The sequence below is a fragment of the Oncorhynchus tshawytscha genome, linkage group LG30 (genome assembly GCF_018296145.1).
Source record: "Oncorhynchus tshawytscha isolate Ot180627B linkage group LG30, Otsh_v2.0, whole genome shotgun sequence".
NCBI classification, from domain to species: domain Eukaryota; kingdom Metazoa; phylum Chordata; class Actinopteri; order Salmoniformes; family Salmonidae; genus Oncorhynchus; species Oncorhynchus tshawytscha.
This window is the reverse complement of record NC_056458.1, coordinates 16,222,131-16,292,419: the sequence shown is the minus strand read 5'-3', so window position 1 is coordinate 16,292,419 and position 70,289 is coordinate 16,222,131. Positions and strand designations below refer to the sequence as shown.

Sequence of the window (70,289 nt, the reverse complement as noted above, 5' to 3'; positions counted from 1 at the left end):
CTAACACTGTACACACTAACACTCTGTACACACTAACACACTAACAATCTGTACACACTAACAATCTGTACACACTAACACTCTGTACACACTAACACACTAACACTGTACACACTAACAATCTGGACACACTAACAATCTGTACACACTAACACACTAACAATCTGTACACACTAACACTCTGTACACACTAACAATCTGTACACACTAACAATCTGTACACACTAACACACTAACAATCTGTACACACTAACAATCTGTACACACTAACAATCTGTACACACTAACAATCTGTACACACTAACACTCTGTACACACTAACACACTAACAATCTGTACACACTAACACTGTACACACTAACACACTAACAATCTGTACACACTAACACTGTACACACTAACACACTAACAATCTGTACACACTAACACTCTGTACACACTAACACACTAACAATCTGTACACACTAACAATCTGTACACACTAACAATCTGTACACACTAACAATCTGTACACACTAACACACTAACAATCTGTACACACTAACAATCTGTACACACTAACAATCTGTACACACTAACACACTAACAATCTGTACACACTAACAATCTGTACACACTAACAATCTGTACACACTAACAATCTGTACACACTAACACACTAACAATCTGTACACACTAACAATCTGTACACACTAACACTCTGTACACACTAACACTCTGTACACACTAACAATCTGTACACACTAACAATCTGTACACACTAACAATCTGTACACACTAACACACTAACAATCTGTACACACTAACACACTAACAATCTGTACACACTAACACTAACACTCTGTACACACTAACACTCTGTACACACTAACACTGTACACACTAACACACTAACAATCTGTACACACTAACACACTAACAATCTGTACACACTAACACACTAACACTCTGTACACACTAACACACTAACATCTGTACTAACACTAACACTCTGTACACACTAACACACTGTAATACTGTACACACTAACACACTAACACTCTGTACACACTAACACACTAAAATCTGTACACACTAACACACTAACACTCTGTACACACTAACAATCTGTACACACTAACATCTGTACACACTAACATCTGTACACACTAACAATCTGTACACACTAACACACTAACAATCTGTACACACTAACACACTAACACTCTGTACACACTAACACACTAACAATCTGTACACACTAACAACAATCTGTACACACTAACACACTAACACTCTGTACACTAACACACTAACACTCTGTACACACTAACACACTAACAATCTGTACACACTAACAATCTGTACACACTAAACACTAACTAACTCTGTACACACTAACACACTAACACTCTGTACACACTAACACACTAACAATCTGTACACACTAACACACTAACTGTAACACTAACACACTAACAATCTGTACACACTAACACACTAACAATATGTAACACACTAACACTGTACACACTAACACTCTGTACACACTAACACTGTACACACTAACAATCTGTAAACACTAACACACTAACCCTCTGTACACACTAACACACTAACACTCTGTACACACTAACACACTAACACTCTGTACACACTAACACACTAACACTCTGTACACACTAACAATCTGTACACACTAACAATCTGTACACACTAACACTCTGTACACACTAACACACTAACAATCTGTACACACTAACACTCTGTACACACTAACACACTAACAATCTGTACACAACAATCTGTACACACTAACACTCTATACACACTAACACACTAACAATCTGTACACACTAACACACTAACAATCTGTACACACTAACACACTAACACTCTGTACACACTAACACACTAACACTCTGTACACACTAACACACTAACACTCTGTACACACTAACAATCTGTACACACTAACACACCAACAATCTGTACACACTAACAATCTGCACTCTGTACACACTAACACACTAACACTCTGTACACACTAACACACTAACACTCTGTACACACTAACAATCTGTACACACTAACACTCTGTACACACTAACACACCAACAATCTGTACACACACACACTAACAATCTGTACACTAACACACTAACAATCTGTACACACTAACACACTAACATCTGTACACTAACACACTAACACTCTGTACACACTAACAATCTGTACACACTAACACTCTGTACACACTAACAATCTGTACACACTAACACTCTGTACACACTAACAATCTGTACACACTAACACTCTGTACACACTAACAATCTGTACACACTAACAATCTGTACACACTAACACTGTACACACTAACACACTAACACTCTGTACACACTAACACACTAACACTCTGTACACACTAACACTCTGTACACACTAACATCTGTACACACTAACACACTGTGCACACTAACAATCTGTACACACTAACACTCTGTACACACTAACACACTAACAATCTGTACACACTAACACACTAACAATCTGTACACACTAACACACTAACACTGTACACACTAACACACTAACAATCTGTACAAACTAACACACTAACAATCTGTACACACTAACAAACTAACAATCTGTACACACTAACAATCTGTACACACTAACACTCTGTACACACTAACACTCTGTACACACTAACACACTAACACTCTGTACACACTAACACACTAACAATCTGTACACACTAACACTCTGTACACACTAACAGACTAACACTGTACACACTAACACACTAACACTCTGTACACACTAACACTCTGTACACACTAACACACTAACAATCTGTACACACTAACACACTAACACTCTGTACACACTAACAATCTGTACACACTAACACTGTACACACTAACACATCTGTGCACACTAACAATCTGTACACACTAACACTCTGTTCACACTAACACTCTGTACACACTAACACACTAACACTCTGTACACACTAACACTCTGTACACACTAACACTGTACACACTAACACACTGTGCACACTAACAATCTGTACACACTAACACTCTGTACACACTAACACACTAACAATCTGTACACACTAACACACTAACAATCTGTACAAACTAACACACTAACTCTGTACACACTAACACACTAACACTCTGTACACACTAACAATCTGTACACACTAACAATCTGTACACACTAACACTCTGTACACACTAACACACTAACAATCTGTACACACTAACACACTAACACTCTGTACACACTAACACACTAACACTCTGTACACACTAACACACTAACACTCTGTACACACTAACACTCTGTACACAAAACACACTAAAACATGAACAATCTGTACACACTAACAATCTGTACACACTAACACTCTGTACACACTAACACTCTGTACACACTAACACACTAACACTCTGTACACACTAACACTCTGTACACACTAACACACGAACAATCTGTACACACTAACAATCTGTACACACTAACACACTAACAATCTGTACACACCAACACACTAACACTCTGTACACACTAACACACTAACAATCTGTACACACTAACACACTAACACTCTGTACACACTAACACACTAACAATCTGTACACACTAACACACTAACACTGTACACACTAACAATCTGTACACACTAACACACTAACAATCTGTACACACTAACACACTAACAATCTGTACACACTAACACACTAACAATCTGTACACACTAACACACTAACATCTGTACACACTAACACACTAACACTCTGTACACACTAACACACTAACACTCTGTACACACTAACACTCTGTACACACTAACAATCTGTACACACTAACAATCTGTACACACTAACACTCTGTACACACTAACACACTAACAATCTGTACACACTAACACTCTGTACACACTAACACACTAACACTCTGTGCACACTAACACACTGAACACACTAACACTCTGTACACACTAACACACTAACAATCTGTACACACTAACACACTAACAATCTGTACACACTAGCACACTAACAATCTGTACACACTAACACTCTGTACACACTAACACTCTGTACACACTAACACTGTACACACTAACACTCTGTACACACTAACACTGTACACACTAACAATCTGTACACACTAACACACTAACAATCTGTACACACTAACACTCTGTACACACTAACACACTAACACTCTGTGCACACTAACACACTAACACTCTGTACACACTAACAATCTGTACACACTAACAATCTGTACACACTAACACACTAACAATCTGTACACACTAGCACACTAACAATCTGTACACACTAACACTCTGTACACACTAACACACGAACAATCTGTACACACTAACAATCTGTACACACTAACACACTAACAATCTGTACACACTAACACACTAACACTCTGAACACACTAACACACTAACAATCTGTACACACTAACACACTAACACTCTGTACACACTAACACACTAACACTCTGTACACACTAACACACTAACACTCTGTACACACTAACAATCTGTACACACTAACACACCAACAATCTGTACACACTAACAATCTGCACTCTGTACACACTAACACACTAACACTCTGTACACACTAACACACTAACACTCTGTACACACTAACAATCTGTACACACTAACACTCTGTACACACTAACACACCAACAATCTGCACACACTAACAATCTGTACACACTAACAATCTGTACACACTAACACACTAACACTGTACACACTAACACACTAACACTCTGTACACACTAACAATCTGTACACACTAACACTCTGTACACACTAACAATCTGTACACACTAACACTCTGTACACACTAACAATCTGTACACACTAACACTCTATACACACTAACACACTAACAATCTGTACACACTAACACACTAACAATCTGTACACACTAACACACTAACACTCTGTACACACTAACACACTAACACTCTGTACACACTAACACACTAACACTCTGTACACACTAACAATCTGTACACACTAACACACCAACAATCTGTACACACTAACAATCTCTGTACACACTAACACACTAACACTCTGTACACACTAACACACTAACACTCTGTACACACTAACAATCTGTACACACTAACACTCTGTACACACTAACACACCAACAATCTGTACACACTAACAATCTGTACACACTAACAATCTGTACACACTAACACACTAACACTGTACACACTAACACACTAACACTCTGTACACACTAACAATCTGTACACACTAACACTCTGTACACACTAACAATCTGTACACACTAACACTCTGTACACACTAACAATCTGTACACACTAACACTCTGTACACACTAACAATCTGTACACACTAACAATCTGTACACACTAACACTGTACACACTAACACACTAACACTCTGTACACACTAACACACTAACACTCTGTACACACTAACACTCTGTACACACTACAACAACACTGTACACACTACACACTCTGCACACTAACAATCTGTACACACTAACACTCTGTACACACTAACACACTAACAATCTGTACACACTAACACACTAACAATCTGTACACACTAACACACTAACACTGTACACACTAACACACTAACAATCTGTACACACTAACACACTAACACTCTGTACACACTAACACACTAACACTCTGTACACACTAACAATCTGTACACACTAACAATCTGTACACACTAACAATCTGTACACACTAACAATCTGTACACACTAACAATCTGTACACACTAACACACTAACATCTGTACACACTACAACAATCTGTACACACTAACAATCTGTACACACTAAACACACTAACAATCTGTACACACTAACAATCTGTACACACTAACAATCTGTACACACTAACACACTAACAATCTGTACACACTAACACACTAACACTGTACACACTAACACACTAACAATCTGTACACTACACACACTAACACTGTACACACTAACACACTAACACTCTGTACACACTAACACACTAACACTCTGTACACACTAACAATCTGTACACACTAACACTCTGTACACACTAACACACTAACACTCTGTACACACTAACACACTAACAATCTGTACACACTAACACACTAACACTCTGTACACACTAACACACTAACAATCTGTACACACTAACAATCTGTACACACTAACACTCTAACACATCTAACACACTAACACACTAACAATCTGTACACACTAACAATCTGTACACACTAACACACTAACAATCTGTACACACTAACAATCTGTACACACTAACACACTAACACTGTACACACTAACTGTACACACTAACACTCTGTACACACTAACACACTAACACACTAACACTCTGTACACACTAACACTCTGTTACACACTAACAATCTGTACACACAAAACTCTCTGTACACACTAACACACTAACACTCTGTACACACTAAACATAACAATCTGTACACACTAACAACTTCTGTACACACTAACACACTAACACTCTGTACACACTAACACACTAACACTCTGTACACACTAACACACTAACAATCTGTACACACTAACACACTAACACTCTGTACACACTAACACTCTGTACACACTAACACACTAACACTCTGTACACACTAACAATCTGTACACACTAACACTCTGTACACACTAACACACTAACACTGTACACACTAACAATCTGTACACACTAACAATCTGTACACACTAACACACTAACAATCTGTACACACTAACACTCTGTACACACTAACAATCTGTACACACTAACACTCTGTACACACTAACACACTAACAATCTGTACACACTAACAATCTGTACACACTAACAATCTGTACACACTAACAATCTGTACACACTAACACTCTGTACACACTAACACACTAACAATCTGTACACACTAACACTGTACACACTAACACACTAACAATCTGTACACACTAACACTGTACACACTAACACACTAACAATCTGTACACACTAACACTAACACACTAACACATCTGTACACACAATCTGTACACACTAACAATCTGTACACACTAACAATCTGTACACACTAACAATCTGTACACACTAACACACTAACAATCTGTACACACTAACAATCTGTACACACTAACAATCTGTACACACTAACACACTAACAATCTGTACACACTAACAATCTGTACACACTAACAATCTGTACACACTAACAATCTGTACACACTAACACACTAACAATCTGTACACTAACATCTAACACACTAACAATCTGTACACACTAACAACACACTAACAATCTGTACACACTAACAATCTAACACACTAACAATCTGTACACACTAACACACTAACAATCTGTACACACTAACACACTAACAATCTGTACACACTAACACTCTGTACACACTAACAAACTAACACTCTGTACACACTAACACTCTGTACACACTAACACTGTACACACTAACACACTAACAATCTGTACACACTAACACACTAACACTCTGTACACACTAACACACTAACACTCTGTACACACTAACACACTAACAATCTGTACACACTAACACTCTGTACACACTAACACACTAATTCTGTACACACTAACACACTAACACTCTGTACACACTAACACACTAACACTCTGTACACACTAACACACTAACAATCTGTACACACTAACACACTAACACTCTGTACACACTAACAATCTGTACACACTAACAATCTGTACACACTAACAATCTGTACACACTAACACTCTGTACACACTAACACACTAACAATCTGTACACACTAACACACTAACAATCTGTACACACTAACACACTAACACTCTGTACACACTAACAATCTGTACACACTAACACACTAACAATCTGTACACACTAACACACTAACACTCTGTACACACTAACACACTAACAATCTGTACACACTAACAATCTGTACACACTAACACACTAACAATCTGTACACACTAACACACTAACACTCTGTACACACTAACACACTAACAATCTGTACACACTAACACACTAACACTGTACACACTAACAATCTGTACACACTAACACACTAACAATATGTACACACTAACACTGTACACACTAACCCTCTGTACACACTAACACACTAACACTCTGTACACACTAATACACTAACACTCTGTACACACTAACACACTAACACTCTGTACACACTAAAACACTAACACTCTGTACACACTAACACACTAACAATCTGTACACACTAACACACTAACACTCTGTACACACTAACACACTAACACTCTGTACACACTAACACACTAACAATCTGTACACACTAACAATCTGTACACACTAACACTCTATACACACTAACACACTAACAATCTGTACACACTAACACACTAACAATCTGTACACACTAACACACTAACACTCTGTACACACTAACACACTAACACTCTGTACACACTAACACACTAACACTCTGTACACACTAACAATCTGTACACACTAACAAACACTAAATCTGTACACACTAACAATCTGCACTCTGTACACACTAACACACTAACACTCTGTACACACTAACACACTAACACTCTGTACACACTAACAATCTGTACACACTAACACTCTGTACACACTAACACACCAACAATCTGTACACACTAACAATCTGTACACACTAACAATCTGTACACACTAACACACTAACATCTGTACACACTAACACACTAACACTCTGTACACACTAACATCTGTACACACTAACACTCTGTACACACTAACAATCTGTACACACTAACACTCTGTACACACTAACAATCTGTACAACTAACACTCTGTACACACTAACAATCTGTACACACTAACAATCTGTACACACTAACACTGTACACACTAACACACTAACACTCTGTACACACTAACACACTAACACTCTGTACACACTAACACTCTGTACACACTAACACTGTACACACTAACACACTGTACACACTAACAATCTGTACACACTAACACTCTGTACACACTAACACACTAACAATCTGTACACACTAACACACTAACAATCTGTACACACTAACACACTAACACTGTACACACTAACACACTAACAATCTGTACAAACTAACACACTAACACTCTGTACACACTAACACACTAACACTCTGTACACACTAACAATCTGTACACACTAACAATCTGTACACACTAACACTCTGTACACACTAACACACTAACACTCTGTACACACTAACACACTAACAATCTGTACACACTAACACACTAACACTCTGTACACACTAACACACTAACACTCTGTACACACTAACACACTAACACTCTGTACACACTAACACTCTGTTCACACTAACAATCTGTACACACTAACACACTAACACTCTGTACACACTAACACTCTGTAACACTAACACTGTACACACTAACACACTGTGCACACTAACAATCTGTACACACTAACACTCTGTTCACACTAACCCTCTGTACACACTAACACACTAACACTCTGTACACACTAACACTCTGTACACACTAACACACTAACAATCTGTACACACTAACACTCTGTACACACTAACACACTAACAATCTGTACACACTAACACACTAACAATCTGTACAAACTAACACACTAACACTCTGTGCACACTAACACACTAACACTCTGTACACACTAACAATCTGTACACACTAACAATCTGTACACACTAACACACTAACAATCTGTACACACTAACACACTAACACTCTGTACACACTAACACACTAACACTCTGTACACACTAACACACTAACAATCTGTACACACTAACACTCTGTCACACAAAATCTCTGTACACACTAAAACATGAACAATCTGTACACACTAACAATCTGTACACACTAACAATCTGTACACACTAACACTCTGTACACACTAACACACTAACAATCTGTACACACTAACAATCTGTACACACTAACACACTAACACTCTGTACACACTAACAATCTGTACACACTAACACTCTGTACACACTAACACACTAACACACTAACAATCTGTACACACTAACACACTAACACTCTGTACACACTAACACACTAACACTCTGTACACACTAACACACTAACAATCTGTACACACTAACACACTAACACTGTACACACTAACAATTTGTACACACTAACACACTAACAATATGTACACACTAACACTGTACACACTAACCCTCTGTACACACTAACACACTAACACTCTGTACACACTAACACACTAACACTCTGTACACACTAACACTCTGTACACACTAACAATCTGTACACACTAACAATCTGTACACACTAACACTCTGTACACACTAACACACTAACAATCTGTACACACTAACACTCTGTACACACTAACACACTAACACTCTGTACACACTAACAATCTGTACACACTAACACACTAACACTCTGTACACACTAACAATCTGTACACACTAACAATCTGTACACACTAACAATCTGTACACACTAACACACTAACAATCTGTACACACTAACACTCTGTACACACTAACACTCTGTACACACTAACACTGTACACACTAACACTCTGTACACACTAACACTGTACACACTAACAATCTGTAAACACTAACACACTAACCCTCTGTACACACTAACACACTAACACTCTGTACACACTAACACACTAACACTCTGTACACACTAACACACTAACACTCTGTACACACTAACAATCTGTACACACTAACAATCTGTACACACTAACACTCTGTACACACTAACACACTAACAATCTGTACACACTAACACTCTGTACACACTAACACACTAACAATCTGTACACATACTAACAATCTGTACACACTAACACTCTATACACACTAACACACTAACAATCTGTACACACTAACACACTAACAATCTGTACACACTAACACACTAACAATCTGTACACACTAACACACTAACACTCTGTACACACTAACACACTAACACTCTGTACACACTAACACACTAACACTCTGTACACACTAACAATCTGTACACACTAACACACCAACAATCTGTACACACTAACAATCTAACTCTGTACACACTAACACACTAACACTCTGTACACACTAACACACTAACACTGTACACACTGTACACACTAACAATCTGTACACACTAACACTCTGTACACACTAACACACCAACAATCTGTACACACACTAACAATCTGTACACACTAACAATCTGTACACACTAACACACTAACACTGTACACACTAACACACTAACACTCTGTACACACTAACAATCTGTACACACTAACACTCTGTACACACTAACAATCTGTACACACTAACAATCTGTACACACTAACAATCTGTACACACTAACAATCTGTACACACTAACACACTAACACTCTGTACACACTAACAATCTGTACACACTAACACACTAACACTCTGTACACACTAACACACTAACACTCTGTTCACACTAACACACTAACACTCTGTACACACTAACACACTAACACTCTGTACACACTAACACTCTGTACACACTAACACACTAACACTCTGTACACACTAACAATCTGTACACACTAACACACTAACAATCTGTACACACTAACACTGTACACACAACCCTCTGTACACACTAACACACTAACACTCTGTACACACTAACACACTAACACTCTGTACACACTAACACACTAACACTCTGTACACACTAACAATCTGTACACACTAACAATCTGTACACACTAACACTCTGTACACACTAACACACTAACAATCTGTACACACTAACACTCTGTACACACTAACACACTAACAATCTGTACACACTAACAATCTGTACACACTAACACTCTATACACACTAACACACTAACAATCTGTACACACTAACACACTAACAATCTGTACACACTAACACACTAACAATCTGTACACACTAACACTCTGTACACACTAACTAACACTCTGTACACACTAAACACTGTACACACTAACAATCTGTAACACACTGTACACACTAACAATCTGTAAACACTAACACACTAACCCTCTGTACACACTAACACACTAACACTCTGTACACACTAACACACTAACACTCTGTACACACTAACACACTAACACTCTGTACACACTAACAATCTGTACACACTAACAATCTGTACACACTAACACTCTGTACACACTAACACACTAACAATCTGTACACACTAACACTCTGTACACACTAACACACTAACAATCTGTACACACTAACAATCTGTACACACTAACACTCTATACACACTAACACACTAACAATCTGTACACACTAACACACTAACAATCTGTACACACTAACACACTAACAATCTGTACACACTAACACACTAACACTCTGTACACACTAACACACTAACACTCTGTACACACTAACACACTAACACTCTGTACACACTAACAATCTGTACACACTAACACACCAACAATCTGTACACACTAACAATCTGCACTCTGTACACACTAACACACTAACACTCTGTACACACTAACACACTAACACTCTGTACACACTAACAATCTGTACACACTAACACTCTGTACACACTAACACACCAACAATCTGCACACACTAACAATCTGTACACACTAACAATCTGTACACACTAACACACTAACACTGTACACACTAACACACTAACACTCTGTACACACTAACAATCTGTACACACTAACACTCTGTACACACTAACAATCTGTACACACTAACACTCTGTACACACTAACAATCTGTACACACTAACACTCTGTACACACTAACACACTAACAATCTGTACACATAACACACTAACAATCTGTACACACTAACACACTAACACTCTGTACACACTAACACACTAACACTCTGTACACACTAACACACTAACACTCTGTACACACTAACAATCTGTACACACTAACACACCAACAATCTGTACACACTAACAATCTGCACTCTGTACACACTAACACACTAACACTCTGTACACACTAACACACTAACACTCTGTACACACTAACAATCTGTACACACTAACACTCTGTACACACTAACACACCAACAATCTGCACACACTAACAATCTGTACACACTAACAATCTGTACACACTAACACACTAACACTGTACACACTAACACACTAACACTCTGTACACACTAACAATCTGTACACACTAACACTCTGTACACACTAACAATCTGTACACACTAACACTCTGTACACACTAACAATCTGTACACACTAACACTCTGTACACACTAACAATATGTACACACTAACACTGTACACACTAACCCTCTGTACACACTAACACACTAACACTCTGTACACACTAACACACTAACACTCTGTACACACTAACACTCTGTACACACTAACACACTAACAATCTGTACACACTAACACTCTGTACACACTAACACACTAACAATCTGTACACACTAACACACTAACAATCTGTACAAACTAACACACTAACACTCTGTGCACACTAACACACTAACAATCTGTACAAACTAACACACTAACACTCTGTACACACTAACACACTAACATCTGTACACACTAACAATCTGTACACACTAACAATCTGTACACACTAACACTCTGTACACACTAACACACTAACACTCTGTACACACTAACACACTAACAATCTGTACACACTAACACACTAACACTCTGTACACACTAACACACTAACACTCTGTACACACTAACACACTAACACTCTGTACACACTAACACACACTAACAATCTGTACACACTAACACACTAACACTCTGTACACACTAACACTCTGTACACACTAACACTGTACACACTAACACACTAACACACTAACAATCTGTACACACTAACACACACTAACAATCTGTACACACTAACACACTAACACTCTGTACACACTAACACTCTGTACACACTAACACTGTACACACTAACACACTGTGCACACTAACAATCTGTACACACTAACACTCTGTACACACTAACACACTAACAATCTGTACACACTAACACACTAACAATCTGTACACACTAACACACTAACAATCTGTACACACTAACACACTAACAATCTGTACACACCAACAATCTGTACACACTAACAATCTGTACACACTAACAAGCTGTACACACTAACACACTAACAATCTGTACACACTAACACACTAACAATCTGTACACACTAACACACTAACACTCTGTACACACTAACACACTAACACTCTGTACACACTAACACTCTGTACACACAAAATCTCTGTACACACTAAAACATGAACAATCTGTACACACTAACAATTTGTACACACTAACACTCTGTACACACTAACACTCTGTACACACTAACACACTAACACTCTGTACACACTAACAATCTGTACACACTAACACACTAACATCTGTACACACTAACAATCTGTACACACTAACACTGTACACACTAACACTCTGTACACACTAACACACTAACAATCTGTACACACTAACACACTAACACTCTGTACACACTAACACACTAACACTCTGTACACACTAACACACTAACACACTCTGTACACACTAACACACTAACACTGTACACACTAACAATTTGTACACACTAACACACTAACAATCTGTACACACTAACACTGTACACTAACACTCTGTACACACTAACACTGTACACACTAACAATCTGTACACACTAACACACTAACACTCTGTACACACTAACACACTAACACTCTGTACACACTAACACACTAACACTCTGTACACACTAACACACTAACACTCTGTACACACTAACACACTAACAATCTGTACACACTAACACTCTGTACACACTAACACACTAACAATCTGTACACACTAACAATCTGTACACACTAACACACTAACACTCTGTACACACTAACAATCTGTACACACTAACAATCTGTACACACTAACACACTAACACACTAACAATCTGTACACACTAACACACTAACACTCTGTACACACTAACACACTAACAATCTGTACACACTAACACTCTGTACACACTAACACTCTGTACACACTAACACTGTACACACTAACACTCTGTACACACTAACACACTAACACTCTGTACACACTAACAATCTGTACACACTAACACACTAACACTCTGTACACACTAACACACGAACACTCTGTGCACACTAACACACTAACACTCTGTACACACTAACACACTAACACTCTGTACACACTAACAATCTGTACACACTAACAATCTGTACACACTAACACACTAACAATCTGTACACACTAGCACACTAACAATCTGTACACACTAACACTCTGTACACACTAACACACTAACAATCTGTACACACTAACACTCTGTACACACTAACACTCTGTGCACACTAACACACTAACACTCTGTACACACTAACAACTAACAATCTGTACACACTAACACACTAACAATCTGTACACTAACACACTAACACTCTGTACACACTAACACACTAACACTCTGTACACACTAACACTACTCTGTACACACTAACAATCTGTACACACTAACACACAACAATCTGTACACACTAACAATCTGCACTCTGTACACACTAACACACTAACACTCTGTACACACTAACACACTAACACTCTGTACACACTAACAATCTGTACACACTAACACTCTGTACACACTAAACACAACAATACTGCACACACTAACAATCTGTACACACTAACAATCTGTACACACTAAACACTAACACTGTACACACTAACACACTAACACTCTGTACACACTAACAATCTGTACACACTAACACTCTGTACACACTAACAATCTGTACACACTAACACTCTACACACTAACAATCTGTACACACTAACACTCTGTACACACTAACAACACACTAACAATCTGTACACACTAACACACTAACACTCTGTACACACTAACACACTAACACTCTGTACACACTAACAATCTGTACACACTAACACACTAACACTCTGTACACACTAACAATCTGTACACACTAACAATCTGTACACACTAACAATCTGTACACACTAACACACTAACACGCTGTACACACTAACACACAACACTCTGTATACACTAACACACATCCTCATTGAGACTCAAACCAGACTATTATAAACAATTACATGTATATAGAGTATAGACACTTCCTCTGTGTTCTTTGTCTCTCACAGTGTTGTCCCGGGCTGTTCCAGGAGTAGATCCTGCCTACAAAACACACAGCAGCACGATACCGGGGAGAGAGGACAGAACACGACACAGACACACCCTCACACACAAGGCATTTATTTTTAAGTACATTCATTACACAGTAGTGGATTGAACTATGCTGAACTGATCTGAACATTCACCAAAGCACACTCCCACTGAACATGACATAGAAGGTCACATGCAAGCAGAGCATCAGTCATCACCTACCCCAGAGGGATGTTCCACCCATAGCAACATACTACAGAGGACAGTCAACTACCATAAACACCATTCCATGTGTCTCACCTCACATCTTTCAGCTCAGCACAGGTCTCAGATAGACAGGGGGTGACTATGTCTTGGGGAGGTCCTCATTCACTTTGTTGCCTTGTTACACCAGTATGGGACTTAATAACAGAGGAAGCAGACCGGCTTTGTAAAGGTATTAGGGACAGATACTGTGTTTTGGGGTGTGCAGTACCCAACGGACGTTGACATGAATTGATAGAGATGTGTGTGTGTGTGTGTGTGTGTGTGTGTGTGTGTGTGTGTGTGTGTGTGTGTGTGTGTGTGACAGAGAAAAAAAAAACTCTTTCACATGGTCTGATTTGCTGCTCAGTGATTTATTTGAGCGTTTACATAGTATTTTCCAGCTCCAGAACAGAGGGAGACACAGCTAGACTGGACAGTGATCAGGAAGGACAGAACAACAATGCAGTGCAGTCAGGAGGCTCCCAGTCCTCCAACAGACAGTGTTCCCATCTTCTCAGAGGAGGAGAGGACTCATCTGTCTCTTATTCCATGTGTCCAATCTACAGCACAAGCAAAGGACTATACTGTCCAGATACAGTTGATATATATTTGAATGTATTCACCATTCATTAATCTATTACTTCATCTATTAATGCATTTATTAATTCATCCATTTACATTTCCAATATACAGTTATTATAGCAGAGCCGATGAAGCTATGAACATCAGTTGAGAAGGATGTGGGTGAAGGAAGTGCATAATACCAGGGCATTAGTGTTAGAAGCAACCTCAATGATAAGGCACAATGTGTATAGTAGTAGGAAGCTGAGTTACTTCCTGTAGTAGTAGGGAGCTGAGTTACTTCCTGTATTAGTAGGGAGCTGAGTTACTTCCTGTAGTAGTAGGGAGCTGAGTTACTTCCTGTAGTAGTAGGGAGCTGAGTTACTTTCTGTAGTAGTAGGGAGCTGAGTTACTTCCTGTAGTAGTAGGAAGCTGAGTTACTTCTTGTAGTAGTAGGGAGCTGAGTTACTTTCTGTAGTAGTAGGGAGCTGAGTTACTTCCTGTAGTAATAAGTGTGCTGACTGAGGTGTTTAGTAAAGCTGGGAGGGATGGGGTCAGGGGTTGGGCTGGAGCATTTACGAAGGGGGAGTATATAGATTATTTAAGTCAATTTTCTCCCTACGAAATCATTATTCTTTATCTTATTCTTTATTCTTTATTTAACTAATACAGGTAATGTTTCATATTCAGGTTTACTCCCCACTGGAAGCGTTACACCTGCTCTCTCCATCATACCACCCCAACCCCACCTTGTAACTCTGAGGATATATTTATCATTTTTAAATGTAACCTTTATTTAACTAGGCAAGTCCGTTAAGAAGAAATTATTATTGACAATGGCGGCCTCCCCTGATACTATGGCATCCAGTGACTGAACAGTCCATCCTCCTGTACCTGTTCAGTTCTCAGTTCTAATTGAAAGTCCAGTATTTAGGGGGTCTTTGGGGTAAATCGTAGGGTCTGAGTAGCTCTCTCTCTGTTTCCTCTATCCTGCCTATGCTTCCTTGACCTTATCCTCATAGGTGCCCTTGCCCTTGTAGGCCCCCACATAGCCACTGGCATCTGGGATCTCCTCTCGCCCAGCCTTGCCCTTCCCTTTGCCAGTCTCGTCAAAACGCTCCTTGTGTGCCCCCGTGAATTTCGTGGTGTCTGTCAGTCTGTCCACCGCCGCTGCCTTGGCCACTTTCTATGAGCAGGAAAAAGAGAGAAGGAAAGAGAGAATGAGAGATGAGCAAACAAAGCAAGAACTTACCCACCCCTTACACATATGCAAACACACACACACTCTTGCTCTCTCTGGGACCAGTATGATCAGGCAGTGTGCTGCTGACAGGTAGACACTCACGGTGACGCCCGCGTTGGAGGGCTCCTTCCCTGCTATGAGGCCATAGAGCTGCTGCAGCGTCTCCTCCTGGCCCTTCCCTTTGAAACGTTTCGGGGCCAACTCTGACAGGGCCTGGCTGAATTGCTCAAAGGTGATCACACGAGCTGTCTTCGCCCTAAAATACATAGACACAAAATGTTGTGGTCGTTTTCCCTCTCGTTTTCCCTCTCACTAGAAAGATGACTGTGGATCTTTCAGTGTGGAGATTTGAAACTGGACGGAGTTTCTCACTTGACTTTAGTGAAGACGATGTCCACGTCGGTGGCGGTGACGTTCTTGCCGTCGATGACCCGGCAGTCCTTGCAGAGTTTGACAAAGTTCTTGCCGTTCATCTCCTTCCCAGTAGCCTTGGTGTCCCCATGAATGGCAAACTTCTTGAAGGCCGTCTCTACCTCTGCTTCTGATACTGAGCCCTCTGCCATTCTGTCCTATACAGAGAGGGAGGGAGAGAGAGGGATGATGCGAGAGAGGGATGAAAGAGAGAGAGAGAGAGAGAGAGGCAGATGATGAGAAAGAGAGAGAGGCGGATGATGAGAAAGAGAGGGGTAGAGATGATGAGGGAGAGGGGGGATGATGAGAGAGAGAGAGAGAGAGTGGGGGTGATGAGAGAGGGGGTGATGAGAGAGAGATAGAAGCAGATGATGAGAGAGAGAGATGATGAGAGAGAGAGAGAGAGAGAGAGAGAGAGAGGCGGATGATGAGAAAGAGAGGGGTAGAGATGATGAGGAGAGGGGGATGATGAGAGAGAGAGAGGGGGGTGATGAGAGAGAGAGGGGTGATGAGAGAGAGATAGAAGCAGATGATGAGAGAGAGAGATGATGAGAGGGAGAGGTACAACATTTAGGATGGGATGTACGAGAAAGGCATACAGTTGAGAGGGTTGTTGTTTCTCACTCAAAGACCAGGTTCCCTGCCATAATATTGAAATAACATTGGGAGGACGCGGTGTGTCCACGAACAGGAAATGAGGTATTAACTATTGGGAGAGATTTGGTCGTTAAGGCAAGACATTCAGCACACCATGTCTTCTGGGCATTACTCACAAGCTCACTTGTTTGTAATAAATCCATTAGCTGGATTGATTCCCTGCCCCACCAAGAAATGGCTGCTGTGGTCGCTGACTTATGGTGAACACACACACACCCATATCCACACACACACACCCACACACACACACACCCACCCACACCCATATCCACACAAACACACCCATATCCACACACACCCATATCCACACACACACACACACCCATCTTGAACTGTTACTGTTGTTTCAGCTACTCTCTGGCAGCTACTTAATTAAACAACGTTGATGTATCATTCCTGGAGAGCAGCCTGTTGTTGGGGAAAATATCTCAATTATTTTCACTAAATGAGACCACCAGACTGCTCACAGACTGCTCACTGCTCACTGCTCACGTTTTATAATGGGTCTTGTCCATTCCGTATGATGGCTAACAAGTTAATGTATTTTTAATGTATTTTTTCCAAACTGGGCCATGGAGCATTTGATATTCAAAATGTAAAGAAATATTATTATATCTTGAAGTAATCTTTTACAGTACAGGAACATTCCACAAGTTAAACACAAACATGATGTAATATAGCCCCATAACATATAATATACACTGAGTGTACAAAACATTAAGAACACATTCTTCTGCCCTCAGAACAGCCCTGAATTCATCAGGACATGGATTCTACAAGGTGTCGAAAGCGTTCCAACGGGATGCTGGCCCATGTTGACTCCAATGCTTCCCACAATTGTGTCAAGTTGGCTGGATGTCCTTTGGTCCACCCCCCCATTCTTGATACACACAGGAAACTGTTGAGTGTGAAAAACCCAGCAGCGTTGCAGTTCTTGACACACTCAAACCGGTGCACCTGGCACCTACTACCACACCCCGTTCAAAGGCACTTAACTCTTTAGTCTTGCCCATTCACCCTCTGAATGGCACACATACACACAATCCATGTCTCAATTGTCTCAAGGCTTAAAAATCCTTCTTTAACCTGTCTCCTCCCCTTCATCTACATTGATTAAAGTCGATTTAACAAGTGACATCAATAAGGGATCATAGCTTTCGCCTTGGATCCACCTGGTCAGTTGATGTCATGGAAAGAGCAGGTGTTCCTAATGTTCTGTACACTCAGTGTATGTATGTCTACACGTATGTTCATTTCAAATGAAGTATGACAACGGAGTCTAGTAAAGATGCCTGAAAGCACAAAATAAAAGTAAACCGAAAAGAGGACGGTGAGCACATTAAATGATTTCAAACAAATGGCTTCTCATTTCTATGATTTTCTGTCATGCATTGTGTTTGAACCTCTTCTGGTCCATAGACTCTGTACAGGATAACTATAAATATAGACATGTTTACCTTTTAGGTGAAGGGATGCTGAGTGATGATGCTGGGGATGCCCGTGCTAATGCTGTGTGTCCTCCTCCTAGCCCTGCCACTCACACCACCTTCACAAAGATGAGAGAGGTGGAGAGAGAGGGGAGGGAGATGAAGAACAGAGGGTGGGGAGAGAGAGAGAGCACAGACCAGCACAAGCCATGACATCATATGCTGCCTGTCACTCTTGGGCGCATGCGTTTGCTCGTTCACTCCCTCTTTCTCTCAACCTTACCCCCTCCCTTTCTCCCCCTCCCGGGCTCCTTCCCCCTCCCCTCTCTGTCCTTTATGATTTGGCTCACAACTGGTGCAACCACGCCCTGTCCTCTGTCTGTTCGCTGTCTGCCTGTCCAGAGCAACAAAGAGGGCCTTTGTTTTGACAAACATGAAGAACAGAATGAGGATAGCACTAATCTGTACATGAACAGTAAACATCTAATACTTGTATTTATTTATTTAACCTTTATTCAACTAGGCAAGTCAGTTGAGAACAAATTCTTATTTACAACGACTACCCTGGACGACGCTGGACTAATTAATTGTGCGCCGCCCGATGGGACTCCCAATCACAGCCGGACGTGATGCAGCCTGGATTCAAACCAGGTACTGCAGTGATGCCTCTTGCACTGAGATACAGCGTCTTTGACCCCTGCGCCAGTCAGGACCTTATTTAAACTAACATGATACACAAATCCATACGCAGCAATTCTGTTTATTTGTTTCTATTCACTGCCTTTCGCTCTGTCTATGAAGCATATTCGGTTTTTTTTAACACTGACTCAATCATAACCCTCACCCCATGTTTGACACATCTTTAACACGTGGTCATTACAATTGAACAGTGAAACCCATTCGTTTAATGAGAAAAGATGTAGGATGAAACCCCTCTAGTGGCTAATCTGGTACTGGCACCACAAATATCATGTGGATAATGTTCTGTTCCGTTCTAGAGAATGGGAATAATCTAGAATAATGTTCTGTTCCGTTCTAGAGAATGGGAATAATCTAGAATAATGTTCTGTTCCGTTCTAGAGAATGGGAATAATCTAGAATAATGTTCTGTTCCGTTCTAGAGAATGGGAATAATCTAGAATAATGTTCTGTTCCGTTCTAGAGAATGGGAATAATCTAGAATAATGTTCTGTTCCGTTCTAGAGAATGGGAATAATCTAGAATAATGTTCTGTTCCGTTCTAGAGAATGGGAATAATCTAGAATAATGTTCTGTTTACAAGATACACCTACAGTTGAAGTGGGAAGTTTACATACACTTAGGTTGGAGTCATTAACACTCGTTTTTCAACCACTCCACAAATTTCTTGTTAACAAACTATAGTTTTAGTAAGTCGGTTAGGACATCTACTTTGTAATTTGTCCAAAAATTGTTTACAGACAGATTATTTCACTTATAATTCACTGTATCACAATTCCAGTGAGTCAGAAGTTTACATACACTAAGTTGACTGTGCCTTTAAACAGCTTGAAAAACTACAGAAAATTATGTCATGGATTTAGAAGCTTCTGATAGGCTAATTAACATAATTTGAGTCAATTGGAGGTGTACCTGTGGATGTATTTCAAGCCTACCTTCAAACTCAGTGCCTCTTTGCAAAAGAAATCAGCCAAGACCCCAGAAAAATAATTGTAGACCTCCACACGTCTGGTTCATCCTTGGGAGCAATTTCCAAACACCTGAAGATACCACGTTCATCTGTACAAACAATAGTACGCAAGTACAAACACCATGGGACCACGCAGCCGTCACACCGCTCAGGAAGGAGACGTGTTCTGTCTCCTAGAGATGAACGTACTTTGGTGTGAAAAGTGCAAATCAATCCCATAACAACAGCAAAGGACCTTGTGAAGATGCTGGAGGAAACAGGTACAAAAGTATCTATATCCACAGTAAAATGTGTCCTATATCGACATAACCTGAAAGGCCGCTCAGCAAGGAAGAAGCCACTGCTCCAAAACCGCCAAAAGCCAGACTACGGTTTGCAACTGCACATGGGGACAAAGATCATACTTTTTGGAGATATGTCCTCTGGTCTGATGAAACAAAAATAGAACTGTTTGGCCATAATGACCATCATTATGTTTGGAGGAAAAAGTGGAGGCTTGCAAGCCGAAGAACACCATCCCAACCGTGAAGCACCGGGGTGGCAGAATCATGTTGTGGGGTGCTTTGCTGCAGGAGGGACTGGTGCACTTCACAAAATAGATGGCATCATGAGAAAAGAAAATTATGTGGATATATTGAAGCAACATCTCAAAGACATCAGTCAGGAAGTTAAAGCTTGGTTGCAAATGGGTATTCCAAATGAACAATGACCCCAATCATACTTCCAAACGTGTGGCCAAATGGCTTAAGGACAACAAAATCAAGGTATTGGAGTGGCCATCACAAAGCCCTGACCTCAATCCCATAGAAAATGTGTGGGCAGAACTGAAAAAGTGTGTGCGAGCAAGGATGCCTACAAACCTGACTCAGTTACACCAGCTCTGTCAGGAGGAATGGGCCAAAATTCACCCAACTTATTGTGGGAAGCTTGTGGAAGGCTACCCAAAACATTTGACCCAAGTTAAACAATTTGAAGGCAAAGCTACCAAATACTAATTGAATGTATGTAAACTTCTGACCCACTGGGAATGTGATGAAAGAAATAAAAGCTGAAATAAATCACTCTCTACTATTTTTCTGACATTTCACATTCTTAAAATAAAGTGGTGATACTAACTGAACTAAGTCAGGGAATTTTTACTAGGATTAAATCTCAGGAATTGTGAAAAACTGAGTTTAAATGTATTTGGCTAAGGTGTATGTAAACTTCTGACTTCAACTGTAGATTATTAAACTGTGTGATTCAGAGGGCATGTTGACCCAGATGGGACAGGCAGAGATTTGACCTTGTCCTTTAGGCTATGTTTACTGTAACTGTGTTGTGTACATATAAACATGATGGTGCTGTGTCCTAGATTTAGGGTTCTCAAACCTCTCCGCAGGGACTCCCAGACAGTCCATGTATTTTAACTATTCCACAGCTAGCACACCTGATTCAAACTGTCAACTAATTAATCATCAAGCCCTTGACTAGGTGAATCAGGTGAGTTAGTTCAGGGCTACAACAACATTGGGAAACATTTGGGGGTCCCAGAGGAGAGGTTTGAGAACCACTGTCCTAGATTTCTTTTACAGAGAAGAAGCAGGACAGACTGTTTTGACCGTGGACGTTGTCAGCCACCATTAAACTCTCACTGCTTTTGTGTCAACAAAAACATCTGAGTGTCTTTTCATGTTTTCTCTGTTTACACTAAAACACAGCCTCACCTTTAAATACCTGTGGAGGGGGACTGGGCTCTGGCTTTACTCTCTTTAAACACAGGTCAGTGGAGAATCATTCTGTGATCAGTCAGTTCTTTTCTCCTAACAGGTTATTTCCCTGTCTCAGACAGTCTGACCCAGCAGGACCATGGCTGAGTCTAACTTCCCCCTGCCTCCAGATGGCTTCACATGTCTTCTGTGTGCAGACATGCTGCGAGACCCCATCACCATCTCCTGTGGAGACACCTACTGTCTGGAGTGCATCAAGATCTACTGGGACCAGTACGACCACCTGGGGGTGTACAGCTGCCCACAGTGCCGGGCCACTTTCAGCCCTCGCCCCGTGCTGAGACGCAATGTGCCCAACGTGACCCAGGAGCTCGAGCTGCAGCCCTTCCCCTACCTCCAGAGGGATTCACTGTGTGACTTCTGTGTAGGCCGCCGCAGCAAGGCTGTCAAGTCCTGCCTGATGTGCCTGGCCTACTACTGCGAGACACACGTCAAGCCTCACTACGAGTCGGCCACCTTCAAGAGGCACAAGCTGGTGGATGAGACGGGTCACCTGGACAGGAAAATCTGTCCGCAGCACCAGAAGGGCCTGGAGCTGTTCTGTCGCTCGGACCAGATGTGTATCTGTGTGCTGTGTACAGTCAGGGAGCACCGCAGCCACAACATCATCTCTGCTGAGGAGGAGCGCGCTGAGAAACAGGCAAGACTGCTCTTACACACTGGAACAACCTACCCTCACCGCTCTACCAGTACATGACAACTGCAATGCTATGGCTGAAACTCATTTGAAACTTCTAAAGACAAAAGGGTCTTGTGGTTCCTCTTACTCTTCTTCAACAGAAAAACCTGGCAGTGACCCAGTCTGAGGTCCAGCACATCATTCAGGAGCGGATGAAGGAACTGCAGGAGTTGAGACACCATGTTGACGTTCTCAAGGTTAGGTCCATTTCCTAGGTCAATTTATGGTACTTTTTATGAGACTACATCCCTTCATTAATGGTATATTTGTTTGATCATAAACTTTTGTCTTAGAGGCACAAAATCATTACTATGATATAGTATATGAATTAAAACAATGTGAGTTTGCAATGTTTTGTTTTTAATTATATACACATATATACACACACACACACACACACACACACACACAAAACAACACAATGATATTTGTGTAATATACAGTATCTCCCTTCCCTAACGTCAGAGCAATGCCCAGCGGGTGATATCGGACAGTGATAAGATCTTCAGTGAGATGTTGCAGGCAGTGGAGCGATGGCACGCTGAGGTGAGCCAGCTGACTAAGGCCAACATGCAGGTGGCCATGTCACAGGCTGAGGGATACGTGGAGCGGCTGGAGCAGGAGATCCTGGAGCTGCAGCGCAAAGATGTTGAGCTGCGCCAGATCCTGGACACAGAGGATAACATCCACTTCCTACAGGTAGTGGACTAGAGGGAGGGGGGACACTGGGCTGTCGGAACAAGGATCAGTACAATATTCAACAAAATATTATGAATCTAGCATTGGCATTACAATGAAAAGCAAGTCTATTCAATTCAAATATGTTATTCTCCTTGTGTCTATTTAATAAAAAATGACTCAATGAAACAGTATTTCATATCTTACTTCTGCACTACGTAGAATTTCCCCACGCTGTGTGTTCCTCCTGAGCCCACGGTGCCCAAAGTACTAATCAACCCCCAGTTCTCCTTCGGAGAGATCACGAAGACTGCCACCGACATGAAGGAGCATCTAGATGACATCTGTAAGAAGGAGCTGAGCAAAATCTCCAAGCTAGGTTAGTATATTAATGCGACTTAGACGCCTATAACACAGCCTTTGTACAGCAAAAATATAGCATTACATTGTGATAACCAACTGTAATTTTACATTTACAGTAAGTGATACCCCTGTTTACATACTTTCACCAAGAGGTGGAGACAAACAATTCAAAGGTATATATATTTATGAACTTTACATTGGTTTGTTATCTGTGAAAAATTATAATTTTTTCAATCTGACTATCTCTGATGATATAATCCATAATTTGTTCCGGCACTAATACAGCACCCTCCAGGGCAGATTTTCAGGAACCCAAAACTAGGGCAGACTTCTTGAGATGTGAGTGGTCTGTTCTTGTCTGTTCTTCATACCAACTCAATCATATCATTTTCTGATAACGCCAATAAATATTACTTTTCCATCAGATTCCTGTCCGCTCACCTTTGACCCCAACACAGCCTACAAAGAACTGGTTCTGTTTGAGGGGAACCACAAAGTGATGCGGAAGAAGACAGTCCAGTTTTACCCGGACCACCCCGAGCGATTCGATGGCTTCTCCCAGGTTCTATGCAGGGAGTCACTGGGTGGGTTCAGGTACTACTGGGAAGCAGAGTGGAGCGGGGAGTTCTCAATCGGAGTGGCCTACAAGAGCATCAGCCGCAAGAGTAAGAACTCTCACAGTCTGCTGGGCTACAACGACAAGTCCTGGAGTCTGCTCTGCTCTGACTCGGGCTACTCCGCATGGCACAACAAGATGGACAAAGACCTGCCAGAGGCCCCGCGGGCCACACGGGTTGGAGTGTACTTGGACTACACTGCCAACACGGTGGCCTTCTACTCTGTGTCAGAGGCCATGGAGCTGATCCACAAATTCAAGGCCCAGTTCTCTGAGCCCCTGTATGCAGGCTTTGGAGTGGGTTCTTCCGTGTCCCTCTGCCAACTAAAGGAGAACCTCCATCTTTACCGAGCACAGTGATAACAGACCGAAGGGCATCTACTCAGTGGAAATACCACTATGTAAACTACACATTGCTAATGTTGCACACATTACAAAACATTTCAAATGTAACACATTTCAATAAAAATTAAAATTGTATGAGTGAAGAGTTAAGGATATTGCAAATGATAAAAACAAACTATAATCAAATCATTCCTTTGACTTTATTACTGTGACATGTAATCTTAGTCAAAGAAAATTCCTAAATTGGAAATATATCAATGGTTCTCTTTACAAACTGTGCAAGTAAATAAATATGAACATCCTCCAGCTACAGTATCTGATACAAATGTGTATACAGTGTATTTGGAAAGTATTCAGACTCCTCCCCTTTTTCCACATCTTGTTACAATATAGCCTCATTCTAAAGTGGATTTTAAAAAATCTCATCATTCTACACACAATACCCCATAATGACAAAGTGAAAACAGGTTGACATTTTTGCAAATTTAATACAAATAAAAAAAAGAAAGAAATTGAGCTCAGGTGCATCCTGTTTCCATTGATCATTTTTTTAGATATTTCTACAACTTGATTGGAGTCCACCTGTGTTAAATTCAATTGATTGGACATGGTTTGGAAAGGCACACACCTGTCTATTTAAGGTCCCACAGTTGACAGGGCATGTCAGAGCAAAAACCAAGCCATGAGGTCGAAGGAAATGTCTGTAGAGCTCCGAGACAGGATTGTGTTGAAGGTAAATGTCTGGGCAAGAGTACCAAAAAATTACTGCAGCATTGAAGGTCCCCAAGAACACAGTGGCCTCCATCATTTTTAAATGAAAGAAGTTTGGAATCAACAAGACTTTTCCTAGAGCTAGCTGACTGGCTGGCCAAACTGAGCAATCGGGGGAGAAAGGTCAGGGAGGTGACCAAGAACCTGATGGTCACTGACAGAGCTCCTCTGTGGATATGGGAGAACCTTCTCAAAGGAAGAAGCATTCCAACAATCGGGCCTTTATAGTAGAGTGGCCAGACGGAAGCCACCCCTTTGTAAAAGGCATATAACAGCCCGCTTGGAGTTTGCCAAAAGGCACCGAAAGTATTCTCAGACCACGAGAAACAAGATTCTCTTGTCTGATGAAACCAAGATTGAAGTCTTTGGCCTGAATGCCAAGTGTCACATATGGAGGAAACCTGGCACCATCCCGAAGGTGAAGCATGGTGGCAGCATCATCATGCTGCGGGGATGCTTTTCAGCGGCAGGGACTGGGAGACTAGTCAAGATCGAGGGAAAGATGAACGGAGCAAAGTACAGAGAGATCCTTGATGAAAACCTGCTCCAGAGCGCTCAGGACCTTAGACTGGGGCGAGTGTTCACCTTCCAACAGGACAACGACCCTAAGCACACAGCCAAGACAACGCAGGAGTGGCCTCAGGAACAAGTATCTGAAAAAGCTTGAGAGGATCTCCAGAGAAGAATGGGAGAAACTCCCCAAATAAAAGGTGTGCCAAGCTTATAGCATCATGCCAAAGAAGACTCAAGGCTGCAATCGCTGCCAAAGGTGCTTCAACAAAGTAAAGGGTCTGAATACTTACAGTAACCAGTCAAAAGTTTGAACACACCTACTAATTCAAGGGTTTTTCTTTATTTGTACTATTTTCTACATTGTAGAATAACAGTGAAGACAAACTATGAAATAACACATGGAATCATGTAGTAACCAAAAGAGTTTTAAACAAATCAAAATATACTTTATATTTGAGATTCTTCAAAGTAGCCACCCTTTGCCTTGATGACAGCTTTGCACACTCTCGACATTCTCTCAACCAGCTTCATGAGGTAGTCACCTGGAATGCATTTCAGTTAACAGGTGTGCCTTGTTTAAAGTTAATCTGTCTAGGACTGGGGTTCCTCGCCAACAGCCAATGAAATTGCATGGCGCCAAATATAAATCCGAAATCTCATTAAATCAAATTTCTCAAACATACAAGTATTATGCATCATTTTTTTTGTTTGAATTTTACCCCTTTTTCTCCCCAATTTCGTGGTATCCAATTGTTAGTAGTTACTATCTTGTCTCATTGCTACAACTCCCATATGGGTTCTGGAAAAGACGAAGGTCGAAAAGCCATGCGTCCTCCGAAACACAACCCAACCAGGCCGCACTGCTTCTAAACACAGCGCGCATCCAACCCGGAAGCCAGCCGCACTAATGTGTCGGAGGAAACACTGTGCACTTGGCGACCTGGTTAGCGTGCACTGCGCCCGCCACAGGAGTCCCTTCCGGCCAAACCCTCCCTAACCCGGACGACGCTAGGCTAATTGCGCGTTCAGGTCCAGTCGGACGAAAAGTTCAAAAAGTTATATTACAGGTTGAAAAAAACTTGTCAAACTAAGTATAGAATCAATCTTTAGGATGTTTTTATCATAAATGTTCAATAATGTTCCAACCGGAGAATTCCATTGTCTGTAGAAAAGCAATAGAATGAGAGCTACCTCTCATGCGAAATGCGCGTGACTGAGAACGAGGCTGCTGGCAGACCCCTTAGTCAAACAGCTCTCATCCGGCCCCCCCTTCACTGTAGAAGCCTGAAACAACGTTCTAAAGATGTTGACATCTAGTGGAAGCCTTAGGAAGTGCAAAATAACCCATATCCCACTGTGTATTCGATAGGGACTGAGATAAAAAACTACAAACCTCAGATTTCCCGCTTCCTGTTTGGATTTTTTCTCAGGTTTTTGCCTGCCATATGAGTTCTGTTATACTCACAGACATCATTCAAACAGTTTTAGAAACTTCAGTGTTTTCTATCCAATACTAATAATAATATGCATATATTAGCATCTGGGACTGAGTAGGAGGCAGTTTACTCTGGGCACGCTATTCATCCAAAAGTGAAAATGCTGCCCCTATCCCAAAGAAGTTCATTTGTGGAATTTCTTTCAATCTTAATGTGTTTGAGCCAATCAGTTGTGTTACAGGGTAGGGGTGGTATACAGAATATAGTCCTATTTGGTAAAAGACCAAGTCCATATTATGGCAAGAACAGCTCAAATAAGCAAAGAGAAACGACAGTCCAACACGACATGAAGGTTAATCAATAGGGAAATTTTCAAGAAATTTGAAAGTGTCTTCAAGTGCAGTCACAAAAACAATCAAGCGCTATGATGAAACGATCATGAGGACCGCTACAGGAAAGGAAAACCCAGAGTTCCCTCTGCTGCAGAGGATAAGTTCATTAGAGTTACCAACCTCAGAAATTGCAACCCAAATAAATGCTTCAGAGTTCAAGTAACAGACATCTCAACATCAACTTTTCAGAGGAAACTGCATGAAAATCAGGCCTTCATGGTCGAATTGCTGCAAAGAAACTACTACTAAAGGACACCAATAATAAGAGACTTGCTTGGGCCGAGAAACACGACAATGGACATTAGGCGGGTGGAAATCTGTCCTTTGGTCTGACGAGTCCAAATGTTAGATTTTTTTTACCCCAACCGCTGTCTTTGTGAGACGCAGAGTAGGTGAACCAATGATCTCCACATGTGTGGTTCCCAATGTGAAGCATGGAGGAGGTGTGATGGTGCTTTGTTGGTGACACTGTGATTTATTTAGAATTCAAGGCCCACTTAACCAGCATGGCTACCAAAGCATTCCGCAGCGTTATGCCATCCCATCTAGTTTGCTCTTAGTTGGACTATCATTTGTTTTCAACAGGACAATGACCCAACACACCTCCAGGCTGTGTAAGGGCTATTTGACAAGGAAGGAGAGTGATGGAGTGCTGCATCAGATGACCTGGCCCCCACAATCACCCGGCCTCAACCCAATTGAGATGGTTTGGGATGAGTTGGGCCGCAGAGTGAAGGAAAAGCAGCCAACAAGTGCTCAGCATATGTGGGAACTCCTTCAAGACTGTTGGAAAAGCATTCCAGGTGAAGCTGGTTGAGAGAATACCAAGTGTGTGCAAAGCTGTCATCAAGGCAAAGGGTGGCTACTTTGACAAATCTAAAATATATTTTGATTTACTTAACACTTTTGGTTACTACATGATTCCATGTGTTATTTCATAGATTTTATGTCTTCTATTATTCTACGATGTAGAAAATAGTTAAAGAAAGAAAAACCCTTGAATGAAGGTGTCCAAGCTTTTGACTGGTACTGTACATACATCATGCATAAAACATATTGATTCTAAAAATAAATACAGTACACTGTCACACAATGTTTTCTGATCTCTGTTCTGAAAATAAGTACTACCATGATCACAAACAAATAATTAAAGATTAACTATCACAATATCAAAATGCATGAAATACCTCTATCTTGGATCAAGGGCATCTACAAAAAAAATAATAAATAAAGAACAAGTCATTTGCGCTTGTTTACATGGAAACATGGGAGCGATGTTCCACCAACCAGTTCACCTGTGAAACCCAAAGCAGTGTCCTCTGTTTATGGAACACGCCAACAGAAAACACTGGTAGTTTTCTCACAAATACATCTGCCTACGTAGGACATTTACAGAGAAAGCCACCTGACCAGTCCTACTTCAAGTCCTTGTTGTGTGTCAATTCTCACGAGGCCTCCTCCCAGCCAGGTGAAGTGCTGATAGTTAGAGTATCAGCGTGAGTGAGAGAGGTGACGTGCCCCTGGCCCTGGCTTGCTGTGGGAAACCTGGTGCCTCTTCATGGTGTCTTTGAGTTTGAAGGTCTGTCCACAGTCAGTACATTGAAAGGGTCTCTCCCAGGAGTGGATGCGTGTGTGTTTGTTGAGGGTGCGGCGGTGGCAGAAGGCCTTGCCACACACCCCACAGACGAAGGGCCTCGCTCCCGTGTGAATGTTCCTGTGCTCCTCCAGGTTCCTCTGCTGGGCGAAGCAGCAGCCACAGTCTGGGCACTGATGGGAGGGCGAGGGTGATGACTGGCGAGTGTAGAAGGAGGGTGAAGGAACACCCGAGAGGGTCCCCCAGGTCAACTGTCCATCTTCAGAGATTAGCCTTGTGTACCTGGCAGTAAGCTCAGTCTCGTCACTAGAAGCATTACTCCGCAGTCCGGCTATCACTGGGCTGTTCTGGACATGTGGATGATAGGCGTCAGGAGCTAGGGGTGGGGGTGACTGTGGGGAGGGGATCTGACTGGACACTGTGGGTGTTGGATGCGTGTACATGGTGGAGGAGAGAGGGTTGTTTCTGGGAAGGAAGATGTAAGGTGTGTCCACAGACATGCTTTCATGTTCTGTTGTTCTCACAGACATTTGGATGGGCTCTGGAGGAGCACTCTCCTGATGCCAGTCAGGATCTTCCACTTCCTGCTTACACACAAAGATGGACCCTTCCTCTGGGACCCTCTTATGCTCGTCCTGCTCCTCCTGATAGCTGGTCATCCCCACGTCAGGAATCTCCAGGCTGAAATGGACAGACTCCAGTTTAACTGTCTCCAGCTGGTTGAGAAATGACTTGGTCAAAGCATCTGGCTGATCACTGGTGCTCTGCATCTTGACACTCCTTTAAATTCAAAAAATGAAATACAATCAAGGGCACTTACATTTCAAGAGATAAAGGTTAATCATAGTGAATCGTTGTTGTGATATGAATGTGACTAAACAATTAAAAACTTAAAACACTGAGGATGATAGAATAACTGAAGATACGATAAGATCAATAGCAGCCACACATTGACCTACCCTTGTTCATGTGCCTCTGTTGAGCTCTGTGCTGTGTCTGTCTGTGTAGGGGCAGGCGAGGAGACGGTGAAGACCCCAGACCCAAGCCGCTGCTCAGCCATGCTGATTGCTTCCTCCATATCCCTGGGCTGCCGCTTCTGCACCCAGGCACCAGCCTCCTTTGGCAATAGGGACAGAAACTGCTCCATGGCAACACACTGCTCTACTTGTGCAGCAGTCCTTAGGTCAGGCCTAAGCCAGTGCTTAGCAGCTGAGTCAAGCCTCTGCCCCAGCTCTCTGGCTCCCTTCTGGGTGTCGTACCTCAGGGACAGGAAGTCCTGCCTGCTCTTGTCCTCCACAGTCCACATCTGTCCCTGTTCCCTGGTCTGGGAGGCATTAGTCAACCCCTGGGGTCTGATCGGTTGACTCTTCTTCTGTGTCTCCTCTTGCAGCAGCCCAGCCAGCCTAGCAACCCAGTCCTCTGGGTCTTTATCTCTCCCTGTTGTCATCCCAGGCCTTCTCTGTTCCTCTTCATCCTGCGGTGAAGACCGGTCAAGGGTTTTGGTTAAACCATCCTTGACCAGCTGGCTGAGGACCTTTTCCTGGATCTCCCCCTGTCTGGTCAGCGCTTTCAGCTGTTGTTTATGCACATCCAGCAGGGACACCAGGAACTCAACTACATTCATATTGATTGCAGGTGCCTATGGTGAGAGCAGTCAAATAAATGGACTACTGGATCACAAAGGCATATATTACCCCAAAATCATTGCTAGCTAATTATTAGTCAAATTTTCAGTAGCTTCACTGCAACATAATTAGTTAGCAAGGTGGACAACGTTAAGTGGGAGATTTAAACGTTTTTTTTGTTTGTTTTTAAACGACAGCAAAATGATATGATCTGAAAAGGTATTACACAGAAAAGAACATAACTCAAAGTAATAGAATTTACCTGTGATTGTTAATTACTCACCGTGGACGTTTCAGTAGCTAGCTAGCTACAAATAATATTTTGACAACAATGGACGAGAGGAATGTTTACAATGTTACACCACACAGGCGTCGTCACAATCAAATGGTACCCCCGGAAACAATAGAAAACTGTTTACGTAACGTTAGCTAGCTAACTGTAGACTAACTTGCACGAAATACAATACAAGTAAAATACCAAAAGAAGCCTTAGCCTCACGGTCAGTAAACGTTATTTTTCTACCTGTGGTTTTGGTCAGCTTGATAGTCGGTGAAAGTTGTCTATAGCCTGTCTGGTCAGCTAACGTTGGTTAGCTAGGCCAGTTAGCTAACGTTATCCCTCATCCAGAGATACATTTAAAGAGTTAGCTAGCCAGATGTACAGCCTTTTAAACTTTCACAACCTCTTAGATCACGTGTTAGAAACATAGCCAATCAAGGCTTAGGAGGTTATCAACATTTTATTTTCACAGAATGTATTATAAAGTTACACCCAAGTTATCGTCATTGCCCAGTGGCACAATCATTACCAAATGTTTATAATCATAGAGACTCCAAGAGTGGAACCATGGAAGTGGTGCGGCTATTTACAGACCTACTAGCAGTGCACAGACAGCAGCTACAAGCCCTGACTGTACAGGGAGAGATCCAGACTCTATGGTACAGTTACTGGAGAAGGAGGTGCTCAGGAGAATGGAGCCCAATGTGAAGCTGGAGGAAGTGGAGGATCAAGCCTGAGCCCAGAACAGAACAGAGACTACAGCAGCAGGGCTTCAGCTCTATAAGGTATGACCCAGAGAGACCGCCCAGGGAGCTGGGGAAAGGGCTGGAGAGTGCTGCCCATTACTGGCTCTGAGGAGGACAGCTGTGGATGTGGTGAGGTGTGTGGCCCTGCAGAGTTCTGTATCCCTTCTCCCCAAAGACATTGGAGACTGAGTGCTGAAACAGTGCCCCCAGGAGATGGAGGAAACTATCTGCATGGCTAAGGAGTACCTGAACAACACACCTGGGGAGTAGAGCAGTGAGATGGACAACCACTCTGATGGAGAGGGGTACTCTGTAGACCAACAGAGAAGAAACAGCAGGGTATGGACAGATCATGTTTTGAGTATTTCTTACACTCATATCTTCCCTACAAATATTGTGGGTTTATTGGAATGCATTTGTTTATATGTCTATTTCAATTTATTTTCAGACATGCAGAACCTAAAGTTAACTGTGAGAAGATTAAAGTCACAGGGCTGTGCCCAGGGTTGTTTCTGAAGAGGATAGATGTGTCGAGTCTGCCTGTACTTTAGTTTCAATATAGATGCCAGACATCTGGATGACATTTACAGTGAGGATAGGAGACTTGATGGGGAAGATGATTTTGCTGAACATGAGGACTGGGTTAAGGAGGAGATAAAATACAATAGCCAGTCTGAAGTAAAGGTTGAGATCGGGTCAGCCTCTGAGATGGGACAGTCTGTTGACATGGCTAGAAATACTGAGAAGGTTGAGAGGGGTCAGCTAAGAAACATAGCAAATCAGATGCATGTCTCTGGGAGGGCCAAGAGATGTGTATCTGCCCATCATCTCCTTGTCCAGCCCTACACCGCTGAGAGAGACCCTCTCCTACCTGAAACTTAAAAACAAAAGATCCCTCCCATAGACCAAGCCACTGCTGTCCTGACTGTGGTAAGAACTACAAACAGGCTGACTTTGTCAGTAAACACAGTTGCAGTGCCTTCCCTAAATTCCACTGTCCTGACTGTGACCAAACCTTTACTTCTCAGACATGCCTGACCCACCACCCCAGAATCAATAATACAGTTGTGGGCTGCCCTGAGTGTGGAAAGCAGTTCAGGGACAAGTATAATCAGAAATCTTACGAGGACCCACACAGGTGAGACCACTTATACATGTATAGACTGCGGGGACGTCTGTTTTCAGCTGAAAGGGCTGCAGGAGAAACAGCAACATCTACACAGAAAAAGGCCATTCCACTGCAGTGTGTGTGGGAGGGCTTCCATCACAGCCACAACCTGACAAAACACAAGCTTCTTCACTCCCAGGCAAAGCCCTTCCTCTGTACCCGCTGTGGAAAGAGCTTTAACCTCAATGACAAGATGCTGAGGCATCTGAGGACGGTGCACGATGAAAGCATGTTCCCTTGGATGTGGTACAGCGGAAGGGCATCTTCCCCTAACCCTGCCTTGTTAATAATGCTTACATCTCAGATCCTTTCAACTGCTTTAGTCCCAAACCAGCTAACTAAATTACTCCATATGTTCAACAATAAACATTTAACATCAGCCTACTTTAGTGGACATAATTTATTATCCACATTAATCTAGCAACATTTAAGTTACTACACCAGTTTCCCCATGATGCACAAAGACTATTTTGGATCTACAGACTGAGTCTCTGGCAAGTGTGACCAATGAGTGCAGGTACTATGATTGTAACAGGCAGCAGGTAGCCTAGTGGTTAGAGCTTTGGGCCAGTAACCCAAAGGTTGCTGGATCAAATCCCTGAGCTATTCTGTTCCCCGGGTGCCATGGATGTCGATTAAGGCAGTCCCCCACACCCCTCTGATATTAAACAGCATGATCATTACACAGGTACCCCTTGTGCTGGGGACAATAAAAGGCCCCTCTAAAATGTGCAGTTTTGTCCCACAACACAATGCCACATGTCTCAAGTTGAGGTAGCCTGCAATTGGCATGTTGACTGTAGGAATGTCCACCAGAGCTGTTGTCAAGATAATTTTGTTAATTTCTCTACCATAAGAGTTATTTAAATGGACATATTTCCTTATATGAACTGTAACTCAGTAAAATCTTTGAAATTGTTGCATTTGGCGTTAATATTTTTGTTCGGTATAATTATGTAGCCTCGGCTCCCGGATGCTGTAACTGTATCTGTATCGAAGCTGTGCATGGAAGTAAAGCTTGGCTACAACTTTGATACAGAATCCATACTGATGAGTGTTCAGGGAAAATAACTCGCAGACACTGCATATCCTCTTAATACTCTATACATTTGACAGTTTTATTACAATAATCATGTAGACATCATGCTCCTGCTGACGAGCAAATACAGAGGCATCCTAGCCTGTCAAATCACCAGTCAATCCTTTTTCAAAAGAATACAAAAATAAGTCAAAAATACAGAAAGCGAATATACACCAGATTAAACCCTTGTTCTGGAGGGTCTCCGTGTCTGCTTTTTGTAGCTCCGTCTTTAATTTGTGAACTATACATCAAATGAACTGAATGACATCACTCCAGCGTATTCCAGGGATAGTCGTCAGGCCCTGGTTAGAGCACTCATAGTCAGGGACTGATTCATTACTGAAATTGTCACATCACATTACCCTCTACCCATGTGATAGGTCAAAAAATCTCAACTCATATAGACTTGCAGAGGTTCCCAAATGCCGTTAAATGATCATTTATTTCAACTTGAGGCAAAGATGATTTAGCAATGTGTTGAGTTTGCCCCTCTCTTTTCTCCTCCCATCCCTTGTTAACTACTTCCCTTGGCATGCATAAACCTCTACCTTATGTACATTCACATCTTCCCCTAACCCTGCCTTGTTAATAATGGTAACATCTCAGATCCTTCTAACTGCTTTAGTCACAAACCCACATCTCTCATCTATAGCCTAAAAGATAGAATCCGCAGTAGGGGAAACTGCCCCACGGCTGTTTTTGTTTTGTTGACGAAGCAGAGCTGGGAAGCGTTGGGTCTCATGGTAAAAATAAATGCACTATATACACTGCTGTTCTATCTCGCGTCCAATCATGTTCGAGAGAAAAACACAGTTCATTGTTTGCAGTAACTTCTTTGTTGTTGTCATATCGCAAACGGGTGTGGCAGTTTTACCATGAAGGACTCCAGCTTTAAAGTTGGAATCTGTAGTGGTGAAACTGGCAACTAGTTTGACAGAACACAGCTTTTGTTTGGATCATTCTCCCATGCGTAAGGTAGACAACACTAGTCTTGGCAAGCTTAGCTCCAGACAAACACTAAAACCATGTGACCCAACTAACATTAGCTTACCCCCTGCACAATGTAAAGGAACTAAATTGACACAGGAACAACTGATCAATTAAATCGAATGACTTAAGTCCGGACTGGGTTGAGAACTGGACCTACTCTGCAGCCTTGCTATATACAATTTACAGGCACACATACATACACGAACCACACACACACAAATGCTCATGATGCACATCAATCGCTTAGCCCAACAGCAGCGCCATGACTCCATGTGGCTCAGGTTCCATGTTCATGGTTAGTGCACTCGTTGTCCATTGATAACAACGTCATCAAACTCCTACAGGAGGCAAACGCAGAGAACAGCAGAGTCATGGAGTCATATAAACCCAATAGTAACAATTACAGCCATGATGGACACTGTGTGACTTCTGAAATGTCAATAGATCTATGACAGACAAATAAAGAAGTTCATATCTGCAGTGCCAACTAATCTCCCCCAAGCCACCCTCACCTCTTCACTCTCCCTCTCCTCTTCGTCCTGGGCCTGTGCGTCAGAGGCCCCTCCAGCCTTGAGCAGGGCCTGTACCTCCTTGTTGGGCCTGTGCAGGGAGCAGTAGAGGGCTGTGTGGCCTGCATAGGAGGGCTGGTCTACATTGGCTCCCCTCTGCAGCAGTAACTGCACCACCCTGGGGCTCTGGGACTCCACGGCCCAATGGAGAGGGGAACGGCCTGAGCCTGGGTCCTGGGGTTGCAGAAAGGGAGAGAGAGGCAGTGAGTGGATCATCATAACCTTTAAGTGTAATTATCTTGCTCAGCAGGTGAGGGGACATTTAATGACTTTAGTGAATGAAGGGCTGAGGCATGTTGGAACCCAGCAGGCATGGAGGACCCACCCTGTCTATATCAGTCTACTCACCCTCTGGTTAACATCAGCTCCTGCCTCAATCAGCATGCTGATTATGTCCTCCTTGCCCCTCTGTACTGCCAAATGCAGTGCACTCACCCCTAAAGGAGGGAAAGAAAGAGAGGGAGGGTGACATTACAAATAGAGAAACCTAAAAGGTAAAACAGGGATGATAAAGTTACGGTATGTAAAGTTTCTAACGGTACAACGACAGGCTACACGTCGTCTGGGCGATCTGTGTACCCGAGTAGTTGGTGACATGTAGATAGTCGGTGCTCTGGCAGTTGGAGGTGATCTCTCGTACACAGTCCTGCCTCAGCTCCCTGACAGCCAAGTGCAGCGGTGTGTTCCCTCCTCTCTCCTGGAGCTCAGCACTCGCACCGCCCCACAGCAGCCCCCGCACACACTGGGACTGGTCCACTATGACAGCCAGGTGGAGGGCAGTCTGACAGAGGAAGTAAGGAGGAGGAAGAAAAGAAGTGGACATTGAAAATAGAGGAAAACACAATAGAGACAAAAAGTCCCCAAAGTAGGAGATTTGAGAAGGCCAAATGAAGAGTGAGGAGACCAATAAAATGAAAGTGGACACATGTTAATTACATGTTAATAAACCCCCCCATTGGGAAACTCCCTATGCTGGTGTGGCTGATCTCAGCTCAGAAGAGCAGTGTGTCCCTGTGCTTACCTGTCCCAAGTGGTTCTGGATGTCCAGGTAAGGCACCCAGCTCCTGTCCAGAGCGATCACCCCCAGTAAGTATTGTACGAAGGCCCAGTGCTCGTGGATAAGAGCCAAGTGAAGAGCCCTATGAACAAAGGAGATGTTTGAGATAACAATGACAAATAGCCAACAAACTGCTGTTCATCATGTGAATAGTAACGAGAGCCTACTCACGTGTCTCCATCCTCAGACACAAAGTTCAGTGTGTTGAGCATCTCGTCTCTCCTTTGTCTTTCCTCCTCCAGGCTCGGTGCTGCTTGCCTCCCACGGTCGTCGACTGTGTAACTGATAACTGGTTCATTCAGGTGCATGGTCCCCAGCCCCTGTGATATACTCCCCACCGTCTCGTCTGTAATTGAGTCCCCTATAGCCGAGTCCAACCTCTCTCCACCACCCAGTGAACTAAAGTCCATAGGGTGCTTGTCAGTGTCATCCAGTGAGGGGTAGGAGGCCGTGTGAGGAGGGGACCTGGGCCCCCAGGTTTTGGATGTCTCATTGCTGAAGGAGTCATCCAGGCTCAGCGCTGTTCCACTCAGACATTCTAGCCCACTGTCGCACCAATCATCCGGTGCAGAAGTACCCAGAGTTTCGTGTTTGTCAAGCCCGAAGCCAAGCATAGGCCGTGCATGCTGCTTTCCAAAATCGCACCTGGGCTGAATACCAGCCATTACGAATACTGTTGCTAGCTAGCTATTCGTTTTTTATAATAGACTATTTTGCAACAGCTGGTTAAAATCGAATGATTCTAGTAACCAGTTTGCAAAAGCAATGTAGCAGGCTAGCTGTGCTTTCAAGCTGGTAACTGATGTTCAAGCAGTTAGTTAGCTAGCTAGCACGCTAAAGGTGCTAGAGGACCAAGTCTACGAAAACAGTACAGGGCGCTGCATCTAAGCTCTAACTGATATCATCAAAGTTAATCTTTGATGGTTTTTCACGGAGTAAAATAAATATTAACGTTACCGTGCTAAATTGTTTACAGGTCAAGTCGTCTCGCGAAAGGAGATGTCCTGGGGAATTCCCAAAGCCTCTCCAGCCAAGTCTGTTAGAAGGAGTAGGTCCTGTGCGCATGCGTGAAACTGTATATCGGATAGGTCCTTTATTACGGTACCACGGACAGAACAATGAGAAAAACATATTTGACTGTACTGCTGTTATAGTGAGGTCAAATCAACGTTTATTGGTCGCGTACACAGTTTAGCAGATGTTACAGCGGGTGCAGCGCTATGCTTATGTTCCTAGCTCCTAACAATACAGTAAAATGTCAAACAAGTACACAAATAATAATAAACATTTAAAAAACACAACGCACACTAAGAATGATATGAACAGCAGTAGATATATTAGTGAGCTATGTCACTTTGCTTCTGGACCAGAGTCTGGAATATAAATATCACTTAGAAAAGTCCTCGTTTTTGAAAGAAAAGCACATTTTTTGTCCATTAAAATAACATCAAATTGATCAGAAATACAGTGTAGACATTGTTAATGTTGTCAATGACTATTGTAGCTGAAAATGGCAGATTTTTTATGGAATATCTACATAGGCGTACAGAGGCCCATTATCAGCAACCATCACTCCTGTGTTCCAATGGCACGTTGTGTTATCTAATCCAAGCATATACTTTTAAAAGCCTAATTGATAATTAGAAAACCCTTTTGCAATTATGTTAGCACAGCTGAAAACCGTTGTTCTGACTAAAGAAGCAATAAAACTGGCCTTCTTCAGACTAGTTGAGTATCTGGAGCATCAGCATTTGTGGGTTCAATTACAGGCTCAAAATAGCCAGAAACAAAGAACTTTCTTCTGAAACTCGTCAGTGTATTCTTGTTCTGAGAAATGAAGGCTATTCCATGCGAGAAATTGCCAAGAAACTAAAGATCTCGTTCAACGCTGTGTACTACTCCCTTCACAGAACAGCGCAAACTGGCCCTAACCAGAATAGAACGAGGAGTGGGAGGCCCTGGTGCACAACTGAGCAAGAGGACAAGTACATTAGAGTGTCTAGTTTGAGAAACAGACGCCTCACAAGTCCTCAGCTGGCAGCTTCATTAAATAGTACCCGCAAAACACCAGTCTCAACGTCATCAGTGAAGAGGCGACTCCGGGATGCTGGCCTTCTAGATAGAGTTGCAAAGAAAAAGCCATATCTCGGAATGGCCAATAAAAAGAAAAGATTAAGGTAGGCAAAAGAACACAGACACTGGAGGAACTCTGCCTAGAAGGCCAGCATCCCGAAGTCGTCTCTTCACTGTTGACGTTGAGACAGGTGTTTTGCGGGTACTATTTAAAACTTCTTCGGGATCGGTGTCCCTTCCAATGGACGGTTGAGCTAACGCAGGCTAATGCGATTAGCATGAGGTTGTAAGTAACAAGAACATTTCCCAGGATATACACATGTCTGATATGGGCAGAAAGCTTAAATTCTTGTTAATCTAACTGCACTGTCCAATTTACAGTAGCAATTACAGTGAAATAATACCATGCTATTGTTTGAGGAGAGTGTACAATTTTGAACATAAAAAGTTATTAATAAACAAATTAGGCATATTTGGACAGTGTTGATAAAACAAAATTTAACAGAAATGCAATGGTTCATTGGATCAATCTAAAACTTTGCACATACACTGCTGCCATCTAGTGGCCAAAATGTATATTGTACCTGGGCTGGAATAATACATTGTGGCCTTTCTCTTACATTTCAAAGATGGCGGTACAAAAAATAATACAAAAGAACGGTTGGTTTTTTCTTTGTATTATCTTTTACCAGATATATTATGTTATATTCTCCTACATTCCAAGAGAAGCCAGACTTCCACCAAAAACGTCCCAATTAAAAACATAAAATAATATGTCTTTGGTCTCCGTGTTTCATAATTCTCCTTCAATTCGCAAGAGGCTGAATATATCTCACAGGAGAAAGCATCTGTCTATCTACGTGTATGCCATCTATCTGAAGCGATCTGAACTCCCTTGACAGAAAAAGTATAACAAATGTGCCAATCAGCGTTGAGCTAAACCAAGCGAGCTCAACTGTGAATGGTTCTGGCACACCCAAAAAAAGAATCAAGGGAAGACAGTTCGGATTTGGCGTCACTCCTATCAAATCCCATTGAGAGCATATGTCATTGGCAGAAAAATCTTGAATTGTTGCATCTCGTTGTGTTGGGCCTTTCCTAAATTAACCATGGATGGAGATAGGGATTTGGACTTCTGGTTTTACTTAATTCACCGTACTGGCCAATGATTATAACAGCGATTCTGATCCAACCATTAATTCATACATTGTTGTGCCCCTGGCCTGAGAGGATGGAAGTTCAATATGTAGCTAGATGTAGAAGGCTAATGTTAACTAGCTAACATTGCCCATGAATGAAAGGGCTTGGCTTCCCCAGGGATTTGACCCACGCACCACTACTGATGGCCTGTAGTAGGGTGAACAGGCCGTGGCTCTGGTGGCTGAGGTCCTTGATGATCTTCTTGACCTTCCTGTGACACCGGGTGCTGTAGATGTCCTGGAGGGCAGGCAGTGTGCCCCCGCTGATGCGTTGGGCTGACCTCACTACTCTCTGGAGATCCCTCGGGTTGCGGGCGGTGCACTTGCTGTAACATGCGGTAATACAGCCTGACAGGATGCTCTTGATGGTGCATCTGTAGAAGTTTGTGAAGGGCCAGGACACATTTCTTCAGCCTCCTGAGGTTGAAGAGGCTCTGTTTTGCCTTCTTCAATGTCTGTCAGTGTGAAGGGACCATTTCATATCATCAGTGATGTGCACGCAGAGGAACTTAAAGCTTTTGCCCCTCTCCACCGCAGATAATACATTATTAATACAAATTTGGGCATCATTCATCTCAATCAATACATGACTTACTTTACATAACGATTGCTGGGTTTGCTCGGAAAGCCTGCTTTATGTTGCATAGGTGTCTGTCTTTAGAAGAGCACAATTATCAAAATGGTATTGATCCTTGATATCACCATCAATTCGTTTGATGACATTAACTGTAATAATCACTAAACAAACAAAGATAATTTGCAGTAGAAAATAGCACTTGAAGTCAAACATGCATTTCATGAGGATACACGGGATGGCGCCAGAGACCTATACGAAAACCATGTTTTGTTTTCCTCTTCGTCATCTGTAAGCAAAAGGAACATTAACGAAGGTTATCAAGGACAAACAAAGCTCTATTTTATAGGATTCATTAGCAACTAATTCGCTGCATGAAATATTGGTATGAGACGTTCCAAAGATAGGCTAAAACATTTCAGAGAAGTAAAATACAGTTCTGAAAAAAGTCAAAAGGAAATGGAGCGATGAAAGAGGCTACACGACGTGTCGTGCTTTTGTGTGAAAAGGATATTCAAAGAAACTGAACAGGAATAACTAAGTGTCAGAGAATTAAGAGGGTTGTTTGAAGGTGAGGTGTGTATGTGTGTGTGTGTGCATGTGCTTGCATGCGTGTGTGAGAGGGAGGCACTTAATTATAATACCTTACCGCACTCTCTCCTCCAGTATCACCATCCAAAAGAAGTGAAATGGAGAGAGAGAGAGAAAACATGGTCAGCCTCCATCCATGTATTGATTTGGAAGGTGGGTGTGCTTGTGTGGTGGTATGGAGTTAGAGATGGGAGGGAAGGGGTTAATAAAACACCTGGCCAAGTACATTCATTTCAGCAAGCTAGTGGCCCATGGAAAAGTATGTCCTGTGTAGGGATGTAACTAGCGTAAACCCCACCATTAGTTCAGCATAGCAGAGTAGCATGTGGCTGTGCCAAAGATGTGCTGCTGCAGATGTGGATGATTCGCATGGGAGCTGAGCTCAGTCTGGGGGTACTGCTCTGTACACTATGTGAGGAGGGTAGAGAAGGCACTCCTAGGGGAGGCTCAGGATTTTGTGCTGACGGGGAGGAAGAGGGTGGGAGGAGGTAGAGGAGGTGGAGAGATCACCACTCTACACTACAGCAGCTCAGGCCCGGATCCACAAGGTGGCAAAAGGAAACTTGTGTCCCCTCTAGTTTTATGCCCCTATATTAAAAAAAGCAGAGTGACAGGTTAGCAGAGTGTGCCTGGTGTGTGTAGGGGGGCTATGGAAAGCTTAGGTTTGACTCCTTTGGGTTTCCATACATTTTTTACAAAAAAAGTATCATCTGTGGTATGCTAAATTAATAACGTGATACACCTGTCTTTAATATTTGATTTTCAGTGTTTAGTTATTTTCTTAGCTAGCTGTAAAAACCATTAGCTTTATTAGCCTATTTAGCTAGCTCGGACCTAACAATGGATAACATAAATTGGCTTCGCCAAAGTACCCAAACAGAGCCAAAGGAGAAGGGGACACCTGGTTACTGGTGTCAGTGGATGTTAAAAGTTGTGACAGTATTGTGAAGTTCTAGTATGTGGTGGACAGTACAGTAGGCCAGGACGACAGAGGAGAAGAAACTGAGTGTAAAAGACTGTTCTTGGATGCTGTCATTGTTGAAATGTCAGAACGATTCAGAGAACACAACAGCCAACTGGTGGAGGCCCTGTGTGCCCTTGACCCAGAGAGCCATTACTTTCTAGATGTTAAAAAGGGGAAACCACCGCTGGATCTAAGCAAAACCGTTTTGGTGGAAGCGTAGTGTGTAGGGCGCTGTCCATGGTGCTGATAGAGTGCAGCGGAGATTTCGAACCAACCTGTCACTTCTTTGTCAAAAGCACTCAATGGTCTCTGCATTTAAACGTTTATGTTTATTGTGGTATAGAATGATATATAGAATTCAATATAATTCCAATGTAAGAACCCAAATGACGCCCCTGGGTAAAGCTACATATGGGTATGTTTCATCATAGAAATAGATACATTCTACTATTGTTTTCTTGGTAGCCTATTGGTTTGAGTTGTTGTAAATGGAACTGTACGTATTAGAAACGTGTTCATGGTAGGCTGGTGTTGCTTAAATGATTACGTAGGTCAAATTTGACCCACAGAAGTTACTGAAGCCATGAGCGGCTTGATTGTCCATGTTTGAAGCAGGCCTGTGCATGGCTGCATCTCACTGTAGGAGGTTGTAGGATATGTTTTAGTTATTTCCATCTCCAACTGTTTGATTACTGTTAATGTAACTAGCGTAAATATAGATTGTGTCATGCCTTTATCCATCTGATATTTTGTTTACTCTGCCTGCTTGGTGCCACTGTTTTGTTCTGTTCACATTAATTTGTTCGCATTCGCAGTTGTGTCGGTATTCTAAGCCAAACTGTTGTTCAGTGTTTTTGTTTGCATGCATGAATAACTAGGCTACTACTTTCAGCATTTAGTTTGCATTATTTTGGTAAGACAGTTGTGTGTACGGCTGCATTCAGATAGGCTGTTTGCACAGGAGGTTGGTGTCACCTTATTTGGGGAGGACGGGCTTGTGGTAATGGCTGGAGCTGAATGAGTGGAATGGTATCAATTGCATCAAACACATAGTTTCCATGTGCTTTAGTGTGTAGGACGCTGTCCAATGTGCTGATGCAGCACAGCAGAGATAGGCTACAGATTTTGTGTCAACCTGTCACTTCAAAAGCAAGCATTCAATGGTCTCAGAGTCTCAGCATTTGAACTTTATGTTTATTGTGGTATATACGCAGAATTCAATATAATTCCAATGCAAGAACCCCCCCAAAAGTGTGCCCCTTCATCGATTTCAACTGCCCCCCTAAGTCACTTTATTCTGGTGCCGGGTCTGCAGCAGCTCTCTGAAAAGTGCTGACCTGCGCTCTTCTGTGGACATTCTTCAATGCTGGCAGCAGCACAAGAATCCCCTCGTCCATTCACCCCTTCTCCATCCCACCTCAATTTCCCTTTCCGAGGTCAGAGTGGTGATCTCATATACAGTCATTGGATGATCTTAGAGGAAAAATTGTGAGGTTAAGTAAGCTTTCTGCCTATCTTAACAGATGTACGAACAGACTTTGGACACATCTACTCATTCAAGGGTTTTTCTTTCTACATTGTAGAATAATAGTGAAGATAAAAACTATGAGCTATGAAATAACACATATGGAATCATGTAGTAACCAAAAAAGTCTTACACAAATTAAAATATATTTTATATTTGAGATTCTTCAAAGTAGCCACCCTTTGCCTTGATGACAGCTTTGCACACTCTTGGCATTTTCTCAAACAGCTTCACCTGGAATGTCTTGAAGGAGTTCCCACATATGCTGAGCACTTAATGGTGGCTTTTCCTTCACTCTGCGGTCCAACTCATCCCAAACCATCTCAATTAGGTTGAGGTCGGGTGATTGTGGAGGCCAGGTCAACTGATGCAGCACTCCATCACTCTCCATCTTGGTCAAATAGCCCTTACACAGCCTGGAGGTGTGTTGGGTCATTGTCCTGTTGAAAACAAATGATAGTCACACTATGCTGTCAGAGCAGCTCACAGGTCACTACACCTGTGCATAGTTCATCTGTAAATAGCCCATACAATCTACCTCATCCCCATGCTGTATTTATTCATTTATTTATCTTATTCCTTTGCACCCTAGTATCTCTACTTGCACATTCATCTTCTGCACATCCTACCATTCCAATGTGTTTAATTGCTATATTGTAATTACTTCGCCACCATGGCCTATTTATTGCCTTACCTCTCTTATCCTACCTCATTTGCACATGCTGTATATAGATTTTTCTATTGATCGTATGTTTGTTTATTCCATGTGTAACTCTGTGTTGTTGTATGCGTCAAACTGCTTTGCTTTATCTTGGCCAGGTCGCAGTTGCAATTGAGAACTTGTTCTCAACTAGCCTATCTGGTTAAATGAAGGTCAAATAAATACATCTTAAAAAGTGCAAACCAGATGGGATGGCGTATTGCTACATAATGCTGTGGTAGACATGCTGGTTAAGTGTGCCTTGAATTCTAAATAAATCACAGACAGTGTCATCAGCAAAGCACCCCCAAACCATCACAACTCCTCCTCCGTGCTTCACGGTGGGAACCACACAATGCGGAGATCATCTGTTCACCTATGCTGCGTCTCACAAAGACACGGCGGTTGGAACCAAGAATCTGAAATTTTGACTCGTCAGACCAAAGGACAGATTTCCACCCGCCTAATGTCCATTGTCGTGTTTCTTGGCCCAAGCAAGTCTCTTCTTATTATTGGTGTCTTTTAGTAGTAGTTTCTTTGCAGCAATTCGACGATGAAGGCCTGATACACACAGTCTCTTCTGAACAGTTGATGTTGAGATGTGTCTGTTACTTGAACTCTGTGAAGCATTTATTTGGGCTGCAATTTCTGAGGCTGGTAACTCTAATGAACTTATCCTCTGCAGCAGAGGGAACTCTGGGTCTTCCTTTCCTGTGGCGGTCCTCATGAGAGCCAGTTTCATCATAACGCTTGATGGCTTTTGCGACAGCAAAAGTTCTTGACATTTTTCGCATTGACTGACCTTCGTGTCTTAAAGTAATGATGGACTGTCATTTCTCTTTGCTTAATTGAGCTGTTCTTGCCATAATATGGACTTGGTCTTTTACCAAATGTGATTGGCTCAAATGCATTAAGAAGGAAAGAAATTCCACAAATTAACTTTTAAGAAGGCACACCTGTTAATTGAAATGCATTCCAGGTAACTACCTCATGAAGCTGGTTGAGAGAATGCCAAGAGTGTGCAAAGCTGTCATCAAGGCAAAGACTGGCTACTTTGAAGGATCTCAAATATAAAATATATTTTGATTTGTTTAAAACATTTTTGGTTACTACATGATTCCGTATGTGTTGTTTCATAGTTTTGATGTCTTCACTATTATTCTTCAATGTAGAAAATAGTAAAAATAAAGAAAAACTCTTGAACGAGTAGGTGTGTCCAAACTTTTGACTGGTACTATATGTGCTCCTACTGTAACTGACTTTACGCTGCTCGGGCCTTCTGTGTTTTGATTCATTTAGGCACTAGACATGAAAATAACTCTCCAGATGTTCCTTAAATCAAGCATGGAGGGAGACAGCAGGTTATTTAGGGAATTATGACGGTTGTCACGGATCCCTCCGGAACTTTCATCACGCACACCTGTCCACTATTCCCACTGATTAGTATTTGTATATATGTGCCCTTTGGTTTCCATGGTCTTGTTGATTATTGCTACTATGTGCGTGTGAGTACATGTGCTGTGTGTTTTGGCTTTCGTGCCATTGTGGATTGCGCAGATGATTACGGGTCTCGTCTTGTGTGTTTAATCATTGTGCGCGTGTGTATGTATTCGAGGTACTCCTCGCCCTTTCAACCATGTGTTTTGTGTAGTGTTTGTTCGGTCTTCGTTCCCATGCCTTTACACGGCATGCCGTAATTTGGGGTATAATTGTAAAAAAATGATGCATTCCTGCGCCTGTCTCCTGAATCTCTTCATACCAATGTGACGGTACCTGCAAAAAAAGAACTCTCCAGATGTTCCTTAAATCAAGCACGGAGGAAGGGAGACAACAGGTTATTTAGAGAATCAGGACGGTACCTGTAAACCATAATATATATATTTTTGGGGGGGGGGTGTCTATGAGAATTACAGCTGTAGTGTTGTAGGAGTCTTATTGAATAGCTGCCAAGCTGTGTTATCTGTTTACTTGGGAAGCTGGCCTGGTAACAGGGTGTTTTAAACCTGCCAATGGCTCTTTCCTCTGGCTCTAAATCATAGCCCTGGGAGATGGACTGTCTGGGGGGGTGCAGCTCTCTGCATCTGCTAGACACACGGATCAGAGAGTAGACCTGGGTCAAGGGTATAGAAATATAATCCATGGACTCTACAATATTGTCAAGGCACTGAGATAGATGTCTTCCACATGTCATAATAGGAATAGGAGGCAGTCCAGCAATTCTACGGTTAATCCAAGCTCTGTTGGCATATGGTGACAGGAAAATGGTGTTCACATCTTTAATACATAAGGGTACCAGTGTATCATTCGATAATAGAATGCAGACCCAAGCAGTTTTGAAAAACGAAGAATCAGCAGAAACGAGCCATGACTGCTCTGATCATCAAGCTAGTAGTCAATCTCTAAGCACAAAGTAATAAGGGAGACTGTTCTGTGTAGGCTGCACATAGCCAGTCAGTATTAAATACACGGGCAATTTATTTATTCGCTGTAAAGGCTGTATTGGGCTTTCACCAGAAGATTATGTTCACCTAATTAACTAGTCATTAAAACTAGACTCATTAAGGAAGAAGGTGTGTGTGTGTGTGTGTGTGTGTGTATTGGGGGGTGTATAGTATGTATGAGTGTTTGTGTTAGAATGGCTGATCATTAGGCAAGAGAATGATGTGTGTGTGTGGGGGGGGGTGTAGCAATCAATGCATTTTTAAAGCCGGATGTCTTCATTTTATGAGCTGACCATCAATGACTGTATTAAGGGGCACTGACATGTCTGACTGTATGTTTTGTGTCATTGAAGCCACTAATGAACACACGGCTGGTGGTATACAGATGTGCAGTTAGCTTGTGCAGCTCCTCCATGTTTGTCCTGGACTCCCTGTGACGTGAAGTCATGTAGTGATGTCAGAGATGTCAGGGCAATGTGACAAAGATGAACCCTTCTTCTCCAGAACATCACTGTGATGAATGTCAAAGCACACCCCTGGCACTCTCTGCCATTCACTGTAAACACTCCCTCTTTCTCTCCCTCTCACTGCCTTCTTCTCTTCCTCTCTCTGCCTCTTTCTCCCCCCCCCCTGCCTTCTTCTCTCACTCTCTCTCTTGCCCCTCCAACACCAGCCTTGTGTCTCCACCAGCTTCTCCTTTGCCCTGGCTGTCTCCACCAGCTTCTCCTTTGCCCTGGCTGTCTCCACCAGCTTCTCCTTTGCCCTGGCTGTCTCCACCAGCTTCTCCTTTGCCCTGGCTGTCTCCATCCAACCCTCCTTCCTTCTAAACCTGACAATACAGTTTTCTTTTCTGCCTTTCATTTTATTTTTCTCTTAATCTCCCTCTCTCTCATTCTCTCACTAGATTTTAATGACATGTTTCATATGCAATCTTTGGCTGACTTTATAGTCCAATTATCCTCCAAGTTGAGCAAAAGCTGACTGATCCTCTTGTGAAGAAGTACCATTTCAGATATCAAACGTTACTAATTTAAAATGTCACACATCTTGGCTAATAATAACACTTCATGGTCTACTCTAAAATATGAATGACAACCATGACCATCACTCTTTCTATATTCTCTCTGACATAAGGATGTCCACTTAATGGGATAATAGAATACAGTCACCGTGGGGGGGGTGGGGGATGTTATAAAATATCACTTTATTAGGACCACACCCTAAAACCGATGATTAGATAAGATGATCATGGTTAAATTAGCATTTGAACCACAGAAATGGTTTGATACCATTAACTGTTCTATCTCAAGATTTGATTGGATACAGGAAAAGGCCAGGATTAAACTTTAGAAATTGCAACACAGTAAACTCAAAGGTTGATTAGGAGCACCAGATTTCAAAAATATTATCAAATCAAATCAAATCAAATTTTATTTGTCACATACACATGGTTAGCAGATGTTAATGCGAGTGTAGCGAAATGCTTGTGCTTCTAGTTCCGACAATGCAGTAATAACCAACAAGTAATCTAACTAACAATTCCAAAACTACTGTCTTATACACAGTGTAAGGGGATAAAGAATATGTACATAAGGATATATGAATGAGTGATGGTACAGAGCAGCATAGGCAACAGTAGATGGTATCGAGTACAGTATATACATATGAGATGAGTATGTAAATGAGTATGTAAACAAAGTGGCATAGTTAAAGTGGCTAGTGATACATGTATTACATAAGGATACAGTCGATGATATAGAGTACAGTATATACGTATGCATATGAGATGAATAATGTAGGGTAAGTAACATATAAGGTAGCATTGTTTATTTGACCTTTCAAATTACTATCATAGCCAAATGTCTCAATTATCCGAGTGCAAACTCACCTTCCTGGATTGAAATAGAAGATTCCTATCTAAAACCACTTAAGACGTGCCTTATATTTCCCAATCTGTAGAAAAAAGTGATTAGGCTAAACTGGAAAAGCAGATTGAATGTTTCAACCAAACACTGGCTTAACCTACTGTCTGAACCTGGCCTCCCTGGAGAGATCTACCTTCAGCTAACGAACTGAAGGACTTTAACCCAATCTGGGAAACATTCCTATCCTACATTGCCCTCAGAAACCCCAGACAACGTCAAGTATGGCACCTCCTACCTAGTTCACAGCCCTATGCTAACCAGCAGCTTATCCACCAGTCTTGTTTAGTCCGGTCCTGTCCTGTCTTGTCCTGTTCCTTCCTGTCCTGTCTTGTGTTTACCCCAACCCTGGTAATTAAACAACCTGTGACTATGTCTGAGTATCTTTAGTTGTTTTGTCTTGGTATGTTTGGTTTTGAATATTGTATTGTCTGTTATTTGTGACTTATTAGTCCTCGTAAACGGTCTATAAAAAAAATGGTAAGTCATGGTGTGATGTACATGGTATGGTGCACTCAGATGTACATGGTATGGTGCACTCAGATGTACATGGTATGGTGCACTCAGATGTACATGGTATGGTGCACTCAGATGTACATGGTATGGTGCACTCAGATGTACATGGTATGGTGCACTCAGTTGTGTGAAAACAGACGATGCTTATTTTCTTTAAGAAGTTATGGCATACATTTAAGGAATGGAATTCTGCAATCAGTCAATGCCATCACACCTGTACTCTTGTACAAAGCACTGATGAAATGTGGGCTACATTGCATGTACTGTATGTATTCCATGTACACAGGTATCTGCGGGCAGCACTAAACCTAATGAAGACTTTGAAACATTGTAATCTGTATCAGTGCAGCAGGAAACACTGTATGGAGCAGTGAACAGTGAGTCAGTATTCATTTCTGTTGATTGTGGACAATGGTGGTGGTGGTGGTGGTGGTGGTGGTGGTGGTGTGTGCCCTCCTATGGCCTCTTGGAGCTAATAAATGTCTCCACTAAGTAATCCACCCCAGTGGAAATCATCTGAGCTGAAGCCAACATATGGTTCCTCAGTTTTATTTCTCCATCGCCTGCCCATGCATATTCTATCAGACAGCATGCCGTGCGCCAGCCTGTTTCATAATGGAGACTTTGCAAGGCAAGATGGTGTGTGTTTTTGTTTTATGTAATCCGTTCACTGTAAATCAGATTTCATATTCCATGTACAAGTCACGTAAATTGGCTTCACAATATCCTTATAGTTGGATACACCCCAAAACATGCTGGTTTGTTTTGATGACCCAGCTGCTGGGTTGCAGGCGTTGGATCACTTACAGTAGTTGGGTTGTTTTCTTTAAAAAGAGAATGGTTTGGTTGTTGAGGCTGGGTTATTAATGCTGAGTTATTGAGATATGACCCAGTAGTTCAGAACAGAAGACTGGGAGTGTGGCTAAGTAGGGGCGTGGCTTTCAGATTGTTATTTTTGGCTATCCATGAGAGTAAATGTCATTCTGGTTAATCTGTTCTGTTATATTGTTAAAGGAAAATTCCATCCAAAAAGTATATTTTGTTATTTGTTTCATTAGTTCATTGTTTATAGTCCCAAAATGTTTTGTTTGTCAGCAATCAAGTTTTCAAGATATGTAACTTTCAGAATACAGAAATACAGCCGGTATATGTTAAGGTGGAACACTGACAGTTTAGTAGCTTTAATGAAGTTTACAAATATGTAAGAGTTCCTTAAAAGCCTATGCAAATCCCAATGTTGGGATAGTTACCACTTTGTTACAATATGTAAATAATTATGTTATTAATGTTACATTAAAATATGTCATGTGTTGATTTTTTAAATGAAAATTGAAATGGCAATGCACCAACTTATCGTGATGTACAGGAAAGGCATTTACTCTACCAGTGATTAAAAATAACAACGTGAAAGCCACGCCCCTAATAAGACATGCCTCCTGAAATAACAAATGGAATGGCATTGACTCAAACAAATCAAATCAAATTTCATTTGTCACATGCGCCAAATACAACAGGTGTAGACCTTACAGTGGAATTCTTACTTACAAGCCCTTAAACCACAAAGCAGTTTTAATAAAATACCTAAAAAAGTAAGAGATAAGAAAAACAAATCATTTAGGAGCAGCAGTAACTAACAATAGCAGGCTATATGCAGGTAATTATGTACATGCAGGTAGGGTTATTAAAGTGGCTATGCATAGATAATAACAGACCTACTATATTTATTTCTCAACTAATATTAAGCACATTGCTTATCTTTACAACAGGAGTACAGCCTACCTGGCTGGCATGAAAATGAACCACGGGAAAAGCGGTCCTCCATTTGCTATTGAAGTGCATAGATGACATTTATTTTTTCCCCTGACCCTGTTTCAAGACAGGTGCATGATAATGGTCCATGCTACGGAGCGCGCAGCACTCAGGGAAAAGGGCACAATGCAGCATTCCGGGCCAAGGGCACAGCGGCCACTGGCCACAAAAGGCATGGATTTTTGGGGGTGCATTACGGCCACACAAAGGGGATGCCAGCGTGAAATTCAAGGCAGTATCAAGTGCTTGTCGAATTCTGAATGAGAGACTGATGTAGTGTGTACATCATGCGCAAAAAAAAACAAAGCAGAGCTCATGTCTTTCAAGCTGATTTTTTTAGTTTTTCAAGCTGATTTTTTTAGTTACATTACCTATTCCTTTGTTAACTGCTCAACAAAGAATAGCCCCATGTGCTCCCTCCCTCAAATCATTTAGAGAAAACATTCTTTCTATTTTATTCAGCTCTGTTCAGTTGTATTCTTCATACTATAAAATAATGTCACAGAATTCTAAGCAAATCTTGTCTGCTAAATGAACTAGTGTAGCAGAGTATGTTATTCTGTTCTTCTGAAATAGACTACATTTTCTTCATATCATGCTTCTTTAGACCTGTCTAAAATAAATAATGGATTTATTGTGAAAGTGTAGGCTATATGACATGGATTTATTAGACTTTTTCAAATGTAGATGTTCCAAAGGTCTGCATCAGTGTCTTGTAGGCTATATGTGGAGGTGCTAAATGTGTTTATGTTAATTAACGGTAAATTACCGTAAGACCGACAGTTATTTGCTTGACAATCACCTGCTGAAGAAATGTCATGACCGCCACAGCCCTATGAGGGAGGATGATCATTTTTTTAATGATTATGGCCTTATTTCTATCACAGCACAATTAGATGACTGTCATTCATATTCCATTCACCCAGTTCAATGTAACATCAATAGGTTTAGGCTACTACATGATACTAATTTTCCCTATACCTATCACGAGGTTGCTACAACCTAGCCTATGAATGAAAGTTTACAAAGTTCGAGAGAAAATTTGGTGACAGTGACACATTCAATACTGCCGTGCACACTCTTTCCTGCATCTAGCTGTTTAAAAAAGCAACAGTGAAACCTTTATTTAACTAGGCAAGTCAGTTAAGAACCAATTCTTATTTACAATGACAGCCTACACCGGACACCGCTGGGCCAATTGCATGCTGCCCTATGGGACTCCCAATCACAGCCAGTTGTGATACAGCCTGGATTCGGACCAGGGTGTCTGTTGTGAGGCCTCAAGCACTGAGATACAGTGCCTTGGACTGTTACGCCACTCGGGAGCCCAATGGGTGTGATTTTTTTCAACAGAAACAGAGGAATGAATATCAAATTCAATATTATTTATCACATACCGTGAAATCTTTACTTATAAGCCCTTAACCAAACAATGCAGTTTTAAGAAAAATAAGAGTTAATAAAATATTTCCAAAATAAAGGAAAGAATAAAAGTAACAAGATAAAATAACAATAACGAGGCTATATACAGGGGGTACCGGTACCGAGTCAATGTGCGGGGGTACAGGTTAGTCGAGGTAATTTAGGCAATATGTACATGTAGGTAGGGGTAAAGTGACTATGCATAGACAATAAACAGCGAGTAGCAGCAACATTAAAGAAAAGGGGGGTCAATGCAAATAGTCCGGGTAGCCATTTAACTATTTGCAGTCTTATGGCTTTTGGTAGAACCTGTTAAGGAGCCTTTTGGACCTAGACTTGGTACTCAGGTACCAGTTGCCATGCGGTAGCAGAAAGAACAGTTTATGACTTGGGTGGCTGAAGTCTTTAAAAATAATTGGGCCCTTCCTCTGACACCACCTAGTATAGAGGTCCTCGATGGCAGGAAGCTGGGCCCTAGTGATGTACTGGGCCGTACACATTACCCTCTATAGCGCCTTATGGTCGGATGCCGAGCAGTTGCCATACCAGGCGGTGATGCAATCAGTCAGGATGCTCTTGATGGTGCAGCTGTAGAACTTTTTGAGGATCTGGGGACCCATGCCAAATATTTTCAGTCTCCTGAGAGGGAATAGGCATTGTCGTGCCCTCTTCACGACTCGCTTGGTGTGTTTGGACCATGATAGTTTGTTGGTGATGTGGACACCAAGGAACTTGAAGCTCTCGATCCGCTCCACTTACAACCCTGAGGATGTTAATGGGGGCATGTTCAGCCCTCCTTTTCCTGTAGTCCATGATCAGCTCCTTTGTCTTGCTCACTTTGAGGGAGAGGTTCTTGTCCTGGCACTACACTGCCAGGTCTCTGACCTCCTCCTTATAGGCTGTCTCATTGTTGTCGGTGATCAGGCCTACCACGTTGTGTCGTCTGCAAACTTAATGATGCTGTTGGAGTCGTGCTTGGCCACGCAGTCGTGGGTGAACAGGGAATACAGGAGGGACTAAGCATGCACCCCTGAGTGGCCCCCATGTTGAGGATCAGCGTGGCAGATGGAGTTACAGAGGGAGGTGTTTAGTCCCAAGATCTTGTACACATGCAAACACAGTTCACTTTCATAGCAGCCATGTACAAACAGCATGATCAGTTTGTTATATCTGGAGTACCTCTCCTGTCCTATTCGGTGTCCTGTGTGAATCTAAGTGTGCGTTCTCTAATTCTCTCTTTCTCTCTCTCTCTCTCTCTCTCGGAGGACCTGAGCCCTAGGACCATGCCCCAGGACTACCTGACATGATGACTCCTTGCTGTCCCCAGTCCACCTGGCCGTGCTGCTGCTCCAGTTTCAACTGTTCTACCTTATTATTATACGACCATGCTGGTCATTTATGAACATTTGAACATCTTGGCCATGTTTTGTTATAATCTCCACCCGGCACAGCCAGAAGAGGACTGGCCACCCCACATAGCCTGGTTCCTCTCTAGGTTTCTTCCTAGGTTTTGGCCTTTCTAGGGAGTTTTTCCTAGCCACCGTGCTTCTACACCTGCATTGCTTGCTGTTTGGGGTTTTAGGCTGGGTTTCTGTGCAGCACTTTGAGATATCAGCTGATGTACAAAGGGCTATATAAATAAATTTGATTTGATTTGATTTGATGATCACATTATTCCTTCTCGCAACTACGTGCTTTCCTCCTCTCACCTTTCCCCTTCGCGTGTGGACTTTAGTGCACAACAAATCAGCTGTCTGTGACCAGAAAAAACCTTTCCAAGCCAAACCTTCATATCATAACCGCTAACGGCTACACCCAACCTACATCGTTGTCACCATAATAGCTAACGTCAGAGTCAGCATAGCTCCTAGAACTAACGTGTTACCAAACCCACTACAATCATGCAGTACACTGTAAAGTCAGCAAGCAGTTTAGCAGTTACACCAGCGGGTCCCGGGGGCAATAAATAAAAATAAATAAAAGCTTACCTTGACTTGGAAGAATTCTAGTGTTGGATACCATAGCCAGCTAGCTAACCTAGCATCCCTCTCTGTTTGAGCCGGGTGTTTGAGTAGCTGCATTCACTATCTAAGTGAAAGTGAAAGTAAAAATATATATATACTAGCTAGCTCTCTCTCTCTTTCTCTCTCTTTTTCTCTCTCTTGCTCATCCTTCATTTTTAAAGAAATGAATATGTTCAAAACTGTTCAACTATTGTCTTGCTCTTTGAGCCAACTACTCACCATACTTTATGCACCACAGTGCTAGCTAGATGTAGCTTATGCTTTCAGTACTAGATTCATTCTCTGATGCTTTGATTGGGTGGACAACATGTCAGTTCATGCTACAAGAGCTCTGATAGGTTGGAGGATGTCCTCCAGAAGTCATAATTACTCTGTAAGTCTATGGACTGTGGTGAGAACTATGAGCCACCTAAGTTTTGTATTGAAGTCAATGTACGCAGAGGAGGACGGAAACTAGCTGTCCTCCGGCTACACCATGATGTTATCAGAGTACTTTTCACGCTATTGTAGACCTTAATTGCAAAACAATGTATTTTAATCAATTATTTGGTGACATGGGAATACATTTAGTATAGTTTCCCCCAAAAGGATACATTTGTAATGTTTCACTATTTAAAAATAAAATGAAATTCACTGAGGAGGATTTTCCTCCCCTTCCTTCTCTGAGGACCCTCCACTGATGCCAAATGCCATTTGATTGTAGATCTATAGTGTGCAACATTACGGACTCTACTTGCTCTGTAGCAAGTAATGTAATGAGTGTATGACACAGACTGACCTGTGGTAATGTAGTGTAAGACACAGACTGACCTGTAGTAATGTAGTGTAAGACACAGACTGACCTGTAGTAATGTAGTGTGAGACACAGACTGACCTGTAGTAATGTAGTGTAAGACACAGACTGACCTGTAGTAATGTAATGTAATACACAGACTGACCTATAGCCTACTCTCTCTGGGCTGAGCTGCTGCTCCTCATGTGGAGGCAACATGAGCAGTTAAACAGACCGTCTGCTCTGCTGCTTTGTTTCTCCCTCCTCCAGCACTCTGTCTGTTTCCTCTCCTTTTCTGATGTGTTTGTTCTTGCCTCCTCCCACTTTACTTCTGCTTTACTTCTGCTCCTCCCCTCAAGGGATCACTAGTGCCAAGAGTGTTGGCTTGGGACCGAAGGTTGCTTGTTTGAATCCGTGAGCCGGCAAGGTGAAAAAATCAGCTGTTCTGCCCTTGAGCAAGGCAGTTTACCCTCACAACAACTGCTCCCCGGGTGCCGATGACATGGACATGGATTAAGGCAGTCCACCGCACCTCTCTGATTCAGAGACATTTCGGTTGAATGCGTTCAGGTGTGCAACTGACTAGGTATCCCATTTCCTGCCAATACCCCAGACACTCATGTTAATTTTGTACTGTAATTTCATGAGTGTAAAAATATGATTAGATTGTCCTGACACTTAAACTTGAACTGGAAAATCGAGACCCCAAAGCCTGTCTCTTTGTAACACGATAGCACCCTTACCCAGAAGGGATAACAATGGGTGAAAGTGATTTAATTAGTTATTCCATAGACTGTGAAGCATTCCTAGATTACAGTCACAGAAAATACATTACACAATTGTCATCTGCTCTCCCTTTATTGATCTTCTGATTGATGAAAGTCAAGAGCTACCTCATGAACATTTTCAAATCAAAGTTTTCATCTCCCTGGCTGAGGCAGCTTCCCTGTCATTTCCCTCATTTGATTTACCTCCCTTCATTTCAGTTGCATAAGCACACAGAGCCCAAACCGCTCGCTCCTGCGACTGGCTGCACATTGGGAGAAATAATTGACTTACATGCTTTAATGCATGAATAAGCTAGTAGTAATATGGATGTCTAAGGTACACTGTTATGTGTTTGTTATGTATGTATTTTTGTGTGTGTGTGTGTGTGTGCGTGCGTGCGTGTGTGTGTGTTCGCGCTTTTTGGCGCTGTCCTGTTTTGAATGCAATCAGCATCTGTACATTGTGGAGGCTCATCCATTACCATAGGCAGTCATTCATACAGCTGTATTCCACTGGTTCAGGGAATTAGCTAGAGTGATATAAACCAGTGACAGGCAGAGAGGATGTCATAGACCTTGGTTCAATATAGATATTCATAAATTACAACAAAAAGGGAACACGTAAACAACATGGGAGCCAACTGTTCCAATTGTTCATTCAGTCCATTTGGTTACTAGTGCAGAAGACTTGGTGAAGATTTATGAAGCCACTGTCTAACCCTGGTATGTACAGTGCATTCGGAATGTATTCAGACTCATTGACTATTTCCACATTTTGTTACGTTACAGTCTTATTCTAAAATGGTTTAAATAAAACAAATCCTAATCAATCTACACACAATACCCCATAATGACAAAGCAAAAACTGTTTTCTAGAAATGTTTGCAAATTTATAAAAAATTTAAAACAGAAATATCTTATCTACATAAGTATTCTGACCCTTTGCTATGAGACTCGAAATTGAGCTCAGGTGCATCCTGTTTCCATTGATCATCCTTGAGATGTTTCTACAACTTGATTGGAGTCCACCTGTGGTTAATTCAATTGATTGGACATGATTTGGAAAGGCTCACACCTGTCTATATAAAGTCCCACAGTTGAGAGTGCATGTCAGAGCAAAAACCAAGCCATGAGGTCGAAGGAATTGTCCATAGAGCTCCGAGACAGCATTGTATCTAAATAGGGAGAAAGCTAGAGGCATGTTTTGAGTGGTAGCAATTAGGGTTGGGCCGATATATTATAATATCGAGAATCAGCGATATGTGGAAGATATTGTGATGTGCAAGACAATACTTGACTTTAACTTTACAAATCAAAACTGTGCAGTTTTATCTGTTCGGCTGTATCAATATGTCAAAATTAATTAACTAGGGCTTATTTTTTGCCATAAGAGTATAATGACTTTAATGTCATAAATAAACAAAAAAAAACAGCACAGTGTAATAGGTGCGTGTTGGTGGCAGGGATGTCAGGCGCAGGAGAACGAACTTGGTATAAACGGAGTCGTTTCATAAGTGCTCACAAACTCCGAAAACCAACATATACAAAAGTAATGAAAGTGGGTACAAAACCCGTCGCACACCAGAAAGATAACTAGCACCAATACACCAATACAATACAACAAACAATCACCGACAAGGACATGAGGGAAAGAGAGGGTTAAATACACAACATGTAATTGATGGGATGGAACCAGGTGTGATGGAAGACAAGACAAAAACAATGGAAAATGAAAAAGATCTGTATTTTCTCTGCATTGGATGCGTCTCAATCCACCACATCACCAGTGCCACACTTCCGCATCTGAAAGGTGACAGATCTAGGGAGGTGTTAGTCAGACCATGAGACCAAAAATCGGTCTTCTCTGGAAAAGTTATGTAGCATCTGAACTGTTTGACCTACAAACTACTATGACCGCACTATGGAAAGGTGAGAGTCTCTCGTGGCACTCATCTGAAGGTAACCGGTACCGGTTTTTTAAAAAGTATGAAGTATGAAGGTAGTTTTGTGCCTTCCCAAAAAAAGGGGTTAAATGTTTTTTTTAAACTATTTTCCTACATTGTAGAATAAGTGAAGACATCAAAACTATGAAATAACACATATGGAACCATGTAGTAACCAAAAAAGTGTCAAACAAATCTAAATATATTTGAGATTTGAGATTTTTCAAAGTAGATTTTTCAAAGTGTCTTGATGACAGCTTTGCACACTCTTGACATTCTTTCAAACAGCTTCATGAGGAATGCTTTTCCAACAGTCTTGAAGGAGTTCCCAAATATGCTGAGCACTTGTTGGCTGCTTTTCCTTCACTCTGCGGTCCAACTCATCCCAAACCATTTCAATTGGGTTGAGGGTGATTGTGGAGGCCAGGTCATCTGATGCAGCACTCCATCACTCTCCTTCTTGGTCAAATAGCCCTTACACAGCCTGGAGGTGTGTTGGGTCATTGTCCTGTTGAAAGACAAATGATTGTCCCACTAAGCACGAACCAGATGGGATGGCGTATCACTGCAGAATGCTGTGGTAGCCATGCTGGTTAAGTGTGCCTTGAATTCTAAATAAATCACAGACAGTGTCACCAGCAAGGCAACCCACACCATCACACCTCCTCCTCCATGCTTCACGGTGGGAACCACACATGCAGAGATCATCCGTTCACGTACTCCGCGTCTCACAACGACACAGCAGTTGGAACCAAAAAATCTCATATTTGGACTCATCAAACCAAAGGACATTTCCACCTGTCTAATGTCCATTGCTCGTCTTTCTTGACCCCAGCAAGTCTCTTCTTATTATTGGTGTCCTTTAGTAGTGGTTTCTTTGCAGCAATTCGACCATGAAGGCCTGATTTACGGAGTCTCCTCTGAACAGTTAATGTTGAGATGTGTCTGTTACTTGAACTCTGTGAAGCATTTATTTGGGCTGCAATCTGAGGTGCAGTTAGCTCAGCTCTAATGAACATATCCTCTGCAGCAGAGGGAACTCTGGGTCTTCCTTTGCTGTGGCGGTCCTCATGACCGCCAGTTTCATCATAGCGCTTGATGGTTTTTAAGACGGCACTTGAAGAAACTTTCAAAGTTCTTGACATTTTCCAGATTGACTGACCTTCATGTCTTAAAGTAATGATGGACTGTCGTTTCTCTTTGCTTATTTGAGCTGTTCCTGCCATAATATGGACTTGGTCTTTTACCAAATAGGGATATGCTCTGTATACCACCCCTACCTTGTCACAACACAACTGATTGGCTCAAAGGCATTAAGAAGGAAAGAAATTCCACAAATTAACTTTTAACAAGGTACACCTGTTAATTAAAGTCCATTCAAATCCACCTCATGAAGCTGATTGAGAGAATGCCAAGAGTGTGCAAAGCTGTCATCAAGGCAATGGTTAGCTACTTTGAAGAATCTCAAGTATAAAATATATTTAGATTTCTTTAAACACTCTTTTGGTTACTACATGATTCCATGTGTTATTTAATAGTTTTGATGTCTTCACTATTATTCTGCAATGTAGAACATAGTCAAAATAAAGAAAACCCTTGAACGAGTAGGAGTGTCCAAACTTTTGACTGGTACTATCTGTGCTCCTACTGTAAGTGACTCTCCGCTGCTATCCTAGATATAGGACAGATACTTCCAAACCTTGTTTCCCAACATCTTAGACTCTAGAGAATTAACAGCGCAAAACAATAATATTGGATATCTGCGTTACTTGAAATAGCCTATTGTGGAATAGGTCTCCCCAAATATCGTCCAACTCTAGTAGTGTGGATAAAAGTCCCTTTAAAGGGCAACACAATGATTCATTTGATGGTCGACTATAGTTTTATGAAGAGGGGAATGAGGAGGCAGTGCTGCATTCTGAGTACTGATACTGATACAGTAATCTCTGTGGTGCTTAACATCGTTACTGTCCTCTCTCCATCACCACAGCAACCGGCCTGGCAACCAGCCTGCTAACCAAATCAATCTCAACTCTTCTGTGACACCCGACTCTTTTGATTAGGAGTTGGATGACTTGTGACTTGTGTGTGCTGAGGTTGTGCTTGCTTGTCAGCGGGTGTCGTTGACATGATAATGATATGTTGGTTTTCAGCACGTGCACACAATCCTATTTTCCTCCTGGCCACATGTCAATGGGTTCATAACACAGCCTTGATGTGAATAAATAAGCCGTGAAGGTTTAATCTCACTAAAAGGTTCCACACCCCACCCACTCTCTCTGGACCACTCTTAACACCAAAGCCATTAGATCTATGATCACTGATTTCCCATCGTTATGTCATATCAGAGGTAGGGTTAAGATTTCCATAGATTATACATAGATATTGATATTGTTTTGACGGTAAGAGGCTTTGTGTTTTGGGTGAAATTCTCATTAGTTGTATTCGTTTCTGTCTGCTTCCTCTCTCCTACCCAAATGAATGATAATCGTGGTGTTGAGGAGTCGTCGAGGCCAGGCAAGTGCACTAGGACTCAGTATGTGTGTGTGTGCGTGCATGTGGATGCGCGTTTGTGTGTGCGTGCATGTAGGCGCATGTGTGTCAGCTGGAGTGGGTGTGAGACTAGGGAGTCATGTCTGGGTTAAACCCACTCTGTTGTGTTACAGTACAATACACTCAATAGAAGAACTGACTGCATAATGTTTGAGTCTCTTATCCTGAATCAAATCATATAACATTTGAATTGTCACATGCTTCGTAAACAACAGGTGTAGACTAACAGTGAAATGCTCAGACCATTCAGGTCAGGAGCTTAACTTTCATAGCCAGACTGGAACGGTGAAATATCAAGGATTCATGAGTAGAAACTCAGACTCTACACAATAGTGTAACATAGCCTCTGAGAGAGATGTATCATTTTTGTTTCTTTAATAATTGATGTAAAGCAGGTTTTGAATCTTTGTGCAGCTAAAAACAGCTGGAATGTTAAGCTGTCACTGTGTATTACGTGAGATAGACTGCAGAGCAGAGGGAGTGCAGTGGGGATATTTTCCACTCTATAGAGCAGCGGACACCAACCGGTCAACCGAGATCCACTGGTCAATCTTCAAGGCATTCCTAGTCGATCACCAAACATTTCTGTAGGAAAGCCAACGATAAAGCCTTGCACTCCGATGTCTCTTTTTTCTATTCATCTTGCACTGTTGGTGGTAGGTGCAGTTGATTCAGAAGCCCTGCAGGCAAAGTGTTCCCATTTTGAACCATTTCATTTGTCTGAAGTGATAAACTCTGCCTACCTGGCGGACCAGGCGAGCTAAATCAAATGCTCCTACTGCGCTGGCCAATTGGATAGCTCAACTCACTGTAAACTCAATTTACAGCTTCCACAAACCCACAGCAAAGTTTGATACTAGTCTAGGTGAGATTCATAACTTTTAAAACCATGACCAAAGAGAGACTGTCAAAGAATACAGCAACGAGATGCTGTTTTTATGAGTGAGTTCATGTTTACATTTTTATTCAGCACTGTCACTGTTTTTACTCAGCACTGTCACTGTTTTTATTCAGCACTGTCACTGTTTTTACTCAGCACTGTCACTGTTTTTATTCAGCACTGTCACTGTTTTTACTCAGCACTGTCACTGTTTTTACTCAGCACTGTCACTGTTTTTACTCAGCACTGTCACTGTTTTTACTCAGCACTGTCACTGTTTTTACTCAGCACTGTCACTGTTTTTACTCAGCACTGTCACTGTTTTTACTCAGCACTGTCACTGTTTTTACTCAGCACTGTCACTGTTTTTACTCAGCACTGTCACTGTTTTTGTCAACACTGTCACTGTTTTTACTCAGCACTGTCACTGTTTTTATTCAGCACTGTCACTGTTTTTACTCAGCACTGTCACTGTTTTTACTCAGCACTGTCACTGTTTTTACTCAGCACTGTCACTGTTTTTACTCAGCACTGTCACTGTTTTTACTCAGCACTGTCACTGTTTTTACTCAGCACTGTCACTGTTTTTGTCAACACTTTCACAAAACATGAATGCGCTTCTCCCTACTTCCACTTGCTTTTACTTCTACCCCGCTTACATAAACCAATCAGTTAGAAGTAGAGGTATGGGGTAGCCGTGTATCGATAGGCTTGCGTTTTGATTATTAGCAGCTCCTCGTGTCTATTTTAATATCAAGGACTATTTCACTTTATCTGGTCATAGGAATAACATGAATTTGTGCAATGTGGTGTGACTCGAGTTTCGCCATCAGGTGGAAGACTGTGTCCCCCCTCTCTGGTCAGTCTCACTAGCCTGGTCTCATAGACTAGACATAACATAGTAAATGTATATCCGGGACACTCAAATTAGGATGATATGTTACGTTTGGTATGCTTACATAAGACAGAAGGTTACTTAAGGCAAACATGAAAGGAGGGTGGTTTGTCAGGGTGAATGGGTGGGCATATAATGCGAATGTCTATAGCTCAAACCTCATCTTCACTTTAGCAACTTTTCAACTTCTTACTACTTTTTAGCTACTTTGCAACTACTTAGCATGTACTCTAACCCTAACCTTAATCCTAACTTCTAACCCTAACCCCTAGCCTAGCTAACGTTAGCATTAGCCACCTAGCTAACGTTAGCCACAACACATTGGAATTCATAACATATCATACGTTTTTCAAATTCGTAACATATTATACATTTTGCAAACTCATAACATATTGTATGTTTTGGCAATCCATTACATATCATACGAATTGTAGTTCATAACATATCGTACGAAATGGATCATGGACATCCACAAATGAATACATACCATACGAAGGTAGGCCTACCATACAGCAACTGATCTACTTTGTTATCAAAGGCTCAAAGCTCGAGTTTTGAAATATAATATGGTCTGAAAATAATATTGGCAGGCCAAGCATATGCAGTTATCAGTGGTGGATTTAGGCATAGGCGACATGGGCAGCCGCCCAGGGCGGCATCTTGCCGGGGCAACATCTTGCCAGGGGAGGCATGGGGCGCCCGCACAACAAACAAACAAACAAAAAATATATATCCCGAATGGAGACATTTGCGCAATCGGTTTTCTATCGCTCATTTGTACTTCACATTAATGATATCATGTCACCGTGTGGGACTGTGGATCAATTAACCTTGTCGGAGTGGGCACCCTGATTCTAGTTTGTGAGCTAGGTAGGCTACTGTCTGGGAAGGTCTCCCACTCAGAAGTACGAGATGGGGAGGGGGCGGGGGTAGGTTGACCTCAGGTCTCTCCACTGGAAGCCCGAGGAAGGGGGAGCGGGGGAATCTGTCAAATAGCTCACCTCTAACTTTGTACACTACTAATGCAATTAGTTGTGCAATTTAGTTTGTGTGTTTCTGTGTAATAGTGTAATAGTGGAATAATCAGGTTCTCTTCGTTATAAGTGTGTTATTCTATTTGTGTATTTTTGTGATATAGGATTTGTGCAATTTAGATTTATTTGTGTGTTTTTTGTTAGCAATAGGGTAATAGTATTTAATAATTCAATTATCTTTTTTATTTCTATTTATATACTACAATTTGTCAGAGACCTGGCCAGGTGGTGCCAGAATAACAGCCTATCCCTCAACGTAACCAAGACTAAGGAGGTGATTGTGGACTACAGGAAAAGGAGGACCGAGCACACCCCCATTCTCATCGACGGGGCTGTAGTGGAGCAGGTTGAGAGCTTCAAGTTCGTAGGTGTCCACATCAACAACAAACTAGACTGGTCCAAACACACCAAGTCAGTCGTGAAGAGGGCACAACAAAGCCTATTCCCCCTCAGGAAAATAAAAAGATTTGGCATGAGTCCTGAGATCCTCAAAAGGTCCTACAACTGCAACATAGAAAGCATGACTGGTTGCATCACTGCCTGGTACGGTAACTGCTCAGCCTCTGACCGCAAGGCACTACAGAGGGTAGTGCATACGGCCCAGTACATTACTGGGGCTAAGCTGCCTGCCATCCAGGACCTCTACACCAGGCGGCGTCAGAGAAAGTCCCTAAAAATGGTCAAAGACCCCAGCCACCCCAGTCATAGACGATTCTCTCTACTACCGCATGGCAAGAGGTACCGGAGTGCCAAGTCTAGGACAAAAAGGCTTCTCAACAGTTTTTACCCCCAAGCCATAAGACTCCTGAACAGGTAATCAAATGGCTTTAGAGATCATCTGCACCGTAAAGACTATCAACACCCTAGAGACTATCTGCACTTTAGAGATTATCAACACTTTAGAGACTATCTGCACTTTAGAGACTATCTGCACTTTAGAGACTATCTGCACCTTAGAGAATGTCAGCACTTTAGAGAATATCAGCACCTTAGAGAATATCAGCACTTTAGAGAATATCAGCACCTTAGAGAATATCAGCACTTTAGAGAATATCAGCACCTTAGAGAATATCAGCACTTTAGAGAATATCAGCACTTTAGAGAATATCAGCACTTTAGAGAATATCAGCACTTTAGAGAATATCAGCACTTTAGAGAATATCAGCACCTTAGAGAATATCAGCACTTTAGAGAATATCAGCACTTTAGAGAATATCAACACTTTAGAGATGATCAATTTTAGAGAATATCAACACTTTAGAGACTTTCTGCACCTTGGAGATTATTTGCACTGACTATCCACACATCCAACTCTTACACAAAAATGTACACACAAACACCACACATACAAGTACAAACACACATCCATACAGACACAGACACACACAGTCAACGCTGCTCTGTTATATATTATTCATTCTACTGCGTGACCAAGACACTGCACACTTTATATTTGTAAATACTGACTATGCAAACTACCTCTTCTATTACAGATATAGGATCTTAAATTGACTTTATTGTCACAGCAAAATAATCCTGCAGCAACAGGATTTGAACATTTGGCCATAATGTTGCTTGATTGGTAGTTAAGCTACTAGCTGGCCAAAAGTAGGCTACATGAAAAGTGCAATACTGTTCATATAAACATGTTAGTGTGGGTTTTCAATTAATTTATGTAAATCACAAAGCTCTCCTGCATTTCCTGCGGTGCAAGAAAATTCTCAGCAACAAAAGAGTGATCAAATTGAGATCCTACATCTGTACTTATTATTTTTGACTCAACTCTGATTGTTATTATTGATATTGAATAGTGTACTGCATTGTTGAGGGAGCTTAGCACACAAGCATTTTGCTGCACTTTTTATAGCTGCTGTAAACTGTGACGAATAAAATTTGATTTGACCATGACCTCATTGAATCTCCTAACCATAAACAACAGGAAGATTGACCAGAGATAGCCAGCCACTCCCAAAATGTGTAAAGTTATTAATCTCTTACTCAGAGGACTGAGTGAGATCAGTTGGATGAGCTCACCTGGGAATGTGCTGCTGTCTGTCAGTCTTCCTGGACTGCAGCAATCATAGTCTCCCCTCACTCACTCACACACACACACACACACACACACACACACACACACACACACACACACACACACACACACACACACACACACACACACACACACACACACACACACACACACACACACACACACACACACACACACACACACACACACACACACCTACCTCTCAGAATCCTCCAGTGTGGACAAGGGCCATAAGCCTCCATCAAAGAGCCCTAGATGAAAGCCCAAATCAAAGCACCTGGGTTGTGATTTGTGATTAGCACTTGGGTCAATTTTTGGATTTGATCAAAGCTAGATTCTGTTAGTGTGGAGGTCTCTGCTGGAGTAACTCTGTTTGGATTTGATCAAAGCTAGATTCTGTTAGTGTGGAGGTCTCTGCTGGAGTAACTCTGTTTGGATTTGATCAAAGCTAGATTCTGTTAGTGTGGAGGTCTCTGCTGGAGTAACTCTGTTTGGATTTGATCAAAGCTAGATTCTGTTAGTGTGGAGGTCTCTGCTGGAGTAACTCTGTTTGGATTTGATCAAAGCTAGATTCTGTTAGTGTGGAGGTCTCTGCTGGAGTAACTATGTTTGGATTTGATCAAAGCTAGATTCTGTTAGTGTGGAGGTCTCTGCTGGAGTAACTCTGTTTGGATTTGATCAAAGCTAGATTCTGTTAGTGTGGAGGTCTCTGCTGGAGTAACTATGTTTGGATTTGATCAAAGCTAGATTCTGTTAGTGTGGAGGTCTCTGCTGGAGTAACTCTGTTTGGATTTGATCAAAGCTAGATTCTGTTAGTGTGGAGGTCTCTGCTGGAGTAACTCTGTTTGGATTTGATCAAAGCTAGATTCTGTTAGTGTGGAGGTTTCTGCTGGAGTAACTCTGTTTATTTTCTGTCTTACTGAATGGATTTTGGGTCCGTGGCAACTAACTCTGCCTAGCTGGCTTTGTTTATCTAACTTATTAATGTTGTTTCCTTTCATGACAAAGTCAAATTAATTTGCCTGGTGGTTTCTTCATGTCTGGCCTAGGTACACAACTTTAATCATACATCCCCTGTTATTAGAACAATATTCACATTGTCATAAAGTATTTGCACGGGAATTCAAAGTATCCATTGTACTGTATATCTTGTCATCAGTGTCCATAAATGTGCCGTTTTCTGTTAATTTCCACTCTGTAAACATTTTTGTTTTTTGCTACTCAATGTCTGAAACTGTTCTCTCTATGTGATTTTAACCTTGTGCCCTAGTCTTATTCTCATAGCCTGCACACACACTTCAGCAGAAAATATGAGGCTTTTTGATATTTATATATTTATTCATTTATTTTTTTCTGCAATATAATATTAATATTATTGCTGCAATTCTGGAGCCTATCCAATATTCGCTCCCCATATCCCCATTACAGGGTGCTATGTTCACATCTCATATATCATTTTTAATCTTAACACATGCTGATTATTACATGTCACAGGAGCAGGATGCAAATAAATTAAACAGTCTCTTTTTTTTAAATTACATGTCATAACACAATCTATCCATTCTATGAATGCTTCAGTACATGCCTTTTTCAAAGTCCGTAGGAGGGGAAAAAATACTTTTTTGGAACTTACAGTTTCCATTATAGAACAAAAGCTTAACAAAGAGCACATTAATATGATATATTCTTAAAGCTGGCAATCTATGATTAATCTCCAGCACCACCCAAATCCCAGCACCCAACCCAACACCGCCATTCCCTCACCCACCCATGCCTCATAGGGGAATAAGCTGGCTTTATGCAATTATTATTACATTCAATTATTTACAGTAACTTGGAAATATGGCACCAAATTCGATAGTAAAGCAAAAACTTGTGGGTTAAAAACGTTCAAATGTTCTGTGAGTAAATACTTCTGTTTCCTGTGTAATGGAGGAATAACGGCTGGTTGGAATCCCATTCATTCCTTTAGTGCTTCATACTGTAGTCAGTCTTATAAAATAATGCATTATACAGCGATGGGGGGATGGGGGGACAGGGGGACAGGGGGACGGGGGGGCTATGGGAGGAATGCTAGTGCAGGGAGCGGGGACGGGGACGGGACGGGGACAGGGGTTCCAGTTTGTGCTGAGGTGTAGTTTTGGTGTTGATTTTTGAAAACATTTTAAAGCCTTCTTTTCTGGGTTTCTAAGGGGATGATAAAAGGTGCATCTCCTCTGCTTGGCTCCTCCTTATAGTGGATCTGCCGCAGGGAAGGAAAATAACGGAAAGAAGAAATGTTTTCATTCCCTCAGCAACTCAACTTCACCCATCGTCTCTGCTCTGACTCTGCAAGAACAAAGGACATACACACTGCCTTATCTCTTGCGTGCACACACACACACACACACACACACACACACACACACAC

General features: G+C 41.8%; 5 protein-coding genes and 1 long non-coding RNA gene across 11 annotated transcripts in view; 2 read left to right on the top strand and 4 right to left on the bottom strand.

Annotated features, from left to right (window-relative positions):
- Positions 1 to 16,937: 16,937 nt before the first annotated feature.
- LOC112250202 (tubulin polymerization-promoting protein family member 3-like) lies at positions 16,938 to 21,069 on the bottom strand. Of its 2 annotated transcripts, none has more exons than XM_024420148.2 (4): positions 20,915 to 21,069; positions 18,762 to 18,958; positions 18,492 to 18,645; positions 16,938 to 18,332 (listed from the first exon to the last, which is right to left on the bottom strand). In XM_024420148.2, the coding sequence occupies exons 2-4, from the start codon at positions 18,950 to 18,952 to the stop codon at positions 18,141 to 18,143; spliced, it is 537 nt and encodes a 178-aa protein (XP_024275916.1). In that variant the 5' UTR covers positions 18,953 to 18,958; positions 20,915 to 21,069; the 3' UTR covers positions 16,938 to 18,140. The 2 variants fall into 2 exon arrangements, with proteins under 2 accessions (XP_024275916.1, XP_024275917.1); XM_024420149.2 differs by having other exon boundaries at positions 18,762 to 18,953; positions 20,915 to 21,068.
- A 3,213-nt stretch (positions 21,070 to 24,282) lies between these two features.
- On the top strand, positions 24,283 to 27,310 carry LOC112250191 (tripartite motif-containing protein 16-like). The gene is made up of 7 exons (XM_024420127.2): positions 24,283 to 24,962; positions 25,103 to 25,198; positions 25,467 to 25,700; positions 25,902 to 26,058; positions 26,159 to 26,215; positions 26,328 to 26,381; positions 26,468 to 27,310. Exons 1-7 carry the CDS (start codon positions 24,402 to 24,404, stop codon positions 27,016 to 27,018), a joined length of 1,710 nt encoding a protein of 569 aa, XP_024275895.1. The 5' UTR covers positions 24,283 to 24,401; the 3' UTR covers positions 27,019 to 27,310.
- Positions 27,311 to 31,203: 3,893 nt separating this feature from the next.
- Positions 31,204 to 34,164, bottom strand: LOC112250193 (zinc finger protein with KRAB and SCAN domains 8-like). 4 transcript variants are annotated; one of them, XM_024420132.2, is made up of 4 exons: positions 33,858 to 34,164; positions 33,618 to 33,642; positions 32,669 to 33,348; positions 31,204 to 32,489 (listed from the first exon to the last, which is right to left on the bottom strand). In XM_024420132.2, the coding sequence occupies exons 3-4, from the start codon at positions 33,331 to 33,333 to the stop codon at positions 31,607 to 31,609; spliced, it is 1,548 nt and encodes a 515-aa protein (XP_024275900.1). In that variant the 5' UTR covers positions 33,334 to 33,348; positions 33,618 to 33,642; positions 33,858 to 34,164; the 3' UTR covers positions 31,204 to 31,606. The 4 variants fall into 4 exon arrangements, with proteins under 4 accessions (XP_024275900.1, XP_024275901.1, XP_024275902.1 ...); XM_024420133.2 differs by lacking the exon at positions 33,618 to 33,642; XM_024420134.2 differs by lacking the exon at positions 33,858 to 34,164 and having other exon boundaries at positions 31,204 to 32,390; positions 33,618 to 33,758.
- Positions 33,728 to 35,907, top strand: LOC112250204. 2 transcript variants are annotated; one of them, XR_002953507.2, is made up of 3 exons: positions 33,728 to 33,834; positions 34,163 to 34,699; positions 34,809 to 35,907. It is a non-coding gene; the product is annotated as an uncharacterized LOC112250204 (long non-coding RNA). The 2 variants fall into 2 exon arrangements; XR_002953506.2 differs by having other exon boundaries at positions 34,163 to 35,907.
- A 709-nt stretch (positions 35,908 to 36,616) lies between these two features.
- Positions 36,617 to 40,299, bottom strand: LOC112250205 (NF-kappa-B inhibitor alpha-like). Its single transcript, XM_024420152.2, has 6 exons — positions 39,397 to 40,299; positions 39,190 to 39,307; positions 38,748 to 38,949; positions 38,517 to 38,605; positions 38,112 to 38,342; positions 36,617 to 37,937 (listed from the first exon to the last, which is right to left on the bottom strand). The coding sequence occupies exons 1-6, from the start codon at positions 39,888 to 39,890 to the stop codon at positions 37,896 to 37,898; spliced, it is 1,176 nt and encodes a 391-aa protein (XP_024275920.1). The 5' UTR covers positions 39,891 to 40,299; the 3' UTR covers positions 36,617 to 37,895.
- Positions 40,300 to 69,196: 28,897 nt separating this feature from the next.
- The window catches only part of LOC112250206 (gap junction delta-2 protein-like), a 16,154-nt gene continuing 15,061 nt past the window's right edge, over positions 69,197 to 70,289 (bottom strand). The window contains exon 2 of the mRNA XM_024420153.2: positions 69,197 to 70,289. This exon is cut by the window's right edge and continues 1,345 nt beyond it. The gene's annotated coding sequence lies outside the window, so the exon portion shown is untranslated.

Excerpts from the sequence above, each read along its gene's own strand:
- LOC112250202 (XM_024420148.2), bottom strand. The coding sequence starts at position 18,952 with ATGGCAGAGGGCTCAGTATCAGAAGCAGAGGTAGAGACGGCCTTCAAG. Across the intron at positions 18,646-18,761 it reads ATCGTCTTCACTAAAGTCAA|GGCGAAGACAGCTCGTGTGA; the intron begins GTGAGAAACTCC and ends TATGTATTTTAG. Across the intron at positions 18,333-18,491 it reads CCTCCAACGCGGGCGTCACC|AAAGTGGCCAAGGCAGCGGC; the intron begins GTGAGTGTCTAC and ends TCCTGCTCATAG.
- LOC112250193 (XM_024420132.2), bottom strand. The coding sequence starts at position 33,333 with ATGAATGTAGTTGAGTTCCTGGTGTCCCTGCTGGATGTGCATAAACAA. Across the intron at positions 32,490-32,668 it reads ACAGAGGCACATGAACAAGG|GAGTGTCAAGATGCAGAGCA; the intron begins GTAGGTCAATGT and ends TTGAATTTAAAG.
- LOC112250205 (XM_024420152.2), bottom strand. The coding sequence starts at position 39,890 with ATGGCTGGTATTCAGCCCAGGTGCGATTTTGGAAAGCAGCATGCACGG. Across the intron at positions 38,950-39,189 it reads TCCAGAACCACTTGGGACAG|ACTGCCCTCCACCTGGCTGT; the intron begins GTAAGCACAGGG and ends TTCCTCTGTCAG. Across the intron at positions 37,938-38,111 it reads AGGAGAGGGAGAGTGAAGAG|GAGTTTGATGACGTTGTTAT; the intron begins GTGAGGGTGGCT and ends TGCCTCCTGTAG.
- LOC112250191 (XM_024420127.2), top strand. The coding sequence starts at position 24,402 with ATGGCTGAGTCTAACTTCCCCCTGCCTCCAGATGGCTTCACATGTCTT. Across the intron at positions 25,199-25,466 it reads ACCATGTTGACGTTCTCAAG|AGCAATGCCCAGCGGGTGAT; the intron begins GTTAGGTCCATT and ends CCCTAACGTCAG. Across the intron at positions 26,059-26,158 it reads GAGCAAAATCTCCAAGCTAG|TAAGTGATACCCCTGTTTAC; the intron begins GTTAGTATATTA and ends TTACATTTACAG.